At 47.7% G+C, this 54,493-nt stretch overlaps 2 long non-coding RNA genes and 3 other non-coding genes across 5 annotated transcripts; 1 reads left to right on the top strand and 4 right to left on the bottom strand.

Annotated features, from left to right (window-relative positions):
* Positions 1-8,835: 8,835 nt before the first annotated feature.
* TRNAD-AUC (transfer RNA aspartic acid (anticodon AUC)) lies at positions 8,836-8,907 on the bottom strand. The gene has a single exon. It is a non-coding gene; the product is annotated as a tRNA-Asp (tRNA).
* An 11,392-nt stretch (positions 8,908-20,299) lies between these two features.
* LOC149456211 (uncharacterized) lies at positions 20,300-49,281 on the top strand. The gene is made up of 4 exons (XR_016313944.1): positions 20,300-20,424; positions 34,934-35,065; positions 44,275-44,356; positions 49,027-49,281. It is a non-coding gene; the product is annotated as an uncharacterized LOC149456211 (long non-coding RNA).
* On the bottom strand, positions 21,764-28,431 carry LOC149456212 (uncharacterized). The gene is made up of 2 exons (XR_016313945.1): positions 27,252-28,431; positions 21,764-23,455 (listed from the first exon to the last, which is right to left on the bottom strand). It is a non-coding gene; the product is annotated as an uncharacterized LOC149456212 (long non-coding RNA).
* TRNAD-AUC (transfer RNA aspartic acid (anticodon AUC)) lies at positions 34,991-35,062 on the bottom strand. Its single transcript has one exon. It is a non-coding gene; the product is annotated as a tRNA-Asp (tRNA).
* Positions 49,084-49,155, bottom strand: TRNAD-AUC (transfer RNA aspartic acid (anticodon AUC)). The gene has a single exon. It is a non-coding gene; the product is annotated as a tRNA-Asp (tRNA).
* Positions 49,282-54,493: the final 5,212 nt, after the last annotated feature.

The following is a 54,493-nucleotide window of genomic DNA, read 5'->3' on the forward strand; positions in this document are numbered from 1 at the left end:
GGATTCTGTACATATGGACTACATGTCCCAGTATACTCCGCTTTCCCCCATACACCTCTGTGGAGGATTCTCTGTATGTAGTCCCAGCATGCCCCCTATCCCCAGAGACCAATGGAGGGCTCTCTGTGTATTGTCTACATATCCCAGCATGCCCCGCTCTCTGCATACACCTCTATGGAGGAATCTATGTATGGACTACATGTCCCAACATGCCCTGCTCTCCCCATCGCCCTCTCTTCCCAGGTCAGCAGTGCCAGCCCCCTGGTATTCTCCCCCGCCGGGTCCTCTGTGGGACACACATTACTGCCGACTCCACAAACTGAGTTAAATGACTATTTATGAGACGTTGGAGGCGAAGGAAGCAGCACCAGCCCTCCACAAAGATGTCTGCGGGCAAATGGTGAGGTCACTTCCGGTCCCGTGACTTCCTGTCCCCGCCTTTCCTGTTAGTGAATAATTATGTAAACAAGGAAGTGGGGGGATGGGAATGGAGGCGGGTGTGAGCGGACATCCAATCATGGCTCAGCAAGGAGGAGGGAGCCCAACCGGGACCAGAGTGAGAGGCGGGGCTAACACCTCCCACCGGACTGCTGAGGAACTACTAGTCTCAGCATTACCACATGACCCAGGAGGGGGAGGAGTCCCCGGATGTTGTATCCTGGAGGGGAATTCTGCTTTATAGTTCCTGACATTCCCAGAGACACTGACAGAGATAGTGTCCTCTAATAGGATGATACAGAACACCTCCCCCATCTCTGTATAGAACTATACAACTCCTCCCCCATCTGTATACAGAACAACTATACAACCCCTCCCCCAATCTCTATAAAGTGTATCTATAGAACACCTCCCCCACCTCTGTATAAAACTATACAACCCCTCCCCTATCTAAATACAGTGTAACTATAGAACCTCCACCCACCTCCTATACAGTGCAACCATAGAATCCCTCTTCCCCCCCCCCCCACCCACTCTATACAGTGTAACTATAGAATCCCTCCCCTATCTAAATACAGTGTAACTATAGAACTATATAAATTGATGTAAGGGGGCACTCTGATGGGGGAAATTGATGTAAGGGGGCACCCTGATGGGGGTAAATTGATGTAAGGGGGCACTCTGATGGGGGTAAATTGATGTAAGGGGGCACTCTGATGGGGGTAAATTGATGTAAGGGGGCACTCTGATGGGGGAAATTGATGTAAGGGGGCACTCTGATGGGGGTAAATTGATGTAAGGGGGCACTCTGATGGGGGAAATTGATGTAAGGGGGCACCCTGATGGGGGTAAATTGATGTAAGGGGGCACCCTGATGGGGGTAAATTGATGTAAGGGGGCACTCTGATGTGGACAATTGATGTAAGGGGGCACTCTGATGTGGACAATTGATGTAAGGGGGCACTCTGATGTGGACAATTGATGTAAGGGGGCACTCTGATGTGGATATTTTATATAAGGGACACTCTGGTGAGGACACCTGATGTAAGGAGGGACTCTTATAGGAGCCTTGATGTAGGGTGGAGCTCTGAGAAGAACTCCTGATATAAGGAGGGACTCTGTTAGGGACAACGGATATAAAGGGGCACAGGTTCTTGATTGATCACCCTAAGTGTAGTAGAGATTGTGGGGATCTAATACATACGAATATTGCCAAAAGTATTGGGCCGTCGGCCTTTCCACACACATGACCTTTAATGGCCCCCCCAGTCTTAGTCCATAGGGTTCAATATTGAGTTGGCCCCGCCTGTTATGATCCGCCAGGTGGTGCCTCAGGCTGCCAACTGACAGACCTACTCAGAGCGTGGGGTCTAAGCCCGGGCTGTGCTTTCACCAGAGCCCCTGATGGTGGGGATGGACTTGAAACAGTCCCGGGCCAGGTCACGACCTCCGAGCAGGCCCGCCAGTGGCTGAGGAGACCCTTGGGGACAGGTACCGGGAGAGCCAGATATGAAGAGGATGGCGGCCCCAGCAGGGTAGTAACGGATTGTGGGCCCGTGAGGGTAAGCGGGGTACAGAATCGGTAGGCGAGAGTAGTCGGGTCACACGCAGGGTCAGCAGGGAGGTCAATCCGTAGAATGGTCAGGGCAATCCGGGTCAAACGCAGGAGCAGGCAGAATAGTCAGGACAATCCGGGTCAAACGCAGGAGCAGGCAGAGTAGTCAGGACAATCCGGGTCAAACGCAGGAGCAGGCAGAATAGTCAGGACAATCCGGGTCAAACGCAGGAGCAGGCAGAGTAGTCAGGACAATCCGGGTCAAACGCAGGAGCAGGCAGAATAGTCAGGGTCAATCAGGGTCACAGGATAGGTGCAGGAACTCAGGATCACGTATAGACCTTGCGGCAATCTGTGACAGTGCAGGGCATCTTTAAATAGTGCGCCCTGCACTGTCATTGGCCGGCTAGGACGCGCCCCCGGCTGTCATTGGACGCCTGAGGCGCGCCCGCGGCTCCTACTGCGCATGCGCGGCGTCCTGTCAGCCGCGGCTCGTCGGGACCTAGTGCCCGTGTCCCGGCGCGATCCGCCGCCACTGCGCATGCGCGAGGGACGGAGCCGCGATCGCGGACCCTGGAGCCGTGGTCCCTGACATTGCCCCCCCCCCCAATGGGCACCCTCCGGGAGCCCCACTGATCTCTCCACCGCGGGTGAGCACGAAAAAACTCCCGGATGAGCCTGGGCGCGTGGACGTTCTGGGCGGGTTCCCATGAGTTCTCCTCAGGGCCATACCCCTTCCATTTTATCAGGAACTGTGTCTGGCCCCCCCTCCTTCGGCAACTGAGGATAGTCTCCACTTCAAATTCCTCCTGGTCACCTATAGTGACTGCCTCGGGAGGTCTGGATTCACGGTCCGGGAAGGGATCCGGTCCGGATGGCTTCAGGAGAGATACATGGAAGACAGGATGTATCTTGAAGGTCTGCGGAAGCTCGAGCTCGTAGGCCACCTCGTTAACCACTCGTTTTACCGGAAAGGGGCCGATGAACTTGGGTCCCAGCTTCCTTGAAGGACATAGCATCTTCAAGTTGGTCGTTGCCAGCCAAACCCGATCCCCTGGTTGAAGCAGCAATTCTCCTCTTCTCTTTCTGTCGAATGCCCTCTTACTGTCCTCTTGGGCTTTAGCGATGGCTTCCTGAACTGTCTTGTTATTGACAGAAAAGAAGTTCAAGATGTCTTGAGAAGCTGGTACCGGATTCTCAGGCATCAGATCAGGGAGGAATGTGGGATGATACCCATAATTGGAAAAGAACGGGGATTGACCCGTGGCTGAGTGACTCGAGTTGTTGTACGCGAATTCCGCGGAAGGCAGCAACGACAGCCAGTCGTCCTGAAGGTAGGATGTGTAGCACCGTAAGTACTGTTCCAGCGTCTGGTTTGTTCTTTCAGTTTGGCCGTTGGTCTGTGGGTGGTAGGCGGATGAAAGCGACAGCTTGATTCCCAGCGATTTACATAAGGCGTTCCAGAACCTGGAGGTGAATTGGACCCCCCGATCTGATACTATATCTTCGGGAACACCATGAAGCCTAACCACTTCCTTGATGAAGATCCGTGCCGTTTCCGGTGCTGATGGGGTCTTCTCCAGGGGCACGAAATGTGCCATCTTTGAGAAGCGGTCAACGATCACCATTATTGCAGTGTAGCCCTGGGATGGTGGAAGTTCGACCACGAAATCCATGGCTATCATTTGCCAAGCCCGCTTGGGTATGGGTAATGGACGTAACAATCCCCATGCCCTGCTCCTGGAGGGCTTGTTCCTTTGACAGGTGGAACACGTTCGGACGTACTGCTCACAATCCTTGATCATGTCTGGCCACCAGAACGAGCGCCGTAGCAGATCCAGCGTCTTCGTTACCCCGAAGTGGCCCGCCATAGGATGGTCGTGGCAGTGCCCTAGGACCAGGGTTCGCACTTCTTCTGGGACCATGATCCGGTCTTCCTTCCAAATTAGCCCACCGTGGCTCTGGAGGGGTGATTCTGACGGAACTGGTAGTCCTACAGAAGCATCAAGAAGTCGAGAGCGAAGTTCCGTTTGTAGAGCGAGGAAACTCCCAGAAGGTAAGATGGTGTCAGGTAGCACAGCGTCGTCGGGGTCCTCAAACATGCGGGACAGAGCGTCTGGCTTAGTGTTCTTAGTACCGGGTCGGTACGTTATATGGAATGAGAATCGAGAGAAGAAAAGCGCCCATCTCGCTTGGCGAGGTCTCAGTCGTTTTGCCGTTCTCAAATATTCAAGGTTTTTGTGATCTGTGAATATTAGGATTGGGTGTGTGGCTCCTTCCAGTAAATACCTCCATTCTTCAAGAGCAGTTTTAATGGCCAGGAGCTCCCGATCTCCAATGTCGTAGTTGCGTTCCGCTGGAGTCAACTTCCTGGAGAAGAACGCCACAGGGTGCAGAAGTTCCTTGGTACCATTCCTTTGGGACAAAACCGCCCCTACAGCATTTTCGGAGGCGTCCACTTCCAACACATATGGGAGAGAAGCATCTGGATGGCAGAAAAATGGGAGCAGAGGTGAACAATTCTTTGAGCTTTTCGAAGGCTGTCTGCGCTTCGGGAGTCCACTTAAAGCGGACCCCTTGTTTCGTCAGTTGCGTGATCGGGGAGACCAGACCGGAGAAGTTCCTAATAAACTTCCTGTAAAAATTGGAAAAACCGATGAAACGCTGTACCCCCTTTTTGTCGGCGGGTATTGGCCAATCTAAGATCGCCGTGACTTTCTGGGGATCCATCGCGACCCCCGCGGAAGAGAGAACCAGTCCCAAGAATGTGGTTTAGTGCTGTTCGAAACAGCACTTTTCTGCCTTTGCGTATAGCCCGTGTTGACGCAACCGTTCTAATACCCGTATCACATGACCCCGATGAACCTCCAGTGAAGGAGAAAAAATTAAGATGTCATCCAAATAAACCACCACAAAAATATCAAGAAGGTCACGAAAAACATCATTGATAAAGTGCTGAAAGGTCGCCGGTGCATTACAGAACCCGAACGGCATCACCAAGTACTCGTAGTGACCGAATCTCGTACGGAACGCCGTCTTCCACTCATCCCCCTCCCTGATACGGACAAGGTTATAGGCCCCCCGCAGGTCTAATTTAGTGAATATCGTTGCCGATCTCAATCTCTGGAGGAGCTCGGGGACTAGGGGTAAAGGATAACGATTCTTTACCGTTATTTTGTTCAGGTCACGGTAGTCTATGCAGGGCCGTAACGATTTGTCCTTCTTCTCTACGAAGAATAACCCGGCCCCGGCTGGGGATGTGGATGGACGAATAAATCCCTTCCGAAGGTTCTCATCAATGTATTCCCTCAGTACTCCTGATTCTGCTTCGGACAAGGGAAAGATACGGCCGAAAGAGATTTCAGATCCGGGTAGGAGGTCTATGGGGCAGTCGTAGGAACGGTGCGGAGGGAGAACGTCAGCTCCTCGCTTACTAAAGACGTCTAAGAAGTCATGGTAGGCCGGGGGAATAACCTGGGAAAGATCGGTGTCACCATCCAAGCACAGGAGGAACCGGGGGACCACGGATCCTGTGACGTGGCAGTGACTTAAACAGTAGGGTGAGCAAAATTGAACTGTTCCCTTTTCCCAGTCAATCTGGGGGTTATGGGCCCTCAGCCAAGGGAGGCCCAGAATGACTGGAAAAAGGGGGGATGCGATGGCATCCAAACGGAGGAACTCCTGGTGATGGTCTGCCATTGTGGTGAAAATGGGTGGTGTCTCCTGGTCCACCACCCCTGATTTTATACGAGACCCATCTGCCAAGAAGATGTTGAACCCCCTTTCTTTGGTCTGGAGAGGGATTTTTTGCCGGTGGGCAAAAGTCAGATCGATGAAGCAACTACAGGCTCCTGAGTCAACGATTGCGGTCACCGACAATGTTCCTCCGGGGAGCTGTAAAGACACAGGAATGGCCAGGTAACTCGACAGATCATCCCTTCCTGCGGGTAGAGAAAAAGAAACGGGCGTGGACTTACTCATTTTAGCAGGACAGGAGCGCACCTGATGACCAGCTTCCCCGCAGTACAGACATAGGTTCTGTGATAGTCTCCTTTGACGTTCCTCGACCGATAAGTGAGAACGGGCCAATCCCAGCTGCATGGGTTCCGGGTTGTCCTGTTTCCGTGCTTCGCGGATGGTTCCCTGGGGTTGGAGCTGTATCTCTGGAAGGAATCCATGCCACCCTTTGACCCTGACCGCTCCTTTCCAGCCGACGTTCCCTTAGTCTACGGTCAATTTGAATGGCCAACTCAATCAGTTTTTCCAGGGAGTCAGGTAGGCCTACTCGCGCTAGTTCGTCCTTGAGAGGCTCAGACAGCCCGATGCGGAACTGGTGGCATAAGGCCGCATCGTTCCATCTGGTGTCGCCCATGCAACGCCTAAAATCGGACGCGTATTCTTCGGCTGTCCGGCGGCCCTGCCGCAGGGAGTATAGAGTCGCTTCAGCGGAAGCAGCTCGCTGAGGGTCGTCATACAAGACGGCCATGGCCCGAAAGAATTCGGTCACGGATTCAAGATGGGGGTCGTGCTTCTCCATCAGACGGTGAGCCCAATCCTGGGGCTCATCCTGAAGGAGGGAGACTATAAACCCCACCTTGACGGTCTCAGTGGTGAACGTGCGGGGTTGTAAGTCAAAGTATAGGGTGCAGGCGTTCCGGAAGGCCCGGAAGCGGCTGCGATCACCACGGAATCGTTCCGGCAGAGGAACGCGGGGTTCAGGAGCTGGGGATGTGGCAACCGCTCCGGATACCGGGTTAGCGGGAGGTCCTGCAGGTGGAGGACTCTGAGCAGGGGGAGTCAGGGGGGCTATTGACTCCATGCGGTCCTCCAGTTGGGCGCAGCGACTGTGGAAGTTCTGAAAAGCCTGGGTCAAGGTGGCCAGGTGCTGACAAATATCCTCTAGGGACGCCGGTCCACTTCCTGGCTCTGTCATGGCCGCAAGGTACTGTTATGATCCGCCAGGTGGTGCCTCAGGCTGCCAACTGACAGACCTACTCAGAGCGTGGGGTCTAAGCCCGGGCTGTGCTTTCACCAGAGCCCCTGATGGTGGGGATGGACTTGAAACAGTCCCGGGCCAGGTCACGACCTCCGAGCAGGCCCGCCAGTGGCTGAGGAGACCCTTGGGGACAGGTACCGGGAGAGCCAGATATGAAGAGGATGGCGGCCCCAGCAGGGTAGTAACGGATTGTGGGCCCGTGAGGGTAAGCGGGGTACAGAATCGGTAGGCGAGAGTAGTCGGGTCACACGCAGGGTCAGCAGGGAGGTCAATCCGTAGAATGGTCAGGGCAATCCGCGTCAAACGCAGGAGCAGGCAGAATAGTCAGGACAATCCGGGTCAAACGCAGGAGCAGGCAGAGTAGTCAGGACAATCCGGGTCAAACGCAGGAGCAGGCAGAATAGTCAGGGTCAATCAGGGTCACAGGATAGGTGCAGGAACTCAGGATCACAGAAGACCTTGCGGCAATCTGTGACAGTGCAGGGCATCTTTAAATAGTGCGCCCTGCACTGTCATTGGCCGGCTAGGACGCGCCCCCGGCTGTCATTGGACGCCTGAGGCGTGCCCGCGGCTCCTACTGCGCATGCGCGGCGTCCTGTCAGCCGCGGCTCGCCGGGACCTAGTGCCCGTGTCCCGGCGCGATCCGCCGCCACTGCGCATGCGCGAGGGACGGAGCCGCGATCGCCGACCCTGGAGCCGTGGTCCCTGACACCGCCCTTTCCACGCACATGACCTTTAATGGCCCCCCAGTCTTAGTCCGTAGGGTTCAATATTGAGTTGGCCCCGTCCTTTCCACACACATGACCTGTAATGGCCCCCCCAGTCTTAGTCCATAGGGTTCAATATTGAGTTGGCCTTGCCCTTTCCACACACATGACCTGTAATGGCCCCCCAGTCTTAGTCCGTAGGGTTCAATATTGAGTTGGCCCCGCCCTTTGCAGCTATAACAGCTTCAACTCTTCTGGGAAGGCCGTCCACAAGGTTTAGGAGGGTGTCTATGGGAAGGTTGGACCATTCTTCCAGAAGCACATTTGTCAGGTCAGGCACTGATGTCGGGGGAGGAGGCCTGGCTCGCAGTCTCCGCTCTAATTCATCCCAAAGGTGTTCTATGGGGTTGAGGTCAGGACTCTGTGCAGGACAGTCAAGTTCCTCCACCCCAAACTGGCTCCTCCATGTCTTTATGGACCTTGCTTTGTGCACTGGGGGGCAGTCATGTTGGAACAGGAAGGGGCCATCCCCAAACTCTTCCCACAAAGTTGGGAGCATGAAATTGTCCAAAATGTCTTGTTGGAACAGGAAGGGGCCGTTAGTGTAAGGATGACATAAATGACTAGTGACCAGGGGCGGACTGACCATTTGGAAACTCGGGCACTGCCCGAGGGCCCGGGGTCAGTAGGGGGCCCCATGAGATGCCTCTGGTACCTTTTTCATAGGCTTCTTGAGTTTGGGCAAGGACACAGGGGCCCCATGATCCCCTATTGCCCGGGGGCCCCATGAGTTGTCAGTCCACCCCTGCTAGTGCCAGAGAGAGCTATTGAGCGATGTATACAGTAAGCAGCAGGCTTTTTTTTCATCCACATAGCTAAGGATAGCCGAAAAAAATACCTGAAAAGGATCCGAGTGCTCCACCTACTGGCTGAAAATGAGAATACAAAATAATATCCTTGCGCAAGAAATAAATTATTCAGAAGTGTTTAAGAACATACAATCATACAACACATTTGCTTCATTAGTTTTGGTTTAAATTTTATTCCTTCGCTAATATATCCTCAACATTTTATTTGTATAGCACTTCTCTCCCTGGGGACTAAAAGCACTTCGCAGGCGAGGCAGCCATCTTGAAAATTGCGTTGGCCAGGAATCGAACCCGGGTCAGCTGCTGGATAGGCAGCTATTCTCACCACTGCACCACCAACGCAAGGTATGTGTTTGGGAGGAAAACCACGCAAGCACAGGGGAGGTACAAGCGGCCATAGGCTGTCCAGTGATCCCGAGGGTGTGGCCAGATTACAGGGGCGGCATGTCATCCCGCCCACACATCGCGTCCAGGGAAAAGAAGACACCGGACCTGCGGACCTCTCTACCCCTCCTCCAGCAGCGCCTCCTGGACTGGATCGTCTTGGGACTGGGACACGGAGCCAGGTAAGACACAGCAGCCCGCTGCCCGTCCCTGTACTAAGTGTCCCTTCCGTTGGAAGAGGAGGGGCGGCGGCACCACGCCGCCCCCCCCCCCTAAAAAGTCCGGCCCTAGTCAAACGCCTTGTTTGCCTCGCGGCAAATACGCCCCTGGTTGTAAGACTCATTTTTGCGCCCCTGTACCTTGTGTACATATGTACCCCCCTACCTACGCCTCTGTGTCACATAGTGACATTTCAAGAAGTTTTATTGGCCGGCGGGAAGTGACTGCGCTGCGCTGGACAAAGAGCACGGCCAGCCGTACTTTATTTCAGCGCACACCGCCCGCACTTGCCTTGTCTTGATTGGACCTAAAGTTGGCTATAAATGAATTGAAGTTCGTCTGGTTCAGAATCCAGCTGAATTTCAATCCATCTATGGCTGTCCTTGCTCATGAAAAGTTAATCTATCTCATGAATGGGCTTGTTGGAAGTTTTTTCTCGATCGGCGCATGCAGCCAATCAGCTGCTGGGCTGATCAGTATACTCTGACTATCAGCATGTGGTGACTGCGGTACGCTAGAAAAAGTACAGCCTGCTGTACTTCATTTTGGTGCCTGCACACTACCACAATGCATTGGTGTGATCCAGCCACACCAAAGACAAGGCATGTGTCAGGGGCGTACCTACAGGCATTGCAACTGCGACCCGGCCCCATGCTGCAGGGGGGTCGCACGGCTGGGACAGTCCCACCACATTGCATTGTACACTTATTTTTTTTCACACAAACTATAGAGCAGGGGTCCTCAAACTACGGCCCGCGGGCCACGTGCGGCCCACCGAGGACATTTATCCGGCCCGCCGGGCAGCGGCGTATCTGCCGCGAGGCAAGGGACTAGGGTTTGGCAGGTCGGGAGAGCTCGGCAGGGCTCGGGCGGGAGGCAGGAGGGCGGGATCAGCAATTCTAGAACAGGGGAGGGTGGGCTCAGCTTATGAACCCGCACCACTCACCCGGCGTCTCTGCAGCCAGCCGGCCATCTATTCTGATCAGTGCATGCAACCGTGACGGCCGGAGGGCGGAGCCTAGAGCTGACCATGAAGAGGGGGAGCAAGAGAGGAGACTCCATCGCTGCATGTCGGGTATCATGGCCACAGACCCTATATAAGTGCAAAAGATGATCGATCTCCTGCCTCTCTCTTTCCCCCCTCTCTCCCCCCCCCTCACTCTCTCCCCCCCCTCTTCTCTCTTTCTTTCCCCCCTCTCTTTCTCTCTCTCTCTCTCCCCCCTCCTCTCCCCCCCTCTCTTTCACTCTCTCCCCCCTCCTCTCCCCCCCTCCTCTTTCTCTCTCTCCCCTCCTTATCTCTCCCCCCCCCCCTCCCTCTTTACATTGTACACAGATCTGACCCAACAAGGTGTCCTGCATTTGCCGTATATTTTGCTCCATAAGACACACTTGGGGGGAAATTTCTGTGCGTCTTATGGTGCGGCCGGCCCAGTATTCCCGCCGCCGTTGTATGTCCGCAGTCTCTGGTCATCTCCTGTACTGTGGCCGCATTTGTTCATAGTTTTTTTTTTTTTTTAAACTATAGTCCGGCCCTCCAACGGTCTGAGGGACAGTGAACTGGCCCCCTGTTTAAAAAGTTTGAGGACCCCTGCTATAGAGGCACCAAAGAGATGTTCTCCGTCAAAAGGCAGGTGTCTATTCATTGAGTGAGCTGGTCCTTGAACAACACCAAAAATTCTTAAGTTGCCTGAGTTGTTTTTCCTGAGCTCTTGGTGATGGAATGATGTTATCACTCCTCGGTAAGGAGATGTTATCACTCCTCGGTAAGGTGATGTTATCACTCCTCGGTAAGGTGATGTTATCACTCCTCGGTAAGGTGATGTTATCACTCCTTGGTAAGGAGATGTTATCACTCCTCGGTAAGGTGATGTTATCACTCCTCGGTAAGGAGATGTTATCACTCCTCGGTAAGGTGATGTTATCACTCCTTGGTAAGGAGATGTTATCACTCCTTGGTAAGGTGATGTTATCACTCCTCGGTAAGGTGATGTTATCACTCCTTGGTAAGGAGATGTTATCACTCCTCGGTAAGGTGATGTTATCACTCCTCGGTAAGGTGATGTTATCACTCCTCGGTAAGGAGATGTTATCACTCCTCGGTAAGGTGATGTTATCACTCCTCGGTAAGGAGATGTTATCACTCCTCGGTAAGGAGATGTTATCACTCCTTGGTAAGGTGATGTTATCACTCCTCGGTAAGGAGATGTTATCACTCCTCGGTAAGGTGATGTTATCACTCCTCGGTAAGGTGATGTTATCACTCCTTGGTAAGGTGATGTTATCACTCCTCGGTAAGGTGATGTTATCACTCCTCGGTAAGGTGATGTTATCACTCCTCGGTAAGGTGATGTTATCACTCCTTGGTAAGGTGATGTTATCACTCCTCGGTAAGGTGATGTTATCACTCCTCGGTAAGGTGATGTTATCACTCCTTGGTAAGGTGATGTTATCACTCCTCGGTAAGGTGATGTTATCACTCCTCGGTAAGGTGATGTTATCACTCCTTGGTAAGGAGATGTTATCACTCCTCGGTAAGGTGATGTTATCACTCCTCGGTAAGGTGATGTTATCACTCCTCGGTAAGGTGATGTTATCACTCCTCGGTAAGGTGATGTTATCACTCCTCGGTAAGGTGATGTTATCACTCCTCGGTAAGGTGATGTTATCACTCCTCGGTAAGGTGATGTTATCACTCCTCGGTAAGGAGATGTTATCACTCCTCGGTAAGGAGATGTTATCACTCCTCGGTAAGGAGATGTTATCACTCCTCGGTAAGGTGATGTTATCACTCCTCGGTAAGGTGATGTTATCACTCCTCGGTAAGGTGATGTTATCACTCCTCGGTAAGGAGATGTTATCACTCCTTGGTAAGGTGATGTTATCACTCCTCGGTAAGGAGATGTTATCACTCCTCGGTAAGGTGATGTTATCACTCCTCGGTAAGGTGATGTTATCTCTCGGACACTGGCAGGCAACATGGCGGCGCCTTTTTGGCTTGAGTGGTGGAGACTGTGTGAGCATTCCTAGCACTTGATGGCAGGATTGTTGGCTCGGGTGGCGCATCCTCTACATAAACATGTATGGGACCCCTTGGAGGTGTGATGCTGGGTCTGGTGATGTCATCACTCGGCGGGGTGAAGTTATCACTCGGTGTGATGTCATCAGTCTTTTTTGGTCGCCTGAGCATGCGGTTTTTCCTGAGCTTATTCACCTGGGGTGAAGCACTTGATGTAGGAATGATGTTATCTCTCGGACACTGGCAGGCAACATGGCGGCGCCTTTTTGGCTTGAGTGGTGGAGACTGTGTAAGCATTCCTAGCACTTGATGGCAGGATTGTTGGCTGGGGTGGCGTATCCTGTACGTAAACATGTATGGGACCCCTTGGAGGTGTGATGTTATCACTCGGCGGGGTGAAGTTATCACTCGGTGTGATGTCATCAGTCTTTTTTGGTTTTAAAAGACTCCAAAATGTACTGAGTCGCCTGAGCATGCGGTTTTTCCTGAGCTTCTTCATCTGGGGTGAGGCACTTGATGTAGGAATGATGTTATCACTCGGACACTGGCAGGCAACATGGCGGCTCCTTTTCGGCTTGCGTGGTGGAGTCTGTTTGTGAGCATTCCTAGCTCCTGATGGCAGGATTGTTCTCCTGGATGGGGTATCCTGTACATAAACAGGTATGGGACCCCTTGGAGGCTTAATGCTGGGTCTGGGAAGGGTGATGTTATCACTCGGCGGGGTGAAGTTATCACTCGGTGTGATGTCATCAGTCTTTTTTTTTTTGAAATGACTCCAAAATGCACTGAGTCGATTGAGCATGCGGTTTTTCCTGAGCTTCTTCATCTGGGGTGAAGCACTTGAAGTTGGAATGATGTTATCACTCGGACAATGGCAAGCAACGTGGCGGCTCCTTTTCGGCTTGCGTGGTGAAGTCTGTTTGTGAGCATTCCTAGCTCCTGATGGCAGGATTGTTGGCTCGGGTGGCGTATCCTGTACATAAACATGTATGGGACCCCTTGGAGGTGTGATGCTGGGTCTGGGAAGGGTGATATTATCTGTCTTTCGTGGTTTGAAAAGACACCAAATAGCACGAAGTCGCCTAGCGGGGGAGAATCGGCTAAACGACAGCTCATTCAGCATCATCGGCAATACGTACACTGTCAGCACCAGCAGCATTACGAGCAGTATTATGAGTAGCAACAGCAGCATTAAGATAACCCAGTGAAAGGCGTTTGACCTGCAATATTCTGCATCAATATTTATAAACAGGGATGGGTCTCCATTCTCTAAGGCCGCCCCATCGCTGGACCATTGGAAATTGAAGTTGCCCAGTCCTTCCTGAATGAGTTCAATCAGCTTCTGGAAAATCAAATATTGTCCTACTCTCAGGGCCAGGTCGTTTCTGTGCAGGATGTATTTCAGAATGATGGCACTTATCAGGAGTATGATCTGAAACCAGTATGCAGTGGTGGTCAGTAATGAAAACCAGCTGGAGGGTTCTGGAGGCTCGTTTGCAGCTTCTCTGACTGATTCCTCAACTTGCTCTTCCATTGACTTAATGCTCTTCTCCTTCACTGGCTTGTGGCTCTCTGGGGGGTCATCTTCCATTTCTCTGACCTTTTCCTCCACTTGCTGCTCTGATGACTTGCTCTCCTCCTTCACCAGCAGGCGTATCTCTGGGGGGTCATTTTCCGTTCCTTTGATGAATTCTTCCATATGCTGCTCTGTTGTATTGATCTCCTGATTCAGGTGTATCGGGATCTCTGAAGAGTGGTCGGGGACGTATCTTTTTCCTCCCCATGCAAACAGCAGGGTAAGAAACACGGTGAGGATCTGCTGGGTCATTTTTAAATAGATGGCAAACTGCCACTAAATTAGTACAACAGATTTAAAAAAAAAACCGTTAAAAAGCTTTTGCTGATCGCTATTGATTGAAGGGTATCAGTGGATACTCAATACCAATCAATAGAGATTAAATATCTTGCAATAGAATGAGAACTTATCAGGAGCTTTTAAAAAAGCGTCTTGACTCTGACAAGAAGAAACTCAAACTGAGAGCCTCTGCACTGCTGCGCGGAAAGGTCAAATCTGGTCATGTGATCACAGTGAGAGAGAGAGGGAAAGGGCGAGCGAGAGAGAGAGAGGGAAAGGGCGAGCGAGAGAGAGAGAGGGAAAGGGCGAGTGAGAGGGAAAGGGAGAGAGAGAGAGAGGGAAAGGGCAAGAGAGAGAGGGAAAGGGAGAGAGAGAGAGAGAGAGGGAAAGGGCGAGCGAGAGAGAGGGAAAGGGCGAGCGAGAGAGAGGGAAGGGCGAGCGAGAGAGAGGGAAAGGGCGAGCGAGAGAGAGGGAAGGGCGAGTGAGAGTGTTTACAAAAACAACATCTTAAAGGGCCAGCGACACATTCTTGGAATCACTGGGTTATTTTGGTTATATAATGGATTCTTCTTGAAGTGAGTAGAGGAAGGCGCCTCCTATTATTATATACATTTATATTACCATCAGCAGAGCTGGATAGGATCCTATTCATTCCTTATAATGACATCCTATAGAACTCAGCACTATATATGGAATATCTGGAATATTTCCTATTGGATGCAATAAAGATGATCAGATTTAGGAGAATGTTGTATACAGAGCAGAGGATTGGTCATTTATTTAATTTTATTTATTTATTTTTTTTAGTTGTAATGTTTATTGTGAACACTGCGGCCTATTATTTCATCTTTCTCTGTGCAGATTTCACACTAGAGGGCTCTCTGTGTACGGACTACATGTCCCAGCATGCCCCCCATTTCCATAGACCGATGGAGGGCTCTCTGTGTATGGATTACATGTCCCAGCATGCCCCCCATCCCCATAGACCGATGGAGGGCTCTCTGTGTACGGACTACATGTCCCAGCATGCCCTCTATAACCATAAACCTCTATGGATGACTCTCTGTGTATGGACTACATGTCCCAGCATGCCCTCTATCCCTATAGACCTCTATGTAGGATTCTGTACATATGGACTACATGTCCCAGTATACTCCGCTTTCCCCCATACACCTCTGTGAAGGATTCTCTGTATGTAGTCCCAGCATGCCCCCTATCCCCAGAGACCAATGGAGGGCTCTCTGTGTATTGTCTACATATCCCAGCATGCCCCCTATATCCCCATAAACCTCTATGGAGGAATCTATGTATGGACTACATGTCCCAGCATGCCCCCTATATCCCCATACACCTCTATGGAGGAATCTATGTATGGACTACATGTCCCAACATGCCCTGCTCTCCCCATCGCCCTCTCTTCCCAGGTCAGCAGTGCCAGCCCCCTGGTATTCTCCCCCGCCGGGTCCTCTGTGGGACACACATTACTGCCGACTCCACAAACTGAGTTAAATGACTATTTATGAGACGTTGGAGGCGAAGGAAGCAGCACCAGCCCTCCACAAAGATGTCTGCGGGTAAATGGTGAGGTCACTTCCGGTCTCGTGACTTCCTGTCTCCGCCTTTCCTGTTAGTGATTAATTATGTAAACAAGGAAGTGGGGGGATGGGAATGGAGGCGGGTGTGAGCGGACATCCAATCATGGCTCAGCAAGGAGGAGGGAGCCCAACCGGGACCAGAGTGAGGGGCGGGGCTAACACCTCCCACCGGACTGCTGAGGAACTACTAGTCTCAGCATTACCACATGACCCAGGAGGGGGAGAAGCCCCCGGATGTTGTGTCCTGGAGGGGAATTCTGCTTTATAGGTCCTGACATTCCCAGAGACACCGACGGAGATAGTGTCCTCTAATAGGATGATACAGAACACCTCCCCCATCTCTGTATAGAACTATACAACTCTTCCCCCATCTGTATACAGAACAACTATACAACCCCTCCCCCAATCTCTATAAAGTGTATCTATAGAACACCTCCCCCACCTCTGTATAAAACTATACAACCCCTCCCCTATCTAAATACAGTGTAACTATAGAACCTCCACCCACCTCCTATACAGTGCAACCATAGAATCCCTCTTCCCCCCCCCCCCACCCACTCTATACAGTGTAGCTATAGAACCCCTCCCTCTACTCTATACAGTGTAGCTATAGAACCCCTCCCCCTACTCTATACAGTGTAACTATAGAACCCCCCACTTTATACAGTGCAACCATAGAACCCCTCCCCCACCTCTATACAGTATAACTATAGAGCCCCTTCCTCTCTTCTATACAGTGCAACTATAGAACCCCTCCCCCACCTCCTATACAGTACAAGTATTGAACCTCTTCCTCACTTCTATACAGTGCAACCATATAACCCCTCCCCCACCTCTATACAGTGTATCTATAGAACCCCCCCCCCCCACCTCCACCTCTGTATAGAACTATACAACTTCTCCCCTACCTCTGTATAGTACTCTATACAGTGTAGCTATAGAACCCCTCCCCCCATCTATGTATACAACTAAAGAACCCCTCCCCCACCTCTATACAGTATAACTATAGAGCCCCTTCCTCTCTTCTATACAGTGCAACTATAGAACCCCTCCCCCATCTTTGGTGACTGATCATTGTGTTCTCTTAGACCAGGAGCTGGTGGAGATGTTACAGATGTAATCTGCTGGCTGGGGGGGGGGGGGGAGCAATCCCAGATTCTCTGACATATCCGATACATTGATTTCTTGTGACAGGACTGTGCAGGACTTTTTTTTTTAACCACCTCCAGTCCGTACACTTCCCCCCCCTTCCAGTCCGGACACTTTCCCCCCCTTCCAGTCCAGGCCAATTTTCAGCTTTCAGCGCTATCACACTCTGAATGACAATTGCGCGGTCATGCAACACTGTACCCATATGAATTTTTTAGCATTTGTTTGAGACAGATAAAGCTTTATTTTGGTGGTATTTATTCACTGCTGGGATTTTTATTTTTTTTGCTATATAAATGAAAAAGTCCAAAAATTTTGAAAAAAGTGTTTTTCTTATAAAATTTTGCAAATAAATAATATTTCATCATAAATCTTGGCCAAAATATATTCAATTATCTTTTTAGTAAAAAAAAAAAAAATATGCCAAATTAGTTTATAACCAAAAATTATAATTTTTAAACTTTTTTTTTTTTTTACATTTTTATTTTATTTTTTTATATTATTATTTATGTTTGTTTTTTTTTTACATACTGTCACCCTAGCAGTACAGTGTCACTGAACTACTTGTGGGGGGTGGTGATGATTTTTTTTTTTTTTTCAGTGATTGCTTTTACACCCATATAGGATGTAAAAGCAATCATTTCTCTTTCTGTCTGCATTCTTGCAGCCATTGAGAAATACTGTGTGAGCTGTGATTGGTCAGAGCTTGTCACATGGTACAAGGCTGTTGTGAATAGCCCTGTACCATGTGACCTCTGTGATCATTCACAGATTTCACACGTAGTAAGCAATGATGTCACAAGTGACATTTTGCTTACTACTTTGCATGTGATCACCGATTGGCCAAGAATAATAATCATAAATCAAACTGTCACTTTTTAATATTTGGTTGCAAATCCTTTGCAGTCAATTACAGCCTGAAGTGTGGAACGCATAGACATCACCAGACGCTGGGTTTCATCCCTGGTGATGCTCTGCCAGGCCTCTACTGCAACTGTCTTCAGTTCCTGCTTGTTCTTGGGGCATTTTCCCTTCAGTTTTGTCTTCAGCAAGTGAAATGCATGCTCAATCGGATTCAGGTCAGGTGATGGACTTGGCCATTGCAGAACATTCCACTTCTTTCCCTTAAAAAACTCTTTGGTTGCTTTTGCAGTCTGCTTTGGGTCATTGTCCATCTGCACTGTGAAGCGTCCAATGAGTTGTGAAGCATTTGGCTGAATATGAGCCGATAATATTCCCGAAACACTTCAGAATTCATCCGGCTGCTTCTGTCAGCAGTCACATCATCAATAAATACAAGAGAACCAGTTCCATTGGCAGCCATACATGCCCACGCCATGACACTACCACCACCATGATCACTGATGAGGTGGTATGCTTAGGATCATGAGCAGTTCCTTCTCCATACTCTTCTCTTCCCATCACTCTGGTACAAGTTGATGTCGGTCTCATCTGTCCATAGGATGTTGTTCCAGAACTGTGAAGGCTTTTTTACATGTCGTTTGGCAAACTCTAATCTGGCCTTCCTGTTTTTGAGGCTCACCAATGGTTTCCATCTTGTGGTGAACCCTCTGTATTCACTCTGGTGAAGTCTTCTCTTGATTGGTGACTTTGACACACATACACCTACCTCCTGGAGAGTGTTCTTGATCTGGCCAACTGTTGTGAAGGGTGTTTTCTTCACCAGGGAAAGAATTCTTCGCTCATCCACCACAGTTGTTTTCCGTGGTCTTCCGGGTCTTTTGGTGTTGCTGAGCTCACCGGTGCGTTCCTTCTTTTTAAGAATGTTCCAAACAGTTGTTTTGGCCACGCCTAATGTTTTTGCTATCTCTCTGATGGGTTTGTTTTGTTTTTTCAGCCTAATGATGGCTTCACTGATAGTGACAGCTCTTTGGATCTCATCTTGAGAGTTGACAGCAACAGATTCCAAATGCAAATAGCACACTTGAAATGAACTCTGGACCTTTTATCTGCTCATTGTAATTGGGATAATGAGGAAATAACACACACCTGGCCATGGAACAGCTGAGAAGCCAATTGTCCCATTACTTTTGGTCCCTTAACAAGTGGGAGGCACATTTGCAAACTGTTGTAATTCCTACACCGTTCACCTGATTTGGATGTAAATACCCTCAAATTAAAGCTGACAGTCTCAGTTAAAGCACATCTTGTTTGTTTCATTTCAAATCCATTGTGGTGGTGTATAGAGCCAAAAATGTTAGAATTGTGTCCATGTCCCAATATTTATGGACCTGACTATATTTCAAAATCTATACACACTGCATGTTGAAACGCTTTTTTTATATATTACAAAATAAATGAAAAATATATATATATATATTTTTTAAACATATTCTTCAGATTTTTTTTAACATCATTTTAACATATATTTGTAAATACATTCCAAAAATGTAGATTAAATGTATTTTTAAAGACATACAGTCTATTTGAAAATGTATTTTTACAATTATTTTTCAGATAATTTGTAACAAATGCATTTCAACATACAGCGTATATCTATGTGTGTAAAATATATATAGTGTGTGTGTGAAGAGATATTTTTCTTGTGAGTTCATGTGGAAATATATTTGCAAATGTGTGCAAACAAAACCCTCTGTTTTTAATGTGAATTGTTAGACGGGGTCAATTATTTTTGATAATTTTTTTTTATTTGCAGGCTGGCTGGTAAGTGTGCTGGGAAATCCTTTTGTGATGTACATTGCCCTTCCATGTGCACCTTGCTGCACTGGCTAGTTATGGGGTGGTTGTCACTTTTTTGTACAGTTGGTTGAATCTGATGCAAGGACACACTATATGCCTTCGGCTGCCATTGTGCTCTTGCTGGGCGTCCCGTGCGTCTGTGTAAAAACGTTAAAAACCGATTTTTTACCATAATGCATTTCTTGCTTTAGGCCCCTTTCAGACGGGGCGGACCCGCTTGCTTAGCGGGGGGATCTCTGCACTGATCCCCGCTGAGCAAGAGGATGACAGGTCGGTGTCTGCTCTGCTGATGCAGAGCAGACAGAGACACAGCCCGCTGTTTTCTATGGGGCGCCTGTCTGTTTCCACCCGACTGTCATCCGATCCTCCATACGCATGGAGAACAGATCTCCATCTGTCTGTTTTTAGCATACAGGATCTGATCAGATGCCGGCGGGTGTCAGCGGACACATGTCTGACGATACCAGCTGCTCCATAGAGAGCTATGGATGGTCCAATCGGGCCCGCCTGAAAGACTGACCCAATCGGACCGTCAGTGTAAAAGTGGCCTTAAGGTAAAAAAAATGTTTTCTATCCCTCTCTTCCCATTCACACAGGGCAAGGGGAGGACAGAGGGGAGAAGAGATCCAGCACTGTGCACGGCTGCATCTCTTCTCCCCTCTCTTCCTCTTCACACAGCACTCGAGCAGCAGCGGGAGCCAATGCTGCTGTCAATCAAATGCAGTGAGGAGAAAGTGGTGATGGTGGGGGGCTAAGTCCCGCTGTGTAAGTCTATGGAGCGCAGCTTGGGAGCGTGCAGACACTGTGTGCCTCCATAGCAAATGGTTTGCTATGGGGACACACAAAGAAGAGGAGGATCCAGAAGTGCCTCAGTTGGACCCAGGAACAAGGCCGCTCTATGCAAAAGCATTACAGAGCAGGTGAGTATAACATGTTTGTTATTTAAATTTTTTCTTTTTTACTTTATTAACCACCTCCCGTCCGGCCGTTGTATATAAACGGCCGGACGGTGGCACTGCAGGGTCGGGTGGCCGTCTATAAACGGCCTCCCCGCACCCTGCTTGTGCTCGCTCCCTGGGAGCGCGTAGCACCGCGATCCGGTGCCCGCTGTGTGAAACATCGATCGTCGGACGGGACCTCTGTGTGAGGTCCCGATCATGTGATCACTGATTGGCCAATCAGTGATCACATGCAAAGTAGTAAGCAAGATGTCACTTCTGACATCATTGCTTACTACGTGTGAAATCTGTGAATGATCACAGAGGTCACATGGTACAAGGCTATTCACAAAAGCCTTGTACCATGTGACAAGCTGTGACCAATCACAGCTCACTCAGTACTTCTCAATGAGTGCAAGAATGCAGACAGAGAGAAGGAGAAATGATTGCTTTTACATCCTATATGGGTGTAAAAGCAATCAGTGTAAAAAAAAAAAAAAAAAAAAAATCTTCATCACCCCCCACAAGTAGTACAGTGTCACCATGGTGACACTGTACTGCCAGGGTGACAGTATGTAAAAAAAATAATATAAAAAAATAAAATAAAAATGTTTAAAAATTTTAATTTTTGCTTATAAACTAATTTGGATTTTTTTTTTTTTTTACTAAAAAGATAACGGAATAAATTTTGGCTAAGATTTATGATGAAATATTATTTATTTGCAAAATTTTATAAAAAAAAAAACTTTTTTTCAAAATTTTTGGACATTTCATTTACATAGCAAAAAAAATACAAATCCCAGCGGTGAATAAATACCACCAAAATAAAGCTTTATCTGTCTCAAAAAAATGGTAAAAAATTCATTTGGGTACAGTGTTGCATGACTGCGCAATTGTCATTCAAAGTGTGATAGCGCTAAAAGCTGAAAATTTCCCTAGACAGGAAGGGGGTGAAAGTGTCCGGACAGGAAGGGGGTGAAAGTGTCCGGACAGGAAGGGGGTGAGAGTGTCCGGACTGGAAGGGGGTGAGAGTGTCCGGACTGGAAGGGGGGGAAAGTGTCCGGACTGGAAGGGGGTGAGAGTGTCCGGACTGGAAGGGGGGGAAAGTGTCCAGACTGGAAGGGTGGGAAAGTGTCCGGACAGGAAGGGGGTGAAAGTGTCCGGACTGGAAGGGGGGTGAAAGGGGGTGAAAGCGTCCGGACTGGAAGGGGGTGAAAGTGTCCGGACTGGAAGGGGGGTGAAAGGGGGTGTTGGATTTTTAGACACATATAATACTTCTTCTAGTGTCTTGAGGCGATTATGAATGAAAGAGCCATTGAAATAAAAAATGAAGTGTGATTTTATTCTATCACACAATGGTGTCAAATAACAATGTAAAGCGTATTATGAACAGTTCCATGTAGATAAAACTATTGTAAAAATGACAACTACTAGGTTTAAAACAAAGTCACCATTATCTGTCATGGCTGTCCTGGCCATGTGCGATGCTCCATGTCCTTGTCCTTAATGCTGTCCTTCTAGACTTTGTAAAGAAGCCGGAAGTAGATGGAGATGATGATCTGGTCTTGCAGCACCTGTTCCAGCATCTCAGACGTGTGTATGCTAGAGTGTCATGTTAGTGTGTGAGTGAGTGTGTGTTCCCCTGTCTCTGTGTCTCATGCACTTTTAAGAGGCAAATGTACGTCATACTTCGTGATCTTAATACCTTCTATGGAAAGTATTACTGCTTAGCAAAGCCAATTCATAAAAGGGAAAGATGCTATACATATGATGTTTGATGGACAGGAACATATGTATGCTGATGTACCAATGATGTAACCCTCAGCTATATATAAAGAATAATTATAGCTTAAGAACATATCAATGTATAATCACTAAACTATATATGTATCAGTGTTAGAAACGTATACTAAATACACACAGATTATTATTAAAATACGTACTGTAATAGTAAATCACTTCTAATAACCTTGACATAACTACCAAATACTTTTAACCAACTATCTCTAAATATAGTCTACTCAACTTTCAACTGGTATATACTATTTCAGCTTAACTTGTATATCTTTTGGTCTCAGCTATAATTGAAGAATAGTAAATACTACCATTTGTCACAGACCACTTACATATATTAATATTAATTATGACTACTCATAAAAACCAAATATTTTGCAAGCTTGCCATCAATATAAATGCCGAATCATAATTTAGATTTAACATTTCCCCCCTATTATGATTAGTCTAAAATTAATGCCAAATCAATGCACACTTCATTCATGTCCCATACACACCGTCTTATACCAAATGATCGTATATATTCCTCATAACTGGACCAATCAAAATAACTTTCCTTCAAAACTCTATACCTAATCTTTAGTTTCTCTTCCTAAAAATTCTTAATCATAATGTTAATTGATATATGATAATAGTAATAATAATAATAATAATAATAAAAATAATTAAATGATGTAATAATAATTAATGTATTATATTTCCATATTTGTATAATATTTTAACGCTCCGGAAATATACTTTCCATTCTAAAATGTGTCATAAGTTTATATTGCTCCTATAAGAGTAATATATTTCTTGAATCTTTTAACAAAAGATATTCTAATAACTGGAATAACTCTATGAAGTTTTAACCAAAAAATATTCCATATATGAATATGTAAAAAATAAAAAATAATAATAATAATATTATCCCAATATGAATGTAAGTATCGGAATAAAAGGATCATTAAAATGTATATGTGACCTATAACAATATTATCAATAATAAATGATTTTATCATTAATAAATAGATTTCCTCTTGATGAATCTTTTCTTCATGCTATGTCTATATAATATCTTCTTTAAGTTCTGTAAAGTAGAAACATTTTTGTTGAACGCGATAAATCAGTCACAAGTGTGAAGTATTGAGTTCTTGTTCAATCTTCTTTAACGTCCAAATTCCTTAAAGTTGGCTTGTAGGAGATTGTTACGCTTCATGTTTGATTTTAGATGTCATTTCTGTAAAGAAATGCAGTATCATTACTTTGGCACAAACATTGCATTATTCTTGCACCTATTTCAACAAATATGAAAGATTATGGAAGATTATGGAACAATCAGTGTATGAGTTTGAAACACATATTGTGAAGTATCATTACTTCCTATTTCCTTTTACAGAAAACTTCTATATATCAATCAAAATACTGTCCTAATCCTGTCTAAGATTACCTAAACTAGAATACAAAAGTAGTGTGTTATTTAGGTATGACAGGACGCAATATTTCATCATAGGTCATGACCGCAAAACCCTGTTTTATTAAACAAAGAAAGGTTTTGTATCACCCCAGAGATGACAAAGGTTTATGCCTTTGTTCTCATCCCTATAACTTTAGAAATATGCGTAACTGTTTTCTGTGCTGATGTCATTACTCTAGTGTTAGAGTGTTCTTCAATAATACATGTGTTGCTGTGAATGTGAGGTAGAGACTTGTCTGATGCAGCTGTACCTATCACAATGTGTTTGGCTAACAGTGCTCTTATCCACTGAGGATACTTTTCACGGCATTCTCTGAATGTATCTTCCTCAAGAATTCTTCTTAGTGAACTGTCAGGAGACTGTAATATGATACTATGTGACTTTACTGTGCTTTGTGAAGCTTTGATTGCATAAAAGAAACTCAACAGTTGTTGTGCCTCTGATGTCAAAGTTCTTTCCAATAGTGATAAATTTCTGGAGAAGTAACTAATTAGTCTCTCATTACCTTCTTTTAATTGAGACAAAGTTACTGAAATTGCATTATCAGATACATGAGTTTTCACAACAAAAGGAGCATTGGAACAAACCTCAATTGTACTTAATGCTGGCGCATTCTGCAAATCCTTTTTCAACACTTTTAAAGCATTATTCTCATTTGGACCCCATTGGTCAACTAAGTTATTTTTACTCTTCAAAAGATGATGTAATGGCTTAACTTTCTCTGCGAAACCATGTATAAACTCTTTGCAATGATTTATGTTTTTCAAAAATTGTTGCAATGCTTTATGAGTTGTAGGAACTGGAAAGGCAGTGATAGCTCTGACTGTTTCATGTAATAATTGTCTCTTTCCTTGACTGATCTGCATGTGAAAGCATTTCACCTGACTTTTCATCAACTGAACTCTTTCCGGGTTTAATTTAAGACCTGCATCCTGTAACAACATAAATAGCTCAGACAAAAGAGTAATATGTTCGTTAACATTCTGCGTACTTAGCATAATTGTATTTACATGCTGAAAAATGCATTCTGGCCTTGAAAATTGTGATAGAATTTTTTCTATGGACTCATGGACTATACCATCACTGATGTCTAAACCAGCTACTAATCGAGTGAATGGATAGGTCTCTTTCTGAAACTTAAAAGCTAACTTATATTGACAACTTTTAGCTAAGGGGATCGAAAAATGACTGTTATCGATTTCCAAAACAGAAAACACTTTGGATTCGGCCTTTAAATGTAACTTGATATTAGAATGATCAGGAACAACTGCTTTGTTATTTGTAATATGTTTATTCAGTGTCCTGAAATCAACTGACAAAGAATATGAATTGTCAGCATTTTTGATAGGCCAAATACAGTTATTTACTACTGATTGTGTTTTCTTTACAATGCCAAGTTGTACAAACTCTTGAATAATGGCAGAAAGTGGTCCTATTGATTCTTGTGGTAACTCATACTGATTAAGGGGTATAGGATCTTTACCCTCAATATTCAATTCTGTATCTTTCAAAGTTCCTATGTCATTTTTAAATTTTGACCACAAACTTGGAAAACGTTCTACCAATTCTTGTAAAGCACAATCACCATCAATATCAGGCCATTTTTGTGCTGTAGACATTTTAGAGTTGAAACCAACATCACTGTATATAGAAGGATCCATTAACATTGATTTGGGCCTAGATGGATTCCTCCAAATAACTTTAGTCGGAATATCAATAATCCACTTTTGCTTATTGATAAAATCAATGCCAAGAATATTCTCGGTGGCATTACTATACCAAATATCAATGTTAGTTTTCACTAGCCCAGGTATTTCAAATGTTACATTAGGCACCTGTCTAGCAGTGGAATGACCTGTATTATTAAAACCTTTTATTTTACACATGGGTGAATTTGGTTTCACAGGTACGTTTTCTCTGGTCAGATTAATCTCAGATCCGCTGTCAATTAGGAATCTGATCTTTTTACCATTTAGTAATCCGTCTATAAAAGGCCTTCCATTGTCATCCAATACAATTGGAGCGACAAATTCTAACGATATCGGGGATGAATGTGGACGTGATTCTATTTTTGGAACTGGTAATAAACCATTTCTGTCAGTGACAGCCCTTCTCACCCTGTTGTCAGAACAGTTGTTTCTAGTCAAAGTGTGAATTTGTTTAACTGATGAGGCATAAGGCAATTCAGTTAAACTTTCATCATTCAACAACACAGCAGGTTGTACAAAAGCTGCTTTTTCACTTTTTATGTCCAGTTTCTTTATTTGTGCTTCAAATTTAAACTTCCAACAATGGCGCCTGATATGACCTTGTTTATGACAGTGAAAACATGTGGTATCCTCATTATGACTCGCTTGCTTGCATCTGTCGTTGTCATTCTTACTGGGACCTGTAGTTCCTGGCAGAACTGTAATCTGACTATTTTTGTCACTTTGAAGCGCAGCCACCTCATAAATGATATTGCTATTTTTCAATGTTCTCCTTATTCTATCAATGAAACTTACTATATCATTCAAATTTTGTTTTTCCTCGGCTATGACAATGGTTACTGGGTCTAAATATGTGAATTTCTTTACAAAAGCTTTGATCATAGCTGAGTCTTCCTCATTTTCTACTCCAAATATAATTTTATATGCTTTGGAAAACTTGCTTTTAAATTCAAAAGGGTCTTCGTCAGCAGTAGTCTGCAGTAAGTCGAGCATTTCTACAGAAGGTACGTCTTCACCTGTTGAACATAACAGCAATTGTCGCAGTCTGTCTGTCGCGTCATTATGTTTTTTCTGATCTTTATCGTTAACAACAGAATTTTTAATTCGAGACATAAATTTAATTGGGAGCCACATCGGAAATAAATAATTTATGTCATGATCTGAAATCTGATGGCATTTGACATGCATTTCATATACTTCCATGTTGCTATAGATATCTTTATCTGGATCATAAGCAGGAATGTCTTTTAAAACTTTCATTAATTGATTATGTATTTGCAACTTAAGTTTTGCAGTTTTACATAACAATTCTTTATGTTTAATTTGTGTTTCGTCATCAGAGTCAATATCCGAACTTTCAGAGATAGCGGACAGGCGTGGCTCTGGTTTTGAATCACTCTGTTTGTCATCTGTGTTTATCATGGCAACCTGTTTACTGTCATTCTGCAGTCTTAACAAAAGATTTGTCTCTGAGTCAATTTGTTCCTCAAGATTTTCTATGTAATTACAGAAAATGTCACAGTTTGGGCAACTAGGAGCATCTTGAGACAAATTTTCATGCTGTACAGTGCTACATTCTGTCTGTTTTAATGTACAAGTTTTTTTAACAGATAAATCAACATTCAAAATCATTTTGTTGAATATTCTTACTAAATTTAAGATGTTAGATATCTTTTTACGTTGTCTGTGCACAGTAAATCTAGATTTATCTATCTGAATATTGACCTGTAAACATTCATTATACATGTAGTGCCATAGCTGACTGTCTTCAGGATATAAAGAAACATCTTTAAATTCTAACTTGCTTTCATTAACTAAGTCATCAATAAATTCCATAATTGTTACTCACCGTAATCAGAAGATTTTCTCGTTTGACCCGGCTCAATCACTGGAATTCTCGTCAAAGTCTGTTTAATCGCCTGTTCTGCTAGGTACTTTTCACCGTGTTTTTCCCAAAACTTGACAATCACAGAATCGTGCGTTTTTCCCCCTTAACAAGGTATGGGAAAAACCGTAGAAAAAACGTTCGGCGGTGGCTGGCTCACCAAAATGTTAGATTTTTAGACACATATAATACTGCTTCTAGTATCTTGAGGCGATTATGAATGAAAGAGCCATTGTAATAAAAAATGAAGTGTGATTTTATTCTATAACACAATGGTGTCAAATAAACAATGTAAAGCGTATTATGAACAGTTCCATGTAGATACAACTACTGTAAAACTGACAAACGAAAGTTCAAAGAAAAAGTCACCATTATCTGTCATGGCTGTTCGGTCTTTGCCATGTGCTCCATGCTCCATGCTGTCCTTCCAATGACTTAGTGAAGGAGGAGAAGACGGATGTGACTAAATTGTAGCTGGAAGTGATCTCAGTATGCACCTGTTGCAGCTTCTCAGACGTGTGTATGCAGGAATCATGTAGCTTGTGTGTATCAGAGAGAGTGTGTGTGAGCGTGAGTGTGTGTCTTGTCCGTTCCGATGGTCTTTTATGAGGCAAATGTACGTCATAGTTAGTGATCATAATACCTTCTATGGAAAGTATTACTGCTTAGCAAAGCCAATTCATAAAAGGGAAAGATGCTATACATATGATGTTTGATGGACAGGAACATATGTATGCTGATGTACCAATGATGTAACCCTTAGCTATATATTTAAAAGATAGTATAGCTTAAGAATATATCAATGTATAATCACTAAACTATATATGTATCAGTGTTAGAGACGTATACTAAATATACACAGAAAATACGTAATGTAATAGTAAGTCACTTCTAATAACCTTGACATAACTACCAAATACTTCTAACCAACTATCTCTAAATATAGTCTACTCAACTTTCAACTGGTATATACTATTTCAGCTTAACTTGTATATCTTTTGGTCTCAGCTATAATTGAAGAATAGTAAATACTACCATTTGTCACAGACCACTTACACATATTAATATTAATTATGACTAATCATAAAAACCAAATATTTTGCAAGCTTGCCATCAATATAAATGCCGAATCATAATTTAGATTTAACATCCCCCAAATGTCAGGACAGTACAGATATCCCCCAAATGTCAGGACAGTACAGATATCCCCCAAATGTCAGGACAGTACAGATATCCCCCAAATGTCAGGACAGTACAGATATCCCCCAAATGTCAGAACAGTACAGATATCCCCCAAATGTCAGGACAGATATCCCCCAAATGTCAGAACAGTACAGATATCCCCCCAAATGTCAGGACAGTACAGATATCCCCCCAAATGTCAGGACAGTACAGATATCCCCCCAAATGTCAGGACAGTACAGATATCCCCCAAATGTCAGGACAGTACAGATATCCCCAAATGTCAGAACAGTACAGATATCCCCCAAATGTCAGGACAGATATCCCCCAAATGTCAGAACAGTACAGATATCCCCCCAAATGTCAGGACAGTACAGATATCCCCCCAAATGTCAGGACAGTACAGATATCCCCCCAAATGTCAGAACAGTACAGATATCCCCCCAAATGTCAGGACAGTACAGATATCCCCCCAAATGTCAGGACAGTACAGATATCCCCCAAATGTCAGGACAGTACAGATATCCCCCAAATGTCAGGACAGTACAGATATCCCCCCAAATGTCAGGACAGTACAGATATCCCCCCAAATGTCAGAACAGTACAGATATCCCCCCAAATGTCAGGACAGTACAGATATCCCCCAAATGTCAGGACAGTACAGATATCCCCCAAATGTCAGGACAGTACAGATATCCCCCAAATGTCAGGACAGTACAGATATCCCCAAATGTCAGGACAGGACAGATATCCCCCAAATGTCAGAACGGTACAGATATCCCCCCAAATGTCAGGACGGTACAGATATCCCCCAAATGTCAGGACGGGACAGATATCCCCCCAAATGTCAGGACTGGACAGATATCCCCCCAAATGTCAGGACTGGACAGATATCCCCCAAATGTCAGGACGGGACAGATATCCCCCCAAATGTCAGGACGGGACAGATATCCCCCAAATGTCAGGACGGGACAGATATCCCCCCAAATGTCAGGACGGGACAGATATCCCCCCAAATGTCAGGACGGGACAGATATCCCCCCAAATGTCAGGACGGGACAGATATCCCCCAAATGTCAGGACGGGACAGATATCCCCCCAAATGTCAGGACGGGACAGATATATCCCCCAAATGACCCCTTTTTGCAGAGTAGACAGTCCGACGTACTTCATAACAGGCATGGCGAGTTTTTTGAAGTTGTATTATTTTTTTGTCATAATTTTACGGAAAATAAAAAAATTAAAATGTTCACTATTTTTTTTTACATCCTGTCACCAGTGCAGTACAGCGTCATCATGTAACTGGCATGGCGGTGATCAGGGACACTGAGTGGGGACAGTATGAAAAAAAATATATATATATATTTGTTTTTTATTTTTAATTTTTTATTAAATTTTTTTTATTTTTTTTTAAGATTTTTTTTCATATTTCACTATGACCAAAGTAGTACAATGTTACCATAGTAACATTGTACTACTTTGGGGAAGTGATCAGTATTTTTTTTTTTTGACACAATTTGCTTATAGCAAAGAATTACTTTGCTATTGCTATGGTTTACTATAAGCAAGCATTTACCTGAATGACATCGATTCATTCAGTTTTTGTTTTTTTTTTGTGCTTAGCTGTGATTTGGTCACAGCTAATCACATGACATGTGCATGTGACCTGCTGTGACCATTCACAGGTAGGCACTAGTATACAATGGATGGCATGAATGAAGCCATCCATTGTATACAACTGTCATGTGACCTGCTGTGATTGGTCACAGTTGCATACAATGGATGGGCTGCTAATGGTTAAAGGGTCCCTGGTGATCCTGCCATGAAGGTCACTTCCTGTCATAGGGTGACAACACTCTCCAAAATGTGCTTTTTTTGTTGTCACCCTGTTGCACAAGCTTCCAATGGGCATTTCAATACACATTTAAATCTGCAGTTATTATTAACCGCTTCCTGTCCGCCCTATAGCAGAAATACTGCTACAGGGTGGCACGGGTGCGCAAAATCACGGGTGTATATATGCGTGATTTTGCATTTCTGGGTAGGGGGCGCATGCGCCCTACCTGCGCCGCCATTTGTGTCGATCACCAGGTCCCGGGCGGTGATTGCTCGCCGGCGCCTTGTGATTTCCGATTTCCAATGGGGAGGAGGACTGTTTTGTTTACTAACAGTCCTACTCCCTGTCAGCTCGGGCACACTGCACAGCCATCCAGAGCAGTGTGATTACAGTGAAGCACACAGCCCACATAGTAAAACACTTCCTGCACACAGTTAACCCTTTGATTGCCCCACATGTTAACCCCTTCCTGCCCAGTGCCATCAGTAGTGTCAGTGCTTTTTTTTTTTTCTTAGCACTGATCACTGTATTGGTGTCACTGAGGATGTCAGTGACACCAAGTCAGTTCCCACTCGGTGTCAGAATGCCCGCTGCAGGCCCGCTATAGGTCACTGATCGCCGGCATTACTAGTAAAAAAAAAAAATCCCAGTATCTATACCGCCATTTGTAAACGCTATAACTTTCACGTAAACAAATTAATTTACACGTATTGGGATTTTTTTTTTAGCAAAGACACGGAGCAGAATATATTTTGGTATAAATTTGACAAAATTTTATTTTTCAAATATTTTTACTGGACATATTTAATAGCAAAAAGTCCAAAATATTGTTTTTTTCCCTCAAAAGTGTGGTTTTTTTTTATAACACAAAAAATACAAACCGCACAGACGATCAAATACCATCGAAAGAAAGGTCTATTTGTGGGAGAAAAGGACATAAGTTTCAATTGGGTGCAGCGTTGCATGACCGCGCAATTGTCAGTTAAAGTACCGCAGCGCCGTAACGCAAAAAATGGCCTGGTCAGGACCTGCACTAGTTGCAGCCAGGCACCGGGTCCGGCTCGCACTAGTTGCAGCCAGGCACCGGGTCCGGCTCGCACTAGTTGCAGCCAGGAGGGCGAGGAGTTAAAATATTACTTGGTGATCCTGCCATGAAGGCCACTTCCTGTTGTAGGGTGACAACACTCTCCAACTTGTGCTCTTGTGTTGTCACCATTGCACAAGCTTCCAAATGGTCATTTCAACACACATTTAAATCTGCCGTTATCATTAAAATATTTCCGGTGATCGTGCAACGATTTCGAGACACTTCGAGACAAAATCAAGGTATGGCAAAAACTAGTGATGGGAGAGTGCATGTGATCAGCAGAGGGACAATCCAGGCACAGGTCAGGGGTTCTGCATCCTCGTAGAGTAGAAAGAAAACTCCTCCTACCAGCATTAACCAGTGCTCTGCCGGACACTGATAGAAGTCACAAGACTGCTATATACTGCTGATGAGAAAAGGGATTTAGCAGTTTATATTTACTAAAATAATTGCATTTCCATGTATTGTGTACTGTGGGAGAGCGGATATAGTGAATGCGGGGTCCGGGGAGAGCGGATATAGTGAATGCGGGGTCCGGGGAGAGCGGATATAGTGAATGCGGGGTCCGGGGAGAGCGGATATAGTGAATGCGGGGTCCAGGGAGACCAGATATAGTGAATGCGGGGTCCGGTGAGAGCGGATATAGTGAATGCGGGGTCCAGGGAGACCAGATATAGTGAATGCGGGGTCCGGGGAGAGCAGATATAGTGAATGCAGGGTCCGGGGAGAGCGGATATAGTGAATGCGGGGTCCGGGGAGAGCAGATATAGTGAATGCAGGGTCCGGTGGAGACCTGATATAGAGAATGCGGGGTCCGGGGAGACCAGATATAGTGAATGCGGGGTCCGGGGAGAGCGGATATAGTGAATGCAGGGTCCGGGGAGACCGGATATAGAGAATGCGGGGTCCGGGGAGACCAGATATAGTGAATGCGGGGTCCGGGGAGACCAGATATAGTGAATGCAGGGTCCGGGGAGAGGGGATATAGTGCATCCGGGGTCCGGGGAGAGCGGATATAGTGAATGCGGGGTCCGGGGAGAGCGGATATAGTGAATGCAGGGTCCGGGGAGAGGGGATATAGTGAATGCGGGGTCCGGGAGACCAGATATAGTGAATGCAGGGTCCGGGGAGACCAGCTATAGTGAATGCAGGGTCCGGGGAGAGCGGATATAGTGAATGCAGGGTCCGGGGAGAGCGGATATAGTGAATGCGGGGTCCGGGGAGAGCGGATATAGTGAATGCGGGGTCCGGGGAGAGCGGATATAGTGAATGCGGGGTCCGGGGAGAGCGGATATAGTGAATGCGGGGTCCGGGGAGAGCGAATATAGTGAATGCGGGGTCCGGGGAGAGCGGATATAGTGAATGCAGGGTCCAGGGAGACCGGATATAGTGAATGCGGGGTCCGGGGAGAGCAGATATAGTGAATGCAGGGTCCGGGGAGACCGGATATAGAGAATGCGGGGTCCGGGGAGACCAGATATAGTGAATGCGGGGTCCGGGGAGACCAGATATAGTGAATGCAGGGTCCGGGGAGAGGGGATATAGTGAATCCGGGGTCCGGGGAGAGGGGATATAGTGAATCCGGGGTCCGGGGAGAGCGGATATAGTGAATGCAGGGTCCGGGGAGAGGGGATATAGTGAATGCGGGGTCCGGGGAGACCAGATATAGTGAATGCGGGGTCCGGGGAGACCAGATATAGTGAATGCGGGGTCCGGGGAAAGGGGATATAGTGAATGCGGGGTCCGGGGAGACCAGCTATAGTGAATGCAGGGTCCGGGGAGACCAGCTATAGTGAATGCAGGGTCCGGGGAGAGCGGATATAGTGAATGCGGGGTCCGGGGAGAGCGGATATAGTGAATGCGGGGTCCGGGGAGAGCGGATATAGTGAATGCAGGGTCCGGGGAGAGCGGATATAGTGAATGGGGGGTCCGGGGAGAGCGGATATAGTGAATGGGGGGTCCGGGGAGTGCAGATATAGTGAATGCGGGGTCCGGGGAGACCAGATATAGTGAATGCAGGGTCCGGGGAGAGGGGATATAGTGAATCCGGGGTCCGGGGAGAGCGGATATAGTGAATGCGGGGTCCGGGGAGAGCGGATATAGTGAATGCGGGGTCCGGGGAGAGGGGATATAGTGAATGCGGGGTCCGGGGAGACCAGATATAGTGAATGCGGGGTCCGGGGAGACCAGATATAGTGAATGCGGGGTCCGGGGAGAGGGGATATGGTGAATGCGGGGTCCGGGGAGACCAGCTATAGTGAATGCAGGGTCCGGGGAGAGCGGATATAGTGAATGGGGGGTCCGGGGAGTGCAGATATAGTGAATGCGGGGTCCGGGGAGACCGGATATAGTGAATGCGGGGTCCGGGGAGACCGGATATAGTGAATGCGGGGTCCGGGGAGTGCAGATATAGTGAATGCGGGGTCCGGGGTTTAGTAACACTTTAAGTCATGCAGTATTTTAGTAGTGAATACATTTTAATGGCCTTTAATGGCCCCCCAGTCTTGGTCCGTAGGGTTCAATATTGAGTTGGCCCCGCCCTTTCCACACACATGACCTGTAATGGCCTCCCAGCCTTAGTCCGTAGGGTTCAATATTGAGTTGGCCCCGCCCTTTCCACGCACATGACCTTTAATGGCCCCCCCAGTCTTAGTCCGTAGGGGTCAATATTGAGTTGGCCCCGCCCTTTGCACCTATAACAGCTTCACCTCTTCTGGGAAGGCCGTCCACAAGGTTTAGGAGGGTGTCTATGGGAAGGTTGGACCATTCTTCCAGAAGCACATTTGTCAGGTCAGGCACTGATGTCGGGGGAGGAGGCCTGGCTCGCAGTCTCCACTCTAATTCATCCCAAAGGTGTTCTATGGGGTTGAGGTCAGGACTCTGTGCAGGACAGTCAAGTTCCTCCACCCCAAACTGGCTCCTCCATGTCTTTATGGACCTTGCTTTGTGCACTGGGGGGCAGTCATGTTGGAACAGGGAGGGGCCATCCCCAAACTCCTCCCACAAAGTTGGGAGCATGAAATTGTCCAAAATGTCTTGTTGGAACAGGAAGGGGCCATTAGTGTAAGGATGACATGAATGACTAGTGTCCAGGGGCGGACTGACCATTTGGAAACTCGGGCACTGCCCGAGGGCCCGGGGTCAGTAGGGGGCCCCATGAGATGCCCCTGGTACCTTTCATAGGCTTTTTTGAGTTTGGGCAAGGACACAGGGGCCCCATGATCCCCTATTGCCCGGGGGCCCCATGAGTTGTCAGTCCGCCCCTGCTAGTGTCAGAGAGTGCTATTGAGCGATGTATACAGTAAGCAGCAGGCTTTTTTTTCATCCACATTGCTAAGGATAGCCGAAAAGAATGCCTGAAAAGGATCCGAGTGCTCCACCTACTGGCTGAAAATGAGAATACAAAATAATATCCTTGCGCAAGAAATAAATTATTCAGAAGTGTTTAAGAACATACAATCATACAACACATTTGCTTCATTAGTTTTGGTTTCAATTTTATTCCTTCGCTAATATATCCTCAACATTTTATTTGTATAGCACTTCTCTCCCTGGGGACTAAAAGCACTTCGCAGGCGAGGCAGCCATCTTGAAAATTGCGTTGGCCAGGAATCGAACCCGGGTCAGCTGCTGGATAGGCAGCTATGCTCACCACTGCACCACCAACGCAAGGTATGTGTTTGGGGGGAAAACCACGCAAGCACAGGGAGAACATGCAGACTCCATGCAGGTAGTGTCCTGGTCAGGATTTGAATCAAGGACCCCAGTGCTGCAATTCAGAAGTGCTAAACACTAAAGTGGTTCTAAAGCCAAAGATTTTTTTTTTTACTTTCATCTTTCATGCATTCTATGCATGAGGGTATAAAACCTTCCGTGTGCAGCCCCCCCCCCCCCCCAATTTTTATTTTTTGTGTCTAATAAAGTAAGGTTTTTTACTGATATACCGCGGTTTTTCACATTGGAGCCTCTTTTCTAGTGGAGAACCTCCTCTGGGCTCTCATACCGCCACCCATGCCAAGTACGGCCCGCCACACCGGATGCAGTGGTGTCTAGCAGCCACACTGGAGACAAAGCATTTTGCCTGGTCTTGCGGTAGGACTGTGCCAGAATAGCCGCCCAATGCAGTCCCACCATATTGCCTTGTTCACTTTTTTCTTTTTTTTAAACAAACTTTATTGAAATGTCACACAGTAACATTTCATAAGGTGTTATTGGCCAGTGGAAGGTGACTGCGCTGTGCTGCGAAGAAGCATGGCCAGCCGTACTTTGTTTCTGCGTACATCACCGCAATGCTGTGGTGTCAATCAGCCACACTGGATACAAGGCATCTGTTTTGTTTTGTAATGGAGTTGCTGTGCGACTGCGCTGGAATAGCTGCCCAATGCAGTGCTATTGCATCACACTGTTGGCTTTTTGTAAACAAACTTTATCGAAATGTCACATCAGAGGCGTAGCTAGGATATTTTGCGCCCGGGGACGAACTTTAAAATTGGCTCCCCAGCCCCCCTCCCCGTTTAATCACATCAGTGACACCAATGATGGGGCACTATTCCTCCCACTGACACCATTGACACTTACCTTGCCTTCCCTCTCCCATCCACAGCCAGCATACCTGGTTGCAGCAGCACCATCTGCACGGCACACTTACCGGTCAGCTGTCTTCTTCACTTGCTCCGGCCGCTCCCTCACTCGATCTTCGCGCCGCCGCTCGGCTCCTCCTCTCCAAGCTCCGCCTCCTTGCAGGTGATTGGCCGCCTGTGTGCCTTTCCTGAGCTACAGTTCTGGCGCCCAATCACCAGTGAGGAGGGCAGAGCTTGCAGAGGGAGGTACAAGCTGCCATAGGCTGTCCAGTGATCCCGAGGGTGTGGCCAGATTATAGGGGCGGCATGTCATCCCGCCCACACATCGCGTCCAGGGAAAAGAAGACACCGGACCTGCGGACCTATCTACGCCTCCTCCAGCAGCGCCTCCTGGACTGGATCGTCTTGGGACTGGGACACGGAGCCAGGTAAGACACAGCAGCCCGCTGCCCGTCCGTTGGGAGGGGCGGCAGCACCACGCCGCCCCCCCCCCCAAAAAGTGCGGCCCTAGGCAAACGCCTTGTTTGCCTCGCGGCAAATACGCCCCTGGTTGTAAGCCTCATTTATGCGCCCCTGTACCTTGTGTACATATGAACCCCCCTAGCTACGCCTCTGTGTCACATAGTGACATTTCAAGAAGTTTTATTGGCCAGCGGGAGGTGACTGCGCTGCGCTGGACAAAGAGCACGGCCAGCCGTACTTTATTTCAGCGCACACCGCCCGCACTTGCCTTGTCTTGATTGGACCTAAAGTTGGCTATAAATGAATTGAAGTTCGTCTGGTTCAGAATCCAGCTGAATTTCAATCCATCTATGGCTGTCCTTGCTCATGAAAAGTTAATCTATCTCATGAATGGGCTTGTTAGAAGTTTTTTCTCGATCGGCGCATGCAGCCAATCAGCTGCTGGGCTGATCAGTATATTCTGACTATCAGCATGTGGTGACTGCGGTACGCTAGAAAAAGTACAGCCTGCTGTACTTCATTTTGGTGCCTGCACACTACCACAATGCATTGGTGTGATCCAGCCACACCAAAGACAAGGCATGTGTCAGGGGCGTACCTACAGGCATTGCAACTGTGACCCGGCCCCATGCTGCAGGGGGGTCGCACGGCTGGGACAGTCCCCCCACATTGCATTGTACACTTTTTTTTTTTTCACACAAACTATAGAGCAGGGGTCCTCAAACTACGGCACGCGGGCCACATGCAGCCCACCGAGGACATTTATCCGGTCCGCCGGGCAGGGGCGTATCTGCCGCGAGGCAAGGGACTAGGGTTTGGCAGGTCGGGAGAGCTCGGCAGGGCTCGGGCGGGAGGCAGGAGGGCGGGATCAGCAATTCTAGAACAGGGGAAGGTGGGCTCGGCTTATGAACCCGCACCAATCACCCGGCCTCTCTGCAGCCAGCCGGCCATCTATTCTGATCAGTGCATGCAACCGTCACGGTTGGAGGGCGGAGCCTAGAGCGAACCATGAAGAGGGGGAGCAAGAGAGGAGACTCCATCGCTGCATGTCGGGTATCATGGCCACGGACCCTATATAAGTGCAAAAGATGATCGATCTCCTGCCTCTCTCTTTCCCCCCTCTCTCCCCCCCCTCCTCCTCACTCTCTCCCCCCCCTCTTCTCTCTTTCTTTCCCCCCTCTCTCTCTCTCTCCCCCCTCCTCTCCCCCCCCTCTCTTTCACTCTCTCCCCCCTCCTCTCCCCCCCTCCTCTTTCTCTCTCTCCCCTCCTTATCTCTCCCCCCCCCCCTCTCTCTCTTTACATTGTACACAGATCTGACCCAACAAGGTGTCCTGCATTTGCCGTATATTTTGCTCCATAAGACACACTTGGGGGGAAATTTCTGTGCGTCTTATGGAGCGGCCGGCCCAGTATTCCCGCCGCCGTTGTATGTCCGCAGTCTCTGGTCATCTCCTGTACTGTGGCCGCATTTGTTCATAGTTTTTTTTTTTTTTTTAAACTATAGTCCGGCCCTCCAACGGTCTGAGGGACAGTGAACTGGCCCCCTGTTTAAAAAGTTTGAGGACCCCTGCTATAGAGGCACCAAAGAGATGTTCTCCGTCAAAAGGCAGGTGTCTATTCATTGAGTGAGCTGGTCCTTGAACAACACCAAAAATTCTTAAGTTGCCTGAGTTGTTTTTCCTGAGCTTTTGGTGATGGAATGATGTTATCACTCCTCGGTAAGGTGATGTTATCACTCCTCGGTAAGGTGATGTTATCACTCCTTGGTAAGGTGATGTTATCACTCCTCACTAAGGTGATGTTATCACTCCTCACTAAGGTGATGTTATCACTCCTTGGTAAGGTGATGTTATCACTCCTCACTAAGGTGATGTTATCACTCCTCACTAAGGTGATGTTATCACTCCTCACTAAGGTGATGTTATCACTCCTCACTAAGGTGATGTTATCACTCCTCACTAAGGTGATGTTATCACTCCTCGGTAAGGTGATGTTATCACTCCTCGGTAAGGTGATGTTATCACTCCTCGGTAAGGTGATGTTATCACTCCTCACTAAGGTGATGTTATCACTCCTCGGTAAGGTGATGTTATCACTCCTCGGTAAGGTGATGTTATCACTCCTCACTAAGGTGATGTTATCACTCCTCACTAAGGTGATGTTATCACTCCTCGGTAAGGTGATGTTATCACTCCTCGGTAAGGTGATGTTATCACTCCTCGGTAAGGTGATGTTATCACTCCTCGGTAAGGAGATGTTATCACTCCTCGGTAAGGTGATGTTATCACTCCTCGGTAAGGTGATGTTATCACTCCTCGGTAAGGCGATGTTATCACTCCTCGGTAAGGCGATGTTATCACTCCTCGGTAAGGTGATGTTATCACTCCTCGGTAAGGTGATGTTATCACTCCTCGGTAAGGTGATGTTATCACTCCTCGGTAAGGTGTATGGGACCCCTTGGAGATGTGATGCTGGGTCTGGTGATGTCATCACTCGGCGGGGTGAAGTTATCACTCGGTGTGATGTCATCAATCTTTTTTGGTTTGAAAAGACGCCAAAATGCACTGAGTCGCCTGAGCATGCGGTTTTTCCTGATCTTATTCATCCGGGGTGAAGCACTTGATGTAGGAATGATGTTATCTCTCGGACACTGGCAGGCAACATGGCGGCTCCTTTTCGGCTTGCGTGGTGAAGTCTGTTTGTGAGCATTCCTAGCTCCTGATGGCAGGATTGTTGGCTTGGGTGGCGTATCCTGTACATAAACATGTATGGGACCCCTTGGAGGTGTGATGCTGGGTCTGGTGATGTTATCACTCGGCGAGGTGAAGTTATCACTCGGTGTGACGTCATCAGTCTTTTTTGGTTTGAAACGACTCCAAAATGCACTGAGTCGCCTGAGCATGCGGTTTTTCCTGAGCTTCTTCATCTGGGGTGAAGCACTTGAAGTTGGAATGATGTTATCACTCGGACACTGGCAGGCGACATGGCGGCGCCTTTTTGGCTTGAGTGGTGGAGTCTGTGTGTAAGCATCCCTAGCACTCGATGGCAGGATTGTTGGCTTGGGTGGGGCATCCTGTACATAAACATGTATGGGACCCCTTGGAGGTGTGACGCAAGGTCTGGGAAGGGTGATGTTATCACCTCAGCGAGGTGAAGGTATCTCTTGGCGGGGTGATGTCATCAGTTTTCCGTTGTTTGAAAAGACGCCAAAAGGCACGGAGTCAACTAGGCATTCTATTTTTCCTGAGCTTATTCATCCGGGTGAGGCACTTGATGATGGAATGATGTTATCTCTCGGACACTGGCAGGCAACATGGCGGCGCCTTTTTGTCTTGAGTCTGGAGACTGTGTAAGCATCTCTAGCACTTGATGGCAGGATTGTTGGCTCGGGTGGCGCATCCTGTATGGGACCCCTTGGAGGTTTAATGCTGGGTCTGGTGATGTCATCACTCGGCGGGGTGAAGTTATCACTCGGTGTGATGTCATCAATCTTTTTTGGTTTGAAAAGACGCCAAAATGCACTGAGTCGCCTGAGCATGCGGTTTTTCCTGATCTTATTCATCCGGGGTGAAGCACTTGATGTAGGAATGATGTTATCTCTCGGACACTGGCAGGCAACATGGCGGCTCCTTTTTGACTTGCGTGGTGGAGTCTGTTTGTGAGCATTCCTAGCTCCTGATGACAGGATTGTTGGCTTGGGTGGCGTATCCTGTACATAAACATGTATAGGACCCCTTGGAGATGTGATGCTGGGTCTGGTGATGTTATCACTCGGCGGGGTGAAGTTATCACTCGGTGTGACGTCATCAGTCTTTTTTGGTTTGAAACGACTCCAAAATGCACTGAGTCGTCTGAGCATGCGGTTTTTCCTGAGCTTCTTCATCTGGGGTGAAGCACTTGAAGTTGGAATGATGTTATCACTGGGACAATGGCAAGCAACGTGGCGGCTCCTTTTCGGCTTGCGTGATGAAGTCTGTTTGTGAGCATTCCTAGCTCCTGATGGCAGGATTGTTGGCTCGGGTGGCGTATCCTGTACATAAACATGTATGGGACCCCTTGGAGGTGTGATGCTGGGTCTGGGAAGGGTGATATTATCTGTCTTTCGTGGTTTGAAAAGACACCAAATAGCACGAAGTCGCCTAGCGGGGGAGAATCGGCTAAACGACAGCTCATTCAGCATCATCGGCAATACGTACACTGTCAGCACCAGCAGCATTACGAGCAGTATTATGAGTAGCAACAGCAGCATTAAGATAACCCAGTGAAAGGCGTTTGACCTCCAATATTCTGCATCAATATTTATAAACAGGGATGGGTCTCCATTCTCTAAGGCCGCCCCATGGCTGGACCATTGGAAATTGAAGTTGCCCAGTCCTTCCTGAATGAGTTCAATCAGCTTCTGGAAAATCAAATATTGTCCTACTCTCAGGGCCAGGTCGTTTCTGTGCAGGATGTATTTCAGAATGATGGCACTTATCAGGAGTATGATCTGAAACCAGTATGCAGTGGTGGTCAGTAACGAAAACCAGCTGGAGGGTTCTGGAGGCTCGTTTGCCGCTTCTCTGACCGATTCCTCAACTTGCTCTTCCATTGACTTAATGCTCTTCTCCTTCACTGGCTTGTGGCTCTCTGGGGGCTCATCTTCCATTTCTCTGACCTTTTCCTCCACTTGCTGCTCTGATGACTTGCTCTCCTCCTTCACCAGCAGGCGTATCTCTGGGGGGTCATTTTGCGTTCCTTTGATGAATTCTTCCATATGCTGCTCTGTTGTATTGATCTCCTGATTCAGGTGTATCGGGATCTCTGAAGAGTGGTCGGGGACGTATCTTTTTCCTCCCCATGCAAACAGCAGGGTAAGAAACACGGTGAGGATCTGCTGGCTCATTTTTAAATAGATGGCAAACTGCCACTAAATTAGTACAAGATTTAAAAAAAAACTGTTAAACAGCTTTTGCTGATCGCTATTGATTGAAGGGTATCAGTGGATACTCAATACCAATCAATAGAGATTAAATATCTTGTAATAGAATGAGAACTTATCAGGAGCTTTTAAAAAAGCGTCTTGACTCTGACAAGAAGAAACTCAAACTGAGAGCCTCTGCACTGCTGCGCGGAAAGGTCAAATCTGGTCATGTGATCACAGTGAGAGAGAGAGGGAAAGGGCGAGCGAGAGAGAGAGAGAGGGAAAGAGCAAGAGAGAGGGAAAGGGCGAGCGAGAGAGAGGGAAGGGCGAGCGAGAGTGTTTACAAAAACAACATCTTAAAGGGCCAGCGACACATTATTGGAATCACTGGGTTATTTTGGTTATATAATGGATTCTTGAAGTGAGTAGAGGAAGGCGCCTCCTATTATTATATACATTTATTTTACCATCAGCAGAGCTGGATAGGATCCTATTCATTCCTTATAATGACATCCTATAGAACTCAGCACTATATATGGAATATCTGGAATATTTCCTATTGGATGCAATAAAGATGATCAGATTTAGGAGAATGTTGTATACAGAGCAGAGGATTGGTCATCTATTTATTTCATTTTATTTATTTATTGTTTTTTAGTTGTAATGTTTATTGTGAACACTGCGGCCTATTATTTCATCTTTCTCTGTGCAGATTTCACACTAGAGGGCTCTCTGTGTACGGACTACATGTCCCAGCATGCCCCCTATCCCCATAGACCTCTATGTAGGATTCTGTATGTATGGACTACATGTCCCAGTATACTCCGCTTTCCCCCATACACCTCTGTGGAGGATTCTCTGTATGTAGTCCCAGCATGCCCCCTATCCCCATAGACCAATGGAGGGCTCTCTGTGTATGGACTACATGTCCCAGCATGCCCCCTATCCCCATAGACCAATGGAGGGCTCTGTGTATGGACTACATGTCCCAGCATGCCCCCTATCCCCATAGACCAATGGAGGACTCTCTGTGTATGGACTACATGTCCCAGCATGCCCCCTATATCCCCATAAACCTCTATGGAGGAATCTCTATGTATGGACTACATGTCCCAGCATGCCCCGCTCTCCGCATACACCTCTATGGAGGAATCTCTATGTATGGACTACATGTCCCAACATGCCCTGCTCTCCCCATCGCCCTCTCTTCCCAGGTCAGCAGTGCCAGCCCCCTGGTATTCTCCCCCGCCGGGTCCTCTGTGGGACACACATTACTGCCGACTCCACAAACTGAGTTAAATGACTATTTATGAGACGTTGGAGGCGAAGGAAGCAGCACCAGCCCTCCACAAAGATGTCTGCGGGCAAATGGTGAGGTCACTTCCGGTCTCGTGACTTCCTGTCCCCGCCTTTCCTTTTAGTGAATAATTATGTAAACAAGGAAGTGGGGGGATGGGAATGGAGGGGGCTGTGTGCGGACATCCAATCATGGTTCAGCAAGGAGGAGGGAGCCCAACCGGGACCAGAGTGAGAGGCGGGGCTAACACCTCCCACCGGACTGCTGAGGAACTACTAGTCTCAGCATTACCACATGACCCAGGAGGGGAGGAGTCCCCGGATGTTGTGTCCTGGAGGGGAATTCTGCTTTATAGGTCCTGACATTCCCAGAGACACCGACAGAGATAGTGTCCTCTAATAGGATGATACAGAACACCTCCCCCATCTCTGTATAGAACTATACAACTCCTCCCCCATCTGTATACAGAACAACTATACAACCCCTCCCCCAATCTCTATAAAGTGTATCTATAGAGCACCTCCCCCACCTCTGTATAAAACTATACAACCCCTCCCCTATCTAAATACAGTGTAACTATAGAACCTCCACCCACCTCCTATACAGTGCAACCATAGAATCCCTCTCCCCCCCCCCCCACCCACTCTATACAGTGTAACTATAGAACCCCTCCCCCCACTCTATACAGTGTAACTATAGAACCCCTCCCCCACTCTATACAGTGTAACTATAGAACCCCTCCCCCACTCTATACAGTGTAACTTTAGAACCCCTCCCCCCACTCTATACAGTGTAACTATAGAACCCCTCCATTTTATACAGTGCAACCATAGAATCCCTCCCCCCACTATATACAGTGTAACTATAGAACCCCTCCCCCACTCTATACAGTGCAACCATAGAATCCCTCTTCCCCCCGCCCCACTCTATACAGTGTAACTATAGAACCCCTCCCCCCACTCTATACAGTGTAACTATAGAACCCCTCCATTTTATACAGTGCAACCATAGAATCTCTCCCCCCACTCTATATAGTGTAACTATAGAACCCCCCCCCCCCCCACTTAATACAGTGCAACCATAGAACCCCTCCCCCAACTCTATACAGTGTAACTATAGAACCCCCCCCCCACTTAATACAGTGCAACCATAGAACCCCTCCCCCACCTCTATACAGTGTTTCTATAGAACCCCCCCCACCTCCACCTCTGTATAGAACTATACAACTTCTCCCCTACCTCTGTATAGTACTCTATACAGTGTAGCTATAGAACCCCTCCCCCATCTATGTACACAACTATAGAACCCCTCCCCCACCTCTATACAGTATAACTATAGAGCCCCTTCCTCTCTTCTATACAGTGCAACTATAGAACCCCTCCCCCATCTTTGGTGACTGATCATTGTGTTCTCTTAGACCAGGAGCTGGTGGAGATGTTACAGATGTAATCTGCTGGCTGGGGGGGGGGGGGGGGGGAGCAATCCCGGATTCTCTGACATATCCGATACATTGATTCTTGTGATTGTTTTTATTGTGTTTTCTGTATGAATACAGAGCTGCAGTGATCTGCGTCTTTCCCATCTGCCTGGAGTTCTAGTAATGGATGATCTCGTTTTTCTCTTTGTGTTTCTTGTCCAGGATGACGATTCATGCTGAACGCACAACGCACCCAGAAGGTGTCATATGGAGGTCCAGGCGTGCCCCCCGAGATCTGGAAGCTGTACGTTGTATATGGAACATTCCTCACCCCCCCCTTCATCATTTCTTGGGCTATGAGATGTCACACAGCAATCCATTGAGATTCCAACGTAGTCATGGCCATCCGGTCTGTTCATCACAACTGTCTCCTTGGTATATGGGTGGTCAGACATGGGTGGGGGGAGGGGAGAAGGAACCCCCAGGAAGATAGAATAGAGTGCATGGTGCGTTTTACCCCTGGGGAGCGCGAGCCAAAAAAAACCCACTGTGCAGGACTTTGTTTTTTTTTTTTTTTTTAACCACTTCCAGTCCGAACACTTTCCCCCCCTTCCTGTCTGGACACTTTCCCCCCCTTCCAGTCCGGACACTTTCCCCCCCTTCCAGTCCGGACACTTTCCCCCCCTTCCAGTCCGGACACTTTCACCCCCTTCCAGTCCGGACGCTTTCCCCCCCTTCCAGTCCGGACGCTTTCCCCCCCTTCCAGTCCGGACACTTTCCCCCCCTTCCAGTCCGGACGCTTTCCCCCCCTTCCAGTCCGGACGCTTTCCCCCCCCTTCCAGTCCGGACGCTTTCACCCCCTTCCAGTCCGGACGCTTTCCCCCCCTTCCAGTCCGGACGCTTTCCCCCCCTTTCCAGTCCGGACGCTTTCCCCCCCCTTCCAGTCCGGACGCTTTCACCCCCTTCCAGTCCGGACGCTCTCCCCCCCTTCCAGTCCAGACGCTTTCCCCCCTTCCAGTCCGGACGCTCTCCCCCCCTTCCAGTCCGGACGCTTTCCCCCCCTTTCCAGTCTGGACGCTTTCCCCCCCTTTCCAGTCTGGACGCTTTCCCCCCCTTCCAGTCCGGACGCTTTCCCCCCCTTCCAGTCCGGACGCTTTCCCCCCCTTCCAGTCCGGACGCTTTCCCCCCCCTTCCAGTCCGGACGCTTTCCCCCCCTTTCCAGTCCGGACGCTTTCCCCCCCTTTCCAGTCCGGACGCTTTCCCCCCCTTTCCAGTCCGGACGCTTTCCCCCCCTTTCCAGTCCGGACGCTTTCCCCCCCTTTCCAGTCCGGACGCTTTCCCCCCCTTTCCAGTCCGGACGCTTTCCCCCCCTTCCAGTCCGGACGCTTTACCCCCCTTCCAGTCCGGACGCTCTCCCCCCCTTCCAGTCCGGACGCTCTCCCCCCCTTCCAGTCCGGACGCTTTCCCCCCCTTCCAGTCCGGACGCTTTCCCCCCCTTCCAGTCCGGACGCTTTCCCCCCCTTCCAGTCCGGACGCTCTCCCCCCCTTCCAGTCCGGACGCTTTCCCCCCCTTTCCAGTCCGGACGCTTTCCCCCCCTTTCCAGTCCAGGGCAATTTTCAGCTTTTAGCGCTATCACACTTTGAATGACAATTGCGCAGTCATGCAACACTGTACCCAAATGAATTTTTTACCATTTTTTTGAGACAGATAAAGCTTTATTTTGGTGGTATTTATTCACCACTGGGATTTGTATTTTTTTTGCTATGTAAATGAAATGTCCAAAAATTTTGAAAAAAAGTGTTTTTTTTATAAAATTTTGCAAATAAATAATATCTCATCATAAATCTTGGCCAAAATTTATTCCGTTATCTTTTTAGTAAAAAAAAAAAAATCAAAATTAGTTTATAAGCAAAAATTATAATTTTTAAACTTTTTTTTTTTTTTACATTTTTATATTATTTTTTTTACATACTGTCACCCTGGCAGTACAGTGTCCCCATGGTGACACTGTACTACTTGTGGGGGGTGATGAAGATTTTTTTTTTTTTTTTCACACAGATTGCTTTTACACCCATATAGGATGTAAAAGCAATCATTTCTCCTTCTCTCTGTCTGCATTCTTGCATTCATTGAAAAGTACTGAGTGAGCTGTGATTGGTCACATCTTGTCACATGGTACAAGGCTTTTGTGAATAGCCTTGTACCATGTGACCTCTGTGATCATTCACAGATCTCACACGTAGTAAGCAATGATGTCAGAAGTGACATCTTGCTTACTACTTTGCATGTGATCACTGATTGGCCAATCAGTGATCACATGATCGGGACCTCGTACAGAGGTCCCGTCCGACGATCGGTGTTTCACTGTGTCCGGAGGACACAGCGGGCACCGGATCGCGGTGCTGCGCGCTCCCAGGGAGTGTGCACAAGCAGGGTGCGGGGAGGCCGTTTATAGACGGCCACCTGACCCTGCAGTGCCACCGTCCGGCCGTTTATATACAACGGCCGGACGGGAGGTGGTTAATAAAGTAAAAAAGAAAAAAAAAGAAAAAATTTAAATAACAAACATGTTATACTCACCTGCTCTGTAATGCTTTTGCATAGAGCGGCCTTGTTCCTGGGTCCAACTGAGGCGCTTCTGGATCCTCCTCTTCTTTGTGTGTCCCCTTAGCAAACCATTTGCTATGGAGGCACACAGTGTCTGCACGCTCCCAAGCTGCGCTCCATAGACTTACACAGCGGGACTTAGCCCCCCACCATCACCACTTTCTCCTCACTGCATTTGATTGACAGCAGCATTGGCTCCCGCTGCTGCTCGAGTGCTGTGTGAAGAGGAAGAGAGGGGAGAAGAGATGCAGCCGTGCACAGTGCTGGATCTCTTCTCCCCTCTGTCCTCCCCTCGCCCTGTGTGAATGGGGAAGAGAGGGATAGAAAACATTTTTTTTACCGTAAGGCCACTTTTACACTGACGGTCCGATTGGGTCAGTCTTTCAGGCGGGCCCGATTGGACCATCCATAGCTCCCTATGGAGCAGCTGGTATCGTCAGACATGTGTCCGCTGACACCCGCCGGCATCTGATCAGATCCTGTATGCTAAAAACAGACAGATGGAGATCTGTTCTCCATGCGTATGGAGGATCGGATGACAGTCGGGTGGAAACAGACAGGCGCCCCATAGAAAACAGCGGGCTGTGTCTCTGTCTGGCACGCGACAGGTAGGAGGGGCCAGGAGAGCCTGCGTGGGACCCAAAAAGAGGAGGATCCGGGCTGCTGTGTGCAAAATCACTGCACACAGCAGGTAAGTATAACAAGTTTGTTTTCTATTCCTCTGTCCTTCCCTTGCCCTGTACCAGTAGTAGGTGAGAAAAATGCTAATTTTATGTCTTTTGTAAAACTGACCATATACTGAAAGGTGAACAGTGAAAGTAAAGATCTCTTCTCTCTGTTCTGGCTGTGAGAGCAGAGACAAGCGACGCTGCAGCCTGTGAGTGTACAGCAGCATCTCACAGTGCATGTCCACTCAGAGACTACAGTGCCAGCCACCCCAGTGTCCCTGATCACTGCTCCAGTGTAGAGACAATAAACAATGCAGCCAGTCCCTGTCACCTTTCCTAGTGCGCAGAAAAACACCACCATACCAATATCCTGATCACCGCCATACGCAATACCTACACCCTAATCACTGCCCACCGCCATATCCCGCCAAATTGTATTCCAGTTAAATTGTTTGAGATGGGACTTTTGTGGGATCCAGCTTGTCCCAAGTGTAGTAGAGATCGTGGAGATCTAATACATACGAATATTGCCAAAAGTATTGGGTCGCCGGCCTTTCCATGCACATGACCTTTAATGGCCCCCCGTCTTAGTCCGTAGGGTTAAATATTGAGTTGGCGCCGCCCTTTCCCCCGCACATGACCTGTAATGGCCCCCCAGTCTTAGTCCGTAGGGTTCAATTGTGAGTTGGCCCCGCCCTTTCCCCCGCACATGACCTGTAATGGCCTCCCAGTCTTAGTCCGTAGGGTTCAATATTGAGTTGGCCCCGCCCTTTCCACGCACATGACCTTTAATGGCCCCCCAGTCTTAGTCCGTAGGGTTCAATATTGAGTTGGCCCCGCCCTTTGCACCTATAACAGCTTCAACTCTTCTGGGAAGACCGTCCACAAGGTTTAGGAGGGTGTCTATGGGAAGGTTGGACCATTCTTCCAGAAGCACATTTGTCAGGTCAGGCACTGATGTCGGGGGAGGAGGCCTGGCTCGCAGTCTCCGCTCTAATTCATCCCAAAGGTGTTCTATGGGGTTGAGGTCAGGACTCTGTGCAGGACAGTCAAGTTCCTCCACCCCAAACTGGCTCCTCCATGTCTTTATGGACCTTGCTTTGTGCACTGGTGTGCAGTCATGTTGGAACAGGAAGGGGCCATCCCCAAACTCCTCCCACAAAGTTGGGAGCATGAAATTGTCCAAAATGTCTTGTTGGAACAGGAAGGGGCCATTAGTGTAAGGATGACATGAATGACTAGTGTCCAGGGGCGGACTGACCATTTGGAAACTCGGGCACTGCCCGAGGGCCCGGGGTCAGTAGGGGGCCCCATGAGATGCCTCTGGTACCTTTTTCATAGGCTTCTTGAGTTTGGGCAAGGACACAGGGGCCCCATGATCCCCTATTGCCCGGGGGCCCCATGAGTTGTCAGTCCACCCCTGCTAGTGCCAGAGAGAGCTACTGAGCGATGTATACAGTAAGCAGCAGGCTTTTTTTTTCATCCACATAGCTAAGGATAGCCGAAAAAAATGCCTGAAAAGGATCCGAGTGCTCCACCTACTGGCTGAAAATGAGAATACAAAATAATATCCTTGCGCAAGAAATAAATTATTCAGAAGTGTTTAAGAACATACAATCATACAACACATTTGCTTCATTAGTTTTGGTTTAAATTTTATTCCTTCGCTAATATATCCTCAACATTTCATTTGTATAGCACTTCTCTCCCGGGGGACTAAAAGCACTTCGCAGGCGAGGCAGCCATCTTGAAAATTGCGTTGGCCAGGAATCGAACCCGGGTCAGCTGCTGGATAGGCAGCTATGCTCACCACTGCACCACCAACGCAAGGTATGTGTTTGGGGGGAAAACCACGCAAGCACAGGGGAGGTACAAGCGGCCATAGGCTGTCCAGTGATCCCGAGGGTGTGGCCAGATTACAGGGGCGGCATGTCATCCCGCCCACACATCGCGTCCAGGGATAAGATGACACCGGACCTGCGGACCTCTCTACCCCTCCTCCAGCAGCGTCTCCTGGACTGGATCGTCTTGGGACTGGGACACGGAGCCAGGTAAGACACAGCAGCCCGCTGCCCGCCCCTGTACTAAGTGTCCCTTCCGTTGGAAGAGGAGGGGCGACGGCACCACGCCGCCCCCCCCCCCCCTAAAAAGTCCGGCCCTAGGCAAACGCCTTGTTTGTCTCGCGGCAAATACGCCCCTGGTTGTAAGCCTAATTTTTGCGCCCCTGTACCTTGTGTACATATGTACCCCCCTAGCTACGCCTCTGTGTCACATAGTGACATTTCAAGAAGTTTTATTGGCCAGCGGGAGGTGACTGCGCTGCGCTGGACAAAGAGCACGGCCAGCCGTACTTTATTTCAGCGCACACCGCCCGCACTTGCCTTGTCTTGATTGGACCTAAAGTTGGCTATAAATGAATTGAAGTTCGTCTGGTTCAGAATCCAGCTGAATTTCAATCCATCTATGGCTGTCCTTGCTCATGAAAAGTTAATCTATCTCATGAATGGGCTTGTTGGAAGTTTTTTCTCGATCGGCGCATGCAGCCAATCAGCTGCTGGGCTGATCAGTATATTCTGACTATCAGCATGTGGTGACTGCGGTACGCTAGAAAAAGTACAGCCTGCTGTACTTCATTTTGGTTCCTGCACACTACCACAATGCATTGGTGTGATCCAGCCACACCAAAGACAAGGCATGTTGCAGGGGCGTACCTACAGGCATTGCAACTGCGACCCGGCCCCATGCTGCAGGGGGGTCGCACGGCTGGGACAGTCCCACCACATTGCATTGTACACTTTTTTTTTTCACACAAACTATAGAGCAGGGGTCCTCAAACTACGGCCCGCGGGCCACATGCGGCCCACCGAGGACATTTATCCGGCCCGCCGGGCAGGGGCGTATCTGCCGCGAGGCAAGGGACTAGGGTTTGGCAGGTCGGGAGAGCTCGGCAGGGCTCGGGCGGGAGGCAGGAGGGCGGGATCAGCAATTCTAGAACAGGGGAGGGTGGGCTCGGCTTATGAACCCGCACCACTCACCTGGCCTCTCTGCAGCCAGCCGGCCATCTATTCTGATCAGTGCATGCAACCGTCACGGTTGGAGGGCGGAGCCTAGAGCTGACCATGAAGAGGGGGAGCAAAAGAGGAGACTCCATCGCTGCATGTCGGGTATCATGGCCACAGACCCTATATAAGTGCAAAAGATGATCGATCTCCTGCCTCTCTCTTTCCCCCCTCTCTCCCCCTCCTCCTCACTCTCTCCCCCTCCTCTCTCTTTCTCCCCCCCTCTCTCTCTCTCTGCCCCCTCCCTCTCTCTCTTTCTTTCTCTCTCTCTCCCCCCCTCCTCTCTCTTTCTTCCCCCCCTCTCTTTCTCTCCCCCCCTCTCCCCCCCTCTCTCTCCTCCTCCTCTCTCTCTCCTCCTCCTCTCTCTCTCCTCCTCCTCTCTCTCTCCCCCCTCCTCTCTCTCCCCCCTCCTCTCTCCCCCCCCCTCCTCTTTCTCTCTCTCCCCTCCTTATCTCCCCCCCCCCCTCTCTCTCTTTACATTGTACACAGATCTGACCCAACAAGGTGTCCTGCATTTGCCGTATATTTTGCTCCATAAGACACACTTGGGGGGAAATTTCTGTGCGTCTTATGGTGCGGCCGGCCCAGTATTCCCGCCGCCGTTGTATGTCCGCAGTCTCTGGTCATCTCATGTACTGTGGCCGCATTTGTTCATAGTTTTTTTTTTTTTTTAAACTATAGTCCGGCCCTCCAACGGTCTGAGGGACATTGAACTGGCCCCCTGTTTAAAAAGTTTGAGGACCCCTGCTATAGAGGCACCAAAGAGATGTTCTCCGTCAAAAGGCAGGTGTCTATTCATTGAGTGAGCTGGTCCTTGAACAACACCAAAAATTCTTAAGTTGCCTGAGTTGTTTTTCCTGAGCTCTTGGTGATGGAATGATGTTATCACTCCTCGGTAAGGTGATGTTATCACTCCTCGGTAAGGAGATGTTATCACTCCTCGGTAAGGTGATGTTATCACTCCTCGGTAAGGTGATGTTATCACTCCTTGGTAAGGAGATGTTATCACTCCTTGGTAAGGTGATGTTATCACTCCTTGGTAAGGTGATGTTATCACTCCTCGGTAAGGAGATGTTATCACTCCTCGGTAAGGTGATGTTATCACTCCTCGGTAAGGTGATGTTATCACTCCTCGGTAAGGTGATGTTATCACTCCTCGGTAAGGTGATGTTATCACTCCTCGGTAAGGTGATGTTATCACTCCTCGGTAAGGAGATGTTATCACTCCTCGGTAAGGTGATGTTATCACTCCTTGGTAAGGAGATGTTATCACTCCTTGGTAAGGTGATGTTATCACTCCTTGGTAAGGAGATGTTATCACTCCTCGGTAAGGTGATGTTATCACTCCTTGGTAAGGTGATGTTATCACTCCTCGGTAAGGTGATGTTATCACTCCTCGGTAAGGAGATGTTATCACTCCTCGGTAAGGAGATGTTATCACTCCTCGGTAAGGAGATGTTATCACTCCTTGGTAAGGAGATGTTATCACTCCTCGGTAAGGTGATGTTATCACTCCTCGGTAAGGTGATGTTATCACTCCTCGGTAAGGTGATGTTATCACTCCTTGGTAAGGTGATGTTATCTCTCGGACACTGGCAGGCAACATGGCGGCGCCTTTTTGGCTTGAGTGGTGGAGACTGTGTGAGCATTCCTACCACTTGATGGCAGGATTGTTGGCTCGGGTGGCGCATCCTCTACATAAACATGTATGGGACCCCTTGGAGGTGTGATGCTGGGTCTGGTGATGTCATCACTTGGCGGGGTGAAGTTATCACTCGGTGTGATGTCATCAGTCTTTTTTGGTCGCCTGAGCATGCGGTTTTTCCTGAGCTTATTCACCTGGGGTGAAGCACTTGATGTAGGAATGATGTTATCTCTCGGACACTGGCAGGCAACATGGCGGCGCCTTTTTGGCTTGAGTGGTGGAGACTGTGTAAGCATTCCTAGCACTTGATGGCAGGATTGTTGGCTGGGGTGGCGTATCCTGTACGTAAACATGTATGGGACCCCTTGGAGGTGTGATGTTATCACTCGGCGGGGTGAAGTTATCACTCGGTGTGATGTCATCAGTCTTTTTTGGTTTTAAAAGACTCCAAAATGTACTGAGTCGCCTGAGCATGCGGTTTTTCCTGAGCTTCTTCATCTGGGGTGAGGCACTTGATGTAGGAATGATGTTATCACTCGGACACTGGCAGGCAACATGGCGGCTCCTTTTCAGCTTGCGTGGTGGAGTCTGTTTGTGAGCATTCCTAGCTCCTGATGACAGGATTGTTCTCCTGGATGGGGTATCCTGTACATAAACAGGTATGGGACCCCTTGGAGGCTTAATGCTGTGTCTGGGAAGGGTGATGTTATCACTCGGCGGGGTGAAGTTATCACTCGGTGTGATGTCATCAGTCTTTTTTTTTTTGAAATGACTCCAAAATGCACTGAGTCGTCTGAGCGTGCGGTTTTTCCTGAGCTTCTTCATCTGGGGTGAAGCACTTGAAGTTGGAATGATGTTATCACTCGGACAATGGCAAGCAACGTGGCGGCTCCTTTTCGGCTTGCGTGGTGAAGTCTGTTTGTGAGCATTCCTAGCTCCTGATGGCAGGATTGTTGGCTCGGGTGGCGTATCCTGTACATAAACATGTATGGGACCCCTTGGAGATGTGATGCTGGGTCTGGGAAGGGTGATATTATCTGTCTTTCGTGGTTTGAAAAGACACCAAATAGCACGAAGTCGCCTAGCGGGGGAGAATCGGCTAAACGACAGCTCATTCAGCATCATCGGCAATACGTACACTGTCAGCACCAGCAGCATTACGAGCAGTATTATGAGTAGCAACAGCAGCATTAAGATAACCCAGTGAAAGGCGTTTGACCTGCAATATTCTGCATCAATATTTATAAACAGGGATGGGTCTCCATTCTCTAAGGCCGCCCCATCGCTGGACCAGTGGAAATTGAAGTTGCCCAGTCCTTCCTGAATGAGTTCAATCAGCTTCTGGAAAATCAAATATTGTCCTACTCTCAGGGCCAGGTCGTTTCTGTGCAGGATGTATTTCAGAATGATGGCACTTATCAGGAGTATGATCTGAAACCAGTATGCAGTGGTGGTCAGTAATGAAAACCAGCTGGAGGGTTCTGGAGGCTCGTTTGCAGCTTCTCTGACCGATTCCTCAACTTGCTCTTCCATTGACTTAATGCTCTTCTCCTTCACTGGCTTGTGGCTCTCTGGGGGGTCATCTTCCATTTCTCTGACCTTTTCCTCCACTTGCTGCTCTGATGACTTGCTCTCCTCCTTCACCAGCAGGCGTATCTCTGGGGGGTCATTTTCCGTTCCTTTGATGAATTCTTCCATATGCTGCTCTGTTGTATTGATCTCCTGATTCAGGTGTATCGGGATCTCTGAAGAGTGGTCGGGGACGTATCTTTTTCCTCCCCATGCAAACAGCAGGGTAAGAAACACGGTGAGGATCTGCTGGGTCATTTTTAAATAGATGGCAAACTGCCACTAAATTAGTACAACAGATTTAAAAAAAAAACCGTTAAAAAGCTTTTGCTGATCGCTATTGATTGAAGGGTATCAGTGGATACTCAATACCAATCAATAGAGATTAAATATCTTGCAATAGAATGAGAACTTATCAGGAGCTTTTAAAAAAGCGTCTTGACTCTGACAAGAAGAAACTCAAACTGAGAGTCTCTGCACTGCTGCGCGGAAAGGTCAAATCTGGTCATGTGATCACAGTGAGAGAGAGAGGGAAAGGGCGAGCGAGAGAGAGAGAGGGAAAGGGCGAGCGAGAGAGAGGGAAAGGGAGAGCGAGAGAGGGAAAGGGCGAGCGAGAGAGAGGGAAAGGGAGAGCGAGAGTGTTTACAAAAACAACATCTTAAAGGGCCAGCGACACATTATTGGAATCACTGGGTTATTTTGGTTATATAATGAGTTCTTGAAGTGAGTAGAGGAAGGCGCCTCCTATTATTATATACATTTATATTACCATCAGCAGAGCTGGATAGGATCCTATTCATTCCTTATAATGACATCCTATAGAACTCAGCACTATATATGGAATATCTGGAATATTTCCTATTGGATGCAATAAAGATGATCAGATTTAGGA

The sequence above is a fragment of the Staurois parvus genome, unplaced genomic scaffold (assembly GCF_062004578.1).
Source record: "Staurois parvus isolate SC_StPar_1 unplaced genomic scaffold, SC_StPar_1.0 ptg000370l, whole genome shotgun sequence".
NCBI lineage: Eukaryota > Metazoa > Chordata > Amphibia > Anura > Ranidae > Staurois > Staurois parvus.